This window comes from Hevea brasiliensis, chromosome 16 (genome assembly GCF_030052815.1).
Source record: "Hevea brasiliensis isolate MT/VB/25A 57/8 chromosome 16, ASM3005281v1, whole genome shotgun sequence".
Lineage (NCBI taxonomy): Eukaryota > Viridiplantae > Streptophyta > Magnoliopsida > Malpighiales > Euphorbiaceae > Hevea > Hevea brasiliensis.
Genome location: NC_079508.1, coordinates 22,505,016 through 22,577,104, shown reverse-complemented (window position 1 = coordinate 22,577,104; position 72,089 = coordinate 22,505,016). Strand labels below are relative to the sequence as shown.

Here is a 72,089-nt window from a genome sequence, read left to right as displayed (position 1 = left end):
TTTACTTATGTATCTGGGTGATCCAAATTTAGTGAAAAATCAAATGCTCCTTTAGTCAAAAGGATCAACATGTCCATTCAAGCCCTCCTAACTAATGCAAAATTAAATCTACTTACCCTTATTAAGGGACGAGGTGGGGCGCCTAACACCTTCCCCACCAGTTTACGGACCCCGAACCTAGAATCTCTGCCTTGAAGTGGTTTCATTTCAATTTATTTTCACAAATGGTTTTCTTTAGTTTCCCTTAAAACTAAGGTGGCGACTCCTCACTCTTTCCCACTTCAATGAGGTTTCGTTCAGGCGACCGCAAAATCCCTTGCGACAAAACCCACAGTTATATCATGCCATTCGAAATAAATATAATCTCAATAGCCAGAGGCTAAGGAGAAATCACATCACAAGGCTAGCTAGCTCAAATATATTGATATCCATTCAATTTCCTCTTCTACTGGCACACCTCAACACTTCATCCAGAGAAGAAATCAAAATTCGAAACTGATTACCCCCACTGGTCATGCTAGTGAGGTGTTCAAATATATGGTCATGACACTATGGTTTCAAAACTTATCTTAACAATTTGTTAAACATTGCCATTTCAAATATACATAACTAACCTTCAATAATTTAAATCAAAGCATCATAAATAATGTCATAATTCACTATTTCAAATCATTCAAAGCAATATGCAGAGATAATTTACAAAATTTATACGTTGTGCACAAACCTCAAGCGAGTCACTTCTTGGCCTTGACTCGATTCCTCGGGTTCTTTCCCGGTGTTCTTTTCAATTGAAACACACAATTTTATAGTGTTTCAGTACCATAACTTAACATAAATCCAAAAATAAATTTAACTTCACTTTTACCTAGCCCTAACGTGCTAAACTTGACGTTCTTTAATTTTTGTGTTTCGGGATTACTATTCACTACACTATTCAAGTCAATTTGTTGACTTTCTAAGGCTTAATAGGTATGGGAATTCTAACTTCACCCACATACCACATTTTGGTCACTAAATTTATTGGTTTTGGTTGTTTATTCAAATTCTAAGTCTTTTAGGCAAATTTGATAATTTTCAGTTTTGGTGTCTAAGGTTGCACTGTTCCATTGGTCATTTTACTGTTGGAATTTGACAAAACTTTCTTCATAGAAAATGTTCCCTATTGTCTTAAGTTTATTCTTCTTTTTGAATCACTCCAATTGGAGTTTCGTAGCTCAAGTTATAGCGATTTGAACCATGGCTGCCGGATTGGACTTAACCCAGATTTTCTAAGCAATTTTGGTTCTGGCAGTTTTAGGTCACCAAATTGGGGTGGCCAAATGACTTGGTTAATGGCATAATTTGGGTTTGTTTTCTTCAAGAAAGTTTTAGATCTATATCTCAACTGTCCACTGGTAAAATTTCAGCTCATTTAGACCTCCCTAGCTCAAGTTATGGCCAAATGAACAAACACTATTCATTTGGTCAGTTTGTACAGGGCAGACTGAGATTTTCCGGATTTGGTCAATTTATTCACTAGGTTTTGGTCACTTTTTGGGCATGCTTCCTAAATAAAAATTGTGTCATTTAGTGTCTATTTTCATTCCCAATTGGTCCCATACCAATTGGACTTGTAAATTTTCATTTTTGGTCCCTCAAAGGGAACTTGGTCATGCTGCCAGCAGCATGACCACACTCAATCCGAATTTGATATCAACTCCAACACTTTCAACACACTTCATTTGGTCACCATTGACCATCTCCCACTTCAAACTAGGTCAATTATATTATTTACCCATTTCTCACTTTTTTGTCTCTAAAACCTAAGTGTCCAAACCCTAGTTTACTAATTCTTTGCATTTTATTGATTCAAAGCTTGTGTACATGTTTCTTCATCTCAAACAAGATCACATACACTTTTAAATCTATCAAACTCATGCATACACACATCAAAACCCTAGTTGATCGAAATTTAGGTTTAGTCCTCCAACAATTAATTTCATTTCATTTCTTTAGTTTCTAAGTTCATTTAAATAACTAAACATGCATTTGATTAGATAATTGGAAGTTAGAATACTAACCTTTGCTTTGAATTCCCAAAACTCCAATTTTCTATTTTTCTTCCTCCTTCTTTCTTCTATACTTCTTGTCTAGGGTTCTTAAGAAGCTTTCTAGGGTTTAGGGTTAATTTTAGTGGAAGAACATCAAGTTATTCAAGGTTGAATAACTCTTTAATGGTGGACACTCATGAAGGAGGGAGAGAGAGGGTTTCAGGCGGCTTGGAGGGGAAGAAGACCGAATGAATTTTTTTTTTCTTTTCTTTTATTTTATGTATTTTGTCTTATGGAAGACCAAAAAATCAATTTAGTCAAATTTATTAATTATAGGATTTATGGCATCATGCATGATGTCATGCATGATGTCACCTCTCTTCACTTTTTTATTTTCTCTTTTTTCTTTTCTATTAGTTCTTTAATTTAATTCTCGATTCTGAAATTTTCTTTTCTCCGATTTTATTTGACAGTTAGGTCAGGAGTCAGCTCTCGGGGTCAATTGACCAAATTGCCCCTCGACGGTTCAACCCGGTTTACAAATAATTCAATATTTCTTCCGGCTCCCTGACCTAATTATTTGACTGGCTTAACAGTTCTTTTTCGTGATTTTCTCTTTTTCACTGTGTTTGTAATGGTCTTAAGGACCGCAGCGTCACATTTTACGGTTCGAATTTTGAGTTTAAAATCACTTCACAATCCTTCCCGAGAAGGTCACCCATCGCTGTGACTCTTGGCTCGTTTAACTTCTTATGTTCTGTTTTTCTTATTTATACTTAACTAATTGACAATTACTAATTATTTGTGCTTATGACTTCTTTAGTTGTCTTAAGTGTGGTTCTAATCTCCTTAACTATCCGGACCGACACGGGTCACCGGAACAGTGAAATATGCCAGGCTATACAACTAGGGGTGTTACATTGTAAAAGATACCTATGGACTTTGTTGCAAAGTTTGGGGGAAAACTGAAATTTTTAACTTAGCATACAATTGAGTTTAATTAAGATCATCAAGTGTGATTAATTAAGTTAATTAATCACTAATTAAACAAGTGGAAGTGAGGACAAATGGCAAAGTGACACATGGCGAGAGGGGATAAATATCTTAGAGCACTTAAATTGACACAAAATTGTGTCTTCTTCTTCCTTCATCCAGCCGAATCTTCTCCATTTTCTTTCATCCAAGCTCTCATACAAACCCTATTTCATGAATCTAAGATGATGTTTTATGATGGACTTGAAGGAATTGATGAACAAGCCATGAAATCAAAGTAAAAGTGAAGGAAAAATTCAAGAATTGGTGAGCTGAATTCAAGTGGGAAGGATCTAAAATTTCAAGAGGGAAAATAGCTAGGGTTGAACTCCAAATTCAAGGTAAGGATACTACTCTCTTCTTAAATCTTGTACATATTGAACTTGAGTTGAGGATTGATGGAGATCTTGGTGGAAATGATGAAGGAATGTGAAGTTAGAGTGAGCTAAATGCAAACCAAGGGTGAGGCAGAAATGTTGGTGTAAATAATCAAGACCTATACACTAAATTGGGCTTGGGATCTTTAATGAAAAATAGTTACAATTGGGAGTAAATTGCTGAAACTAAGTTAAGGTAAGTGTTTGTCTAACCTTGTAGGCAAAATTTTATGAATCATAAGTTGTAAACTGCCAGAATTAGTATATCCAATGAGCAGTGTGTACTAATTTAGCTATAAGTTGAGTTATAGAGCTCCAATTGAGACGCAATTTAAATCAAAATTTTCTTAAGACATAGACCTATAATTTTTATGTTTTGAGCTAGACTTAATTTTAAGAGTAAAGTGATTGAAATTTTAGAGTAAGTTAGTATTGCAAACCTAGAACTTCAGGAATTCCAGCAATCCAGTCCTGTGACCTTTGTGTAGTAAACAGGGCATATCTCCCTCCGTACATCTCTAATTGAGGTGCTACAAGATGCATTGGAAACTTAAGACATAGGCCTAAAATCTTACTCAAGAGACCCTGTACAAATTCTGAGTCTAAAGTACTTGAATATTGAGTGCAAATTTGAATTGGAAATCTGGAAACTTGTAACTTTCAAGAAAATGTATTTGGGAACAGTAGTTAGTAATTTAGCTATAACTCATGAAGTAGGTCTCCAAATTAGGTGATTCTTGAACTATTAAAAACTTAAAACATGTAGGAACATATCTTATGTGACTACTTTAATTAAATCTGTTTTAAAATGGTCAAATTAGCCTATAAACAGGAACCATGAATCCTATTTGTAGCCAGAACTAGTTATGTAAAAACTGGATAATATGTAAAAACATGAGCATAACTTGAGATCTACACCTTGGAAAGAGGTGATTCTTGATTTAAATGAAAGGTAAGGCCCTAAGCTACAAATTGTATGAAGACCATAAAAGCTAATTCTGTCTTAAGGGTGCGCAAAGAATTGATAGAAGACAGGGTACCAAATAGGTATTCCTCCTGAAGTGGTAACTTACCTTTTTGAACAATTTGTAAATAAAGGGTTATAAATGAATTCCTACATGTCTAAATGCTGATCAAATTGATATCTAATGAAAGTTTATACATAAACTGACATGTTTTATGAAAGGAATTGGTCTTGAAAATGTCTTTCTCTAGGTCTAATTATAATTGATCCTAATTGCTATTTGATAGAGTGTCACTACTTTGCTTAAATGAAATGACATATTTCATGGTTAGGTCCTTATTCTAAATATATAAATAATTATGTGATGATGACTAATGATGTTAAAATGATGAATGACAATCCTTTGTGGATGTAAGAATGAATGAATTATCTAATACCATGTTATAAGACTATAAAGGCCCAAAATTCCACCCAGCTTAAAAGTTGAAATCGGATAGTTTGGCATGCCAAATAGGGAAGCAAGATAGCATATCTGCAAATCAAATTAAATTTATATCTATGATAATTTATACAGATGTCGTCGCAATGTATGTTCTGGTTCTAAACGGGGCACGTAAGACAATACCTGAAAGAAGGTGTTGCGGTGGTAAAAAAGACACGTAAGATGACATTCGAAAGAAGATGTTGCAGTGGTAAAAGAAAATATAAGACAACATCTAAAAGAAAGTGTCGCATTAATACCCTAATATTCGGGATAAGCAAAAAAAATTTATACTAGGTAAGAATTGGGCTACTAAATAGAAATAATAAAAAGACAAGCATTCATATCAAATAAGTTGATCATTTATTTGTAAATTTAGATCTTACTTTCTGTCAATAGATAACTAGTCACTATATGCATCTTTCATGAGCAAGATTCATGAAATTCAATTAAAAAGTTATAATGGGATGCTTTATTCATTTTTGTAAAATTGTTGCGAATTGTTACATGCTTGGAATTATCTTAATTGCTTGATTAACTGTTTTTGGTGTGTATAGTTATAGACAACTATTAATTAGCCGTCTAAAGCTAGACATGCACCACTAAGCTATATGCTTAGCACGATGGGTTTCTACCTCGGGCAATTTATACTAGATAAGAATTGGGCTACTAAATAGAAATAATAAAAAGACAAGCATTCATGTCAAATAAGTTGATCATTTATTTGTAAATTTAGATCTTACTTTTTGTCAATAGATAACTAGTCACTATATGCATCTTTCATGAGCGAGATTCATGAAATTCAGTTAAAAAGTTATAATGGGATGCTTTATTCATTTTTGTAAAATTGCTGCGAATTGTTACATGCTTGTAATTATCTTAATTGCTTGATTAATTGTTTTTGGTGTGTATAGTTATAGACGACTATTAATTAGCCGTCTAAAGCTAGACATGCACCACCAAGCTATATGCTTAGCACGATGGGTTTCTACCTCGGGCAGGTACTGAAGCCGAAGGTCCGCATAGAGTAGATCATTAAAGTTAGCATCAGAGGCACGATATTTTTTTTTTCTTTGTTAAGGTTGTAAATAACTTTTGAATAATTTGTATAAGTAATTTTTGATGGTAAGGTTGTATCTAAGTTATTGACTTGGTTGTAAATATTGTATTTTGCTTAAATCTCTTGTGAGAAAATTTTTACTTAGCAAAGGTGGATTGTTCATGTGCACTTTATATATAGTCTTTATTACAGGTTGTAACACCCTCCCGGTAGCAACTCCGTACATTCTACTGTTCCGGTGACCAGTGTCGGTCCAAACAGCTAGAACGTCCGGAAAAATATTCAAATCAAAGTGAGGGACCATAATTAACTCAAATATTAATGAGAAAAATTTAGTAAAAATTTTAGAAATAAAATACAGTTAAGTCAAAAGAGCCGGTACCCAAGCGATGGGTAACCAGAGGTAAGTTGCGGTTCTCGCAACGAGGAGCCCTAGACCCCGGAAAAAATTCATAAAATAATTTTTGGGACTCCAGAGAAGGGTCATTGAGGTTCCCATGGCATTAGAATGCCAAGAAAATATTTAGAAAAATTTTTCAATCGGTACAGACAATTTTGACCCGTTAAGCCAAACGGAGGGCATTTTGGTCATTTCGCCTTCAGAGGTGATTTTTGGCCGACTTGTCCAGTTGAGTAAATAATTAATATGACATAAAATATGAACAAATATTACTAAAAATTAATGTGAAAATGAGTAGAGAAAAGAAGAAAAGAAAATGAAAGAAAAACCTAAATATGACATCACATGATGTCATTTGGAGGGCTTCCACCAATCACAACCTAATAAGCCAAATTAAAAAGAGAAAAATGACAAATGAAGACACAAAATTTCTGGTTCTTCTTCTTCTTTTGGACGTGAACCACTTCTTGAGCCTTCCTCCATGGATGCTTTTTGAAGCTCTAATTTCCCATTAAAATCTTCCATATTTTCCCAACCTCCAAACACAAAAACTTGATTTTTGACCTAGCTTGAGAGATTGGAAGCAAAAGGGAGTGACTAGCTGGATTTTCAACCAAGGTTAGTGCTTTAACTTATGTTTATTTCTGTGTTTTATAGAAGAAATTAGTAAATCCTACAACTAGATGCCATAGAAACTTGTAGATGAGTGAAAATCTGGAATCTGTACAGTGTATGCGTGAACAGTAAATTTTAAAAATTCATAACTGGAGTTAGGAATCTCAGATCAGGGTGATTTTTATGTCAAAAGAAACCTTAAGGAATGTTCTAAAACTTTGTAGTTTTATGTCAGACTTGATTCTAATGTTAGGTTATGGTTTGAGGACAAAACATTTTATTGCTCAGATGTGGACTCTGTTCTGCTGATTTCCTGCAACATGACAGCCACCTTCAATAAATCATAACTGGAGCTATAAAACTCGAAATGATGTGATTCTTGAGTCCTTGAAACGCTTATCGAATGCTCTAAAACCTTGTAGTTATGGCCAAGAGCTAATTGTGGTAGCTGCTGGGTGATATTTTTACATTTCCTTACTACTATCCTGCATGTACTGGATTCTGGACAGGTTGCACCTTTTTAATTAGTTCTGCAATTTCCGATCTGATTTTGATGTGATTCCAATTGGAGATTGAGTTAGACATATGAAGGTTGAGTTCTGGAAAATATGGTCTTAAAATCTTGTTTCTATAAATTATAGTGATTATTTTTGCACCCTGTTTCTGCATGCTGATTGTGCACTGAGTGCACTATTCGTTCTAGTAACATGTATATTGCATGAGCTGGAAATTTTAGAGAGAAACTTGGACCTTGCTTAGGTAATGGTGAAAGAACATTTTAAGGGTCAATTAGTGACCATTTGAGGTAAGTTCACCATAATTTGAAGAGATTTAGAGTGATGCAAACTTAATTGGTAGGCTGCCTAGGGTAACCAGTAGGGAGGCTGTGATTCCAGCCCACTTGGACTGCCATATCTTTGGCTGTGTAGGTCCAATTGGTGTTTGGCCAATTGGACATGAAACTAGGCTTATAATGGCACATTTTTCCTAAAGAAACCATGCCCAAAAGACCAAAGCAAGAGGACCAAAACTTGGCCCCAATCCGGATACCCTGCAAACAGCCCCTGCAGAATGACCAAATGAACAGTAACTATTCATTTGGCCATAACTCACTGTAGAAATGGTCAATTGATCTGAAATTCTTACAACAATAAGCTAAGACATAGACAAACAACTTTCATGAAGAAACCTACCCCAAATTATGACCAGAACCTAATCAAATCATTGAGCAAAGTGAAGTTTACTGTACTGAGATTTCTAGAATTTTCATTTGAGCAGTAATGTTTGGATGGCTATAACTCTCTCTAGAAAACTCGGATTTAGGTGATTCTTGAACCGATGGAAACCTAAGGCATGGTAGAACATTTCATATGAAGAAAGGTAGACCAAATTATGAACTTAACTTGGTCAAATTACTGACCAAAGTTGGACCAAAATCTGCCAAAATCCAAAATTTCAGCAGGAACAGTACACGTGAACAGTAAACTTATTTTGGCCATAACTTAAGCTACAAAACTCCAAATGGAGTGATTCAAAAAACTAAATTCAACTAGACAGAATAAGGAACAACTTTCATGTTTACCATTTCCTCAAATTCCCACTGTAAAAATAACAAATGTAACAGTAAAGATGAAGCACCAAATCTGAAAATTTTGTTCAATTAGCATTAAGCTTAGAAATGGTATTGGCAACCAATACCAACAAGTTTTAAATACAAAATGTGGTATGTTTGGGGTGTTAAAACCAATACACCTATTTCCTATCCAAAAGTCAACATTTTTGTTGACCAATGAGGTGAATAGTGACACCAAAACCAAAAATTGGCAATTTTGCCAAAATGACCTAAGCTTTGAGAAAGTGACCAAAACTAATAAGTTTTGAATACAAAATGTGGTATGTTGGGAGTATTAAAACCAATGTACCTATTGTTTATGCAAAAGTCAACATTTTAGTTGACTAATGAAATGAATAGTGACATGAAAACTTGAAATTCAAAAATTGTGAAACTTAAAAATGCAAAATGCCCTAGTAGGCCTAATGTGATTGGTTTGGATAGTTTGGCATGCCAATAGGGTATTGTTTTAGCAGTACTGCGAAAGGCTTTATGCCTGTATTCATGGCTTTATGCCCGTATTCATGGCTTTTATGCCAGTATTCATGGCTTTCATGCCCGATCATGTGATATCATGGCTTTTTAGCCATACTGACTGCATACGTGGTTGACGTTCTGCGTCCCATGGTATGACGGCCCGAGGCACCGCGGTGTTGTCACACCCTACCCCTTTGTAAGGCATAACATGATCCCGTAGTATACCTAATGAATTACCAACTCCGTCTACTGATAATCCATTAAATACACTACAAGGGATTTTAAAAACTTTTCTTACTTCTTTTACAGTGGTGAGCACTATTTACAGGTGTGAAAGACTTTGGTGAACTGAAGTGAAACAACTAACTCATTTGATTTATTTGGAATATCTGTAAAAATTTTGGCAAGGTGCCATTTGTATTTTGGACAAAACAGTTCTTCAGAGAACCTGTAAAAAGCACTTCAATATATTTTCAAATCTCAACTCCAACATTTTTATCAACACAACACATTTCTCAAGTCAAATCCACAGTGATTTTCAAAGACTAAGATACAAAAATATAACACGATTTTTTTACAAGCCAAAACCACTCGTAATTATTTTACAAGTCAAATGTACAATTTGGATTTACAACTGCTCAAAACCAACAACAAAATATACATACAGCGAATATACATTACAGTACAAAATGCAAAATATTGGTATACTCGTTATACCAGGTAATCCCTCGCTGGATGTACTAGCAGCCTAGTCTGCTGCCCTGTCTATCTCTCTACCTGCGACAGCAATAAAAAGCTATCGCTGAGACAATGTCTCAGTGGTGCACAACATTAACCAAATACAATTTAAAATCACAATTCATAAATCATATCATTAGTGGATACTTAAAACCATAGTTAAATTCAAGACAATGAATGTCATAAGGAATTTAAACTCCAATTCACAAATTATCAAAATTCATAATAACACAATTTAGTCAAATAGCTTAAGAATACCGTATTGCCAATTCATACACAATTTGATCAAATTACTGAATAACACAGTTTTTCCAATCAATGACACAATTTGATCAAATAACTGAATAATACCATTTTGCAAATCAATAACACAATTCGATCAAATAACTGAAGAATACAGTGTTGTCAATCAATAACACAATTTAGGTCATGACACAAATTTTTCCATATATGCCGTGTTGTACACCACGACAAGACATACTCACCCCAATAATCGAAATCAATGAGGGAGGAAGCTAGCTATCTAATGAGTACTCATCCATACTCACCTCAGACTGGGAAGTCAAAGAGGGAGGAACATAATCATACTCACCCCAGACTGGTAAGTCAAAGAGGGAGGAATAACCACACTCACCCCATTAATGGAGGAGGAACATAGTATCAGTGTCATGCCAATTGTGAGTCAAAACAATTCCAAACATTTTATTCAAATGATCCGTAAGAATCCAATAAATTTCCAAAGTTATAATTTCATTCACAAAATGGCAACACAATTCGTAATTCACTTCAATTTCCACAAAACCATTTCTGATTGCTTTTCAATCAATAAGTATCCATCAATATCATTCAAACAATTTTTCACAGTTTCAAACCATTCACAATGTTTTTCAATCAATAAGTGTCCATCAAACACATTTCCACAATTTAAAACAATAATATACAAATAGTCAATATTTATTTCAATTGAAAATAATTCAAAAGAAACTTGATTCTTGTGCACAAACCTCGATGACTGTCCCCACAGTCCGGACTCGGTGTTTCCTTCCCTTTTCTGAGTCCTTGTTAATCGAAACACAATTTGAAGTGTTTCAGTGCTAAATTAAACTGTCTCTATTGATGGTGTTTGGTAAATAATGCACTGAACTCAATTATTCACTTAATCACCTAATATACCGACCCTCGTTGCGTTTTAGGTAAATTAGGTTTTAGTGTTGTTAATATGTCACATTCGATAGGGTTTTAGGTTTGGTACGTTTTGCCAAACTCGTTTCCTTGTTTAGTGCATTTTAATGCAACTTGCTGGATTTCGGGATACTGGTTTGACCTAGCCGGACGGCCTAATTCCCTCGGTTTTCGGGTTTCGGTCAAAACTACAAACTTGTAGATCTAGGTCTTATTGCACGCGGGGCAAAATTTCAGATCAATCCGAGTTAAGTAGACCAAGTTATGGTCATTATACTATTGCTGGTCAAATGGTACCAATTTAGGTCAATTTTAGGTCAATTTGGTCAACTCTGGTTCGGCCAGTTTTTGGACCCGAACTTGTGCAAGTTGTTTGACTTGCTTATGGTCATTTCTGGGCTTTGGTGTCTTCATAAGACTTTTAGGTATGGGTCTTAACTATTCATGGTTAAAATTTCAGGTCAATTGGACCTGTTTTGAGTGAGTTATGGCCTAAACACTCACTGCTGCCCAATTGGTCATTTTTCAGGTCCTAATTGCACCTAATCCGAATTGGTCATTTTCTTAGGTCACCTTGCAAGCAGAATTTTGGTATGGTTTCTCAATGAAAGTTGGCACATTTTGTGCCTAGTTTCACCTCAAATTGGTCTCATACCAATTGAGGTTACAAATTTAAGGTTATAGGCTAAAATGTACACTACCCTCTTTATGTCTTTCAAACCCCAATTCAAACACACATTACCTTGCAAAGTTTACTTCCATACCCTACCAATCTGTTTTGGTACATTACCAAAAGCATTTTCTACTCTACATTAACATTATTTTGGGCAGATTACCATTACCCTCAACACACCAAGTATAATTCACATTTACAATTTCTAAGTACCATTACATACACACCTAACCATTACAAATCTTACATACACTTTTCAATATCAATCTACATACATATCATCAATCCTTCTAGGTCAATATTCTGCCCACACTTCCTTCAACACATACAATTACTCAAGTGTTCCCAAGCTGCCGCAAACTTTCTTCAACATCAAAGTGCCATCCAATTTACCAATTCCCATCCAAGTGCATAAATCACCATATAAACATGAAATAATTCACTAGGTTACTAAATCACCATGATTAACATTATTTCTCATCAATTATATGCACAAATATCTCATCAAAAACGTGACTCATGGCTGTCCAAAATGAAAACAACAATAACTCTTCAAACTCAAAATTTTCTTTCACCAAACCAACACCCATAACATGCACACAAAACTTAACAAAGGAATTCTCAAAAAATGTAAACTTACCTTTGATTGTAACTTGCTAAACCTTCACCAAATTTCTCAAAATTGGTATCAATATCTTCCTTGTGATGTGTAGACAAAGTTTAATGAAGAAACCTAAGAGGTTGGAGTTGAAAATGAAGAGTTAAGAAAGCTTGCATGAAAAATGGCTATGGAGTTTCCTCTCACCTTCATTCACGGCAATGTTGAATTCATGTGGAGAAGATGGAGTTTCAGCTGCATATTAAGTGTACACATGTCCCACTATGTGTTTAATTAATTCCCTTAGTGGTCCACTAAAAAATTAAATCATATTATAAGTTAAACTTTCACTTAATCCCACATTAACCCATGATTTTAGCTATTTACTTTAGGTACCATCAAATTAATTTTTCATTTCATTTTCTAAGTGTAATATTATTTATTTTTAATGGACATTTAGGTCAAAAGAAACTTCAGGATGTCAAATGACCATAATGCCCTTGTTCAGGTGGCATTCTGATTTTTCAGTATTCTGGTTTTGTCTGTTTTTCGATTTCTCACTTTTCTTTGTACTAATTATTTAATTTTTCTTTGATCTTTCTAATGATATTTATTCTTTAATAAGGTTCTATTTAAGTCTTAAAAATGTTTTCCGTGGTTCCCGCAGTCCAGTGGCAGTCCAACGGTCCACGCCGTGTGACTTCCGGCGGTCACCCATCGCTAGGTTTCTACCGCTTAACTTGATCACATTTCTTTGCTATTATTTTTCCTTTATTTTTCTTGTATTTTCTTTTCTTGTATTTCATTATTTTATGTCTCCTCACTCACATTGAAGTGTGGTTCTAGGCATCCTAGCTGTCCGGACAAAGACTTGGTCACTGAGCAAGAGAACGCACTACCGAACTTAGGGTGTTACAGTGTCCAGGTTAACGACTGTTATCCATCCAATCGTCCAAAGATAGGTTACTTGGGCATGGAAAAGTATAACTATGATTGAACTGATCATTAAAGAAAATACGAAAATTAAGTATCAGGAATGATTACCAAAAATACAAAGAAGCTCAAGATCATGAAGAAAATAATTAACGAAATGCATGAGAAGTTAATATCATAAAACATGAATAGCCCTCGACTAAACAATAAGTTAGTAATTATTCATTTATTATGAACACAATAGCAAGGAAATTATTATCTTTATTTATATATTATATTTTCTTGTATTATTGGCACCACTAAGCTTTATGCTTAGCGCGTCGCTTTTGCAACGCATAGGTACTGAAGATTTGGACAGAGGGCCCAGTAGACCACAGATTCGGTAAGGCAGTTCACAGTTCTACATAGCGTCCGTGTCACCTCACAGACTACAATGCATTGGTAGGACACTAGATCCCATTTTGTATTTTGAGATTTTTGTAAATTTGGTAATTAAACTCTTATTTTATCATATGTATTTGAACAAATGTAATATAATTTTGTATTAATGTAAGTACTTGTAATTTGTGATTATAAATCACATGTGAGAATTTATTTATGATTTGAGTCTAATGATGATGTGAAATGACAAATAGAGGAATCGTTAAAAAATTGCTGTAACTTGATGTGATACAAAATGTGAATTGTATATGAGTACCATGAGATGAATGATTGAGAAATAAATGAAATTGCTGAAATTATTCTGAGACTTTGTTGATAATTGGAGTTGGGATTGATTAAATATGATCATAGGAAGTGTTTTTCACAGGTTCCGAAGAACTGTTTTCTCCATTTTTAACCGGTATTCTGCCGGATTTTCTTTAAAATTTTCGGAACCTCAAATAAATAATAATTTCGATAAATGGCTTAAATAAATTATATTTTACAAATTGTATTCAAAACCATGATAAAAATAAATTAAGATAAAATAGAGTGCTCCGGCACACTGAGTGGCATAACTTGCTCGGCTACACTGTAGTCGGGTAAGGGGTGTCACACAGGTTGTGAAAATTATAGGTAGCACTCGCGGTTCAGCCATTATGCTATCGGATCGAGGGTTGTTACAAATAAAAGAGAAAATGTAAAAAAAAAAATAAGAGAGAAAAAAAGGTTCTACAAAAGGCAGAGCTTCTCTCCATATGTAATAAATTCATCACATGAGTAAATTATTGAGAGATTAAACATAGATAAATTAATTTTTAGAAAAGTTACATAATTCTTATCAACATTTAATCTTACTTTCAATTTAAACTTAAATTAAAATTTCTTGTAATGTGATAGCTAACTTATAGAAATTATATAATTATTTATTACCATTCTATTAACTTTCATCCATTTTAAAAGATGAAAAGTTTGAAGTGCTTATTTTTAAAAGAAATAAAAAAATATTTTTATTTTTTAAATAATAATTTTATTTTCTATCTTTAAATTAAAATAAAAATTTTAATTTTTGAAAAGGAAAATTGAAAGACTAGGGATAGTACATGTAATTTGCACTTAATGTCAAGAGTATTCATATGCTTGTGAAACAAAGTTCTCATTCAGGCTTTGTTTGTTGGAAAATATTTTTTGCATTGCATTTTTTAGTATTTGAGATATTTAAGACAATGAGTTAATAAAAAATATTTGTCTAATCAAAAGAATAACTACATTATTTTTAAAGAAAATGATTGCCTCTTTTCAAAAGGTAAAGTCATTTTTTATTTTATATATTTTAATAATTTTATTAAAATATGAAAATAATTATATGTACATGATATAAATATATACTATTAATTTAATATTACAATCAAATAATGAAAAATATATTTTTTTAAAAATATTTTTTATACAAAATATTTTTCACATATAAATTATTTTTTATAAAATAAATAAAAATTTATTTTTTTTGAAAAGAAATTTCTTTCAGTTGTTAATAGCATCCATTTAATATTAGACAGAAGTCCTCCAAGTAAAGATAGTGACAAAATAATTAAACAAAAAGGAAATTTTGTTTAAGAGATTCGAGGAACATTTGCTTCCTTTCTTTTGATTTTTTTTTTAAATTTAAATAAATATTTAGCCAAAATAAAACATAATTAGAAAATTACATAATTTTCTTCCGTTTAGTTTTTTTAAATAGTTAAAATTTTTATTTTTAAAAAAATTTTAAATATATTTTAATATTTGAAAAAATAAAATAATTATGTTTAAAATAAAAAAGGACGAGTGATTTTCAACTTTTCATCAATTTAAATGGGTGAAAGTTATGGGAATAGTACTATCATAACACTGTAAGAAAATTTAATTTAGGGTTTAAAATTAAAAATAGAGTAAACTATAATTTAGTCTTCAAGGTTTAACAAATTCTATAATTTAATTTTTATATTTTCAAAATCAGACTATTTAGTCTTTGAAGTTTGACAAAACCAACAATTTATTTCCTGTCTAATTTTTCAACCAATTTATCAAAAATGACCAAAATGTTCTTAATTTTATATATTTTAACTTACACAATTTAGTTTTGAAATTTTGTATTATAAAGTGTTTAAATCGAGGAACTATTTTTTTAATAAAATTTAAATCAAAGAACTATTTTATTTATAATACAAAACATTGGGAATTAAATTATTTCAGTTTTCTAATATAGAGTTAAGTTTATATTGATCATTTTTGCTAAAATTAATAGTCAATTAAATAGAAAATTAGACACAAAGATCAAATTATATATTTTATCAAATCTTAGGGACTAAATTGTTTAGTTTTGAAAATACAAGGACTAAGTTATAAGTTCCACCAAACTTTAGGGATTAAATTTTAATTTATTCTTTAAAATAATATTAAATATTGGAGGGAATTATGTAATTTCTCCTCAATTGGTTTTATTTATAAAGGAAATTTAGCATAATTATAAACTAACATCAATCTTTGAGCTAATTTACAGATACAATCTGTCACAGCCCAAATGTGGATCAAATCATTAGGACTCGTGTAGGATTGGGGTGAAACACATAAAATAAACTGGCATGGCTGGTTTCATCAATCAAACAGTCTCATTGGTCTGTTTTAACAGATAAAAATTAAGCATAATCAACCATTTATTCTCCTGAGCACGCATAAAGCCAATCCATAATTTAGATTCCCACATACATGCTCACTGAAAATCCATAAATAACATTCTTCCCAAATACATACCCAATTTGTAAAAATTACAATCTGGCTTCGCAACAAAATACATGCACTCGCTTCAACTGAAACAAATCCCTTCAGTGAGAGAATAAGAAAGATCAGTAACACAAAATCTACGTTGGATCGAGTGGGGAGATCAATAACATAATGTTGAAGGTAAAGGTAAACAATCTTGCTAATGAAATAAAAAGAAAAATATGCACAACTGTTTTGCAGAGATTGAGTGATACTGAAGATGATAACAAATGCAAGTGAAAAATTAGTGTAAGAAGGCCTTAAAACACTAGCATTTCCCATGTGAAATTCTTTAACTCGAAGTTGGCCATTTTGATGAAAACAATTCCAAACTCAACTATCATCCACACTCTTCAAGTCAGAGAATTTCACATCCCATACATGATTAACAAACTGCAGCCAACTAAAAAATATCGGATTTCTGCTGAATTTAAACCACAGCCAATCCACACCTTCAAACCTCACAAATCATGTTTAAGTGTAGGTTTTAATTGCACGCACAGTTTTGCAAATACATTGAACAACCCTACTGAGACGGTTTATGGGTAAATGCTATAAATAGAAGGTTCTGTAGTTTAGCAGGTTGACTTCTCTCAATACAATAAAAGAAAAGGACATGCCTACTCCGCCTAAATTTATTTTCAAGTAATCTATCATCATTTTTTGCACTGCACTATTGGCTTCCGGTGATGATATATAGGACACCAACGTAGATTTCACAGCATCTCAAAATCAACATATAAGAGACTTTTGCTGATCAGTTAATGCCCGAGTCGAAAATTTAGGGTTCTCATAACATAAGATCAAAGAAAATAGGATAAGATACAAAGAAAAAAATAAGAAAATGGCAGGACAACAAGAAACACATTCATGAGCTGAACATCATTTCTTTTCTCTGAATTTTCCATTTACAAACTGCCTCATATAGAGTACTAACATAAACTTTTTGAATACCAATCCTTTTTACCTAACAACTTTAACTAGATCATTTATACAGCAAAGGAATCAGCCTAAACAATAGTTTCCATGAAAAATCTCATAGCTTCCTTCAACACGTTTTAACAGGAAAAGTAACTTACAAACACTTGGGTCAGACAGTTTAGCTAAGAGGAGGCAAATGCCCATGAGAAGACACAGCATTGAAGATCAGGTATCGATGATCATACTGTCAACTTGCTTTGCACTTCCAGTTTTGGTATGTGTGCCATTTCTTATATCTCTGATTCCCTGGCAAAACAGGCCTAAGCCGAGGAGCAGTTTTGCATTTCAGACAGCAACATCCTCTTAAATCCTTCACACAGTTCATACAGCACCTACAAAGAATGATTCATAGGTTCTGATCAATGTGACAGCTTTTAACTAGCACAAGGAGCAAGGCTAAAGCCTCGGGCTAAGCAAAAGGGGACATATAATTAAAACATACAAACATTGACAACTCATTTTAAATAATTAATTCAATTCAAATGATTTTATAATGGAATTCATGTGTTTGGAATAAATATTAAATAATAGAATTCTTAAATCATATTATTTGAAATAACCGAAAAGTAAAATGGATGTATTCACTTTCCTATTTTAGCCTTATTTATAAAGACACTAAAATTAAATGAAGTTGCTCTGGATTTTCAATAGTAAGTCTCAATAAATGAATTGAATTTGTAGCACTTTTTACTTGATTTCATCTATTTTGACGTGACTTAATATTTTAAGTTGAGATAATTGAATTCTACCATTTATGAACAGAAATGAATTTTTTGACTTTCAAATGCAGTGTATTAATGCTCACTAGCATCTAATTAAAATTACCAACATTTACCTAGGATGAGATAAGATGAGGGATAGATCTAAGATGACAAGGTTCAAATAGTGAAATCTAGCTTTTGAACTTTCTGGCATATGGTGGCAAACAGAGTGGAATGGAGAAAAGAACTAATGTCCCAAGAAATGTAAATTGTGATTAAGGCTTATTTGAGTTAAAATTGAGAATGGGTTAGTTTCTATTAAGGAAAACCCATGCATTGTGACAAGAAGCCCAAGACATTCATTGTCCCTGTCCAAGCTTGTCAGAGCATTTAATAATAATAATAATAATAATAATAATATATCTAATCAACAAATGCAGATTCTCTTAAATACATGTGGTAGGCAAAAAAATAGTAAAGGTTGTTATAATTTTTCAGGTTTTCTACATAAAGCTTTTATTTCAGGCAACTGACTATTGAGCTGATAATAATAGTAAATTAGTAAGTACTTTCAACCTAATGAGTTTCATAGCTATTCTAGGATTTACATTAAAAAAGAAAAAGGAAATAAGCAAGACGATCTTAAAGAGAAGTTTGGGAAGGTAAACAAATCTTCGAAATTATAAATTCAAAGTGGGTATTTAAAAGAATTTGCAATTTGAAGAAATGTAAAACTAGTTGCATGGTTAACAACTGGTGACAAATCTAGAACCTTGTTGCATTGAAGTCGAGAAAAATATTCATCTTGGAAATAATCAACAATGAGCTAGGTAAGACTTTGAACTTTGAAGACAGCATATAACCAGTAGAAGTGGCTGCTTACCAAGCCTCTATCAGCTATAAATATGCCATAAAAAATATACAAAAAAAAAAGGCTCCCGAGTGCAAGGAAGTAGCCCTTAAGATCTTCTATTCAAGTAAGTTTCTTGCGAGAACAATATTAGTTGCTCATCTCCTAACCAAATCAAGTTCTGCACCTATATTTATTTGATTTTGCGTTAATAAAAATAAAAAAAAAGTAACTTCGACCAAATTTACAATTATGGCCACTTTTTTCGGAAATGCATTATTATGGCCTGTATCTGTTGCAACTACACCCAAAGTATGGTGTGATCATTACAATAATAGCATTTATAGATTTTTTTTTTTTTTAAAAAAAAAAAAGAAATCTATGGCCAAATGACTCAAAAAATCCAAGTGTTTGTGCCATTTTTAACTGTACCTTTCAATTTTGCCAATGTTAGCCTAAACTTGATAGTGAATGAGCAATTGTGTCAACTTTTTATCCTTCTCCAATTAGACCCCTCTCCTTCGCACCTCTTCCCCTCCACCGACGCACACACCAAAAAATAAGGGCATATGTTGCAATGACCCAATTTACAATATTTTACATAGATTAATACAAATTACCAAAACAAAACCCAAAAGTGACTTGTATTGTATCTCCTCAAATTTTAATTTCTTGTTTGAAAATTAAAATGAAATGGGTTTCCTTAGCTTCTTTATAAACTAAATGAAAAAAAAAAAAAAAATCTAAATGGAAAAAAAAAGTAAAAGAGAGAGAGAGAGATTGGCTACAATTGACACCATCACTCTAATGTTCAGGCTATAATTGGCAAAATTGAAAGGTGAGTCTAAAATTGACCCAAGCACTAAAATTTTTAATTTCTATGGGTTCTTATTAGCACAATAATATAGTTGATATTGATCCTAATGTAATAATATTATTATCAAGCCAAATCATCAACTAAAAGGAGATTTTACACCTTGGACCATAATCATAAATGAAAAAGGAAATACAAGACATGATAAAAAAAAAAATACAATTGTATATTTGTTAAAGGCTTTTTTAGAACGGCCTGATTAGAATTACTCAATGGAGCAACTTTCAAAGCCAATTTACCAAATTTCTCAGATTTGCATCTCAAATTAAAAGTTTAAAGAATATATTTGAGAATAAACAGTACATTGAAGGGCTAAATTCAAATATATCCAACATTTAAGTAATAGGAAAAGAAAAGAAGAGAAAAGAACTTACAGAAAAAGCAAGTTGCAATCAAGATTAGCACAGTTTCGATGCCTCAACTCATGGACATGTGATCCACAGATAAAACAGTTAGCAAATGAATAGTTCTTTGGTCCTTGCTGAGGTTTGCCCACTATTGCTGTAGCCTTAGAATCAGTATCAGGCTTATAAGCAGAAGGTGGAAGAGAGAGACGGTCATCAAACACAAACAAATTTCCAATCCATTCTCTAGGGCCTTCTTCGTTGAGATAATGAGAAACCCCTCCCATCAAGGTGTACAAATTCTTAAAACCTTGTTCCCTGCCATACAAAATTAAACACCTTCAAATTAGAAGAGAAGGCGAGGAAAAATAAACCTTATACAGCTCCAGTGTTTTTGTGGACCATGCAGATTCTTCAAATTCCATTGATCATAACTTGTTACTATTAATTTCGTAAAAAAATTAATAACAACAACAACAACAACAATAATAATAATAATATCTGTTACCATTAATTGTATTATTATTATCAATTATTTTTCAATAATAAACATTAAATGCATTAATTTATTTATAATAGGACATGGACATTAACTTAATCATTCTCTGACATTATGTTAACTTCTATCATTATCATGGTCATCAATATTGCACGCTAATCCACTTTATTTGATGCCAAATAATGGATAAAACACTTAAAGAGCTCCCATCCAATAGGTTATAACTATCACTTAGAAACCAAAATGTATGGAGTAAAGATAGAAAGCTTGGCATGTAACATGATAATAGATATAATTCTATTTAAAGAGAAAATGAATTAAAAAAAAAAAAAAAAGCAGACTACAGAAACGATGAAAAATTCACTAATTGCTACTAAGCAACATGAGGAGAAAACGAAGCACAGACTACTAAAAACCATTAAAAATACAAGTTCTTTACTTTCCTCAAATATGTGCTACTGCAACAACTTAAAAATGTATACCCTAAATAAAAGACGGATGATGTTAAAAGAAGAAGAAATAATATACCATGCAGGCAGTATAAATAAATAAATCATTATTCTATATAGTCGGAATGTTTAGATAGTTTTGATTTGTTAAGTAAGAGACACATTAGAGAAAGCTCGTCTCTCTTTAACTTTTTTTATGAGATTAAATGACAATGATGTGTCCTTTAGGACATTTGCCATCTTCTCATTTATTTTTATCCTTGATACATAGAAATCTGAATTGGATTGCAAATTTGGCTTAACTTTCTTGTCGTCACTTTGATTAATCACTGAATTTCAACATTCACATAACTTCTTTGTAAATAGAAAGATCAGATTAATCACTGAATTGGATTACAATTTGGTTTAACTTCCTAGTCGTCGCTTGATTAATCACTAAATTTTAGCAATCACACAACTTTGATGTCAACAGAAAGATCAGTCAACTTTAGTTTGCATTTCAATAAGTTCTATACGGTCAAAATTTACGTAAAAATTTGGCCATGTTATAGAATAAGAAAGTCAACTATTGGATATTCCTATTTAGTCTATTATGCATCCTATTTAGATAGCATAATCATAGGAATTTATATTCCTATTTAGTTAGCATGATCATACAATCAAGTGCATATAAATATGTATTCAATTGTTTTGAGAATACATGCAAAAAAAAAAAAAAAGAAAAACTCTTCTACATGGTTTCAATACCATCCAAGAAACCCTAAAAAGTAAAAAAAAAAAAAAATTCTCATTTTTTTCTTCTCTATTTTGAAGTTCCAGCTACTGGAATTTTTAAGTCACCCACCTAGGGTGATATTCTTCTCTCACCGCCCCCCTTCAAGAGATTCTCCAGCCGCTGGTGGGCCTGTCCTCAAGATCTGGTCATCAGATCTCCAACAAGTGGCCCTCATGTTCCAGTTCCATGTTTCAGCACCAATCCACACGTTGGCACGTGAGGGCACATCCGCCATCATCTTGAGCTCTGGCTTCCTTTCTCAGCGTAGCCTCAAAGTTTGTGGTGCAGCCCTGTGAGCTGCTGTCTGGTTTGGTGCTCTCTCGTGGGTGCTTTGAGGCTTGGTGAGTTGGATCTGTTTTTGGGCTTCCTAGTGACACAATTTTATTTTCAGAGCTTTTTTTAGTTTCATAGAATAGCAGAGTAAGACCATTTTTGCTAATGTGATTTTAGTAATGACCAAAATCACAGAACACAAGTTCGATGGCTCCAATTATCTAGATTAGAGCATGATGGCCCATGTATATCTACCAAGTACTGATAAAGATTATCAATTCACCAATGCTCGTTTGCTAAGGATGCCCTTTAGTCCTCATGTGAAAGTTAGTCTCAATGAGCGCAAATGGCTATTATGAGTTTTCTTACTGGTTTGCCTCCAGAATTTGAGACTACTAAAACTCAGTTTCTCTCCAGTTCTGATATTTCCTCTCTAAATGACACTTTCACTATAATACTTGGTATAAAAATTTCTCAATTTTCCCAGCCAGCTAATAGCATTCTTATGAGTCAGTAGTAGGGTTGTGAGGTTCCGGTTCGATTGTTTTACCAGAACCAGAACCGAACTTCGATTCTTTCATTTTTTGAAACCAAAAAAGAAACCAAATTTCAGTTCTGATTCCGATACGGTTCTAAGTGCTTTCGATTCCGATTCGATTTTAGTTTCAATTCTGCTTTTAGTTCCACTTCGATTCAATTCTCGGTTCCTATACTTAAAATTATAGTATTCCTTTTAAATGAACAAAAAAAATTATATATTTTTAACATCAAAATATCAATAAAAATAACAGTACTAATATTAAAATAGCAATACCAATATCAAAATAAAATATCAATAAAGTAACAAAAACATAATAACTTACTCAAGAAAAATATTAAAATCAAACTAACTATTCTCACATAAAAATACAAGATAATACCAAATATTCATAATGTTGACACTAAGTGGAGATAGCTCAATGAACCAGCATACTCCTCAAATCCCTTTAGCCCATGGCGCTTGGGTTGTTATCTATAAAGGGTTAGAGTTGTGCCTGCTAAAAGCCTAAACTTTTGGCACGGTGACAAGCGTTTACTCCTACAATTGGTATCAGAGACGAGATCATAGGTTTGAATCCCTACCAGGTATTAGCACTGAGTGGGGATAGCTCAGTGGGCCAACATTCTGCCTAGATCCCTTCGACTCATGGCACTTGGGCTGCTATGCTATAAGAGTTGCGCCTCTACTAAAGGCTTTAATTTTTGGTACGGTGATAAGTGTTCGATCCTACACATAATAAGTTATATAATATTTTCATTCAAATTATAAAATAACAGCAAATAAATGAATATAATACGATTTAGAATTAATGTAACCTAAGCCAAAAGCACAAAACTACGCAATTTTTGGCTTTAGCTTTAGAGAAATTATTTATTACATTTTTATTCAACTCTTTAAAGTTAAAATTTTGTTGGACAATGTATAATTTTTACTAATTTAAATTTTGATTCACAATATTAACTCAACTCGACTAAGCCTTTATCCTAAAAATTTGGGGTCGACTATATGGATTCGCTTTCTCCACTCCAAACGATTTTGGGTTAAATCCTCAGAAATGTGTAATGCTTCTAGGTCATGTTGTACTACTCTCCTCCAAGTCAATTTAGGTCTACCCTTTTTTTTCTTTCTATCCTCTAACCTAATGCGCTCTACTTGTCTAACTGGAGCCTCCGTATGTCTACGCTTCACATGACCAAACCACCTCAATCTCCCTTCTCTCAACTTATCTTCAATTGGCACCACTTCAACCTTTTCTCTAATACTCTCATTACGGACTTTATCTAGTCTAGTATGGCCACTCATCCACCTTAACATTCTCATCTCTGCAATTCTTATCTTAGACGCATACAACTCCTTCAGTGCCCAACACTCACTACCATATAACATAGCCGGTCGTATGGCTGTACGGTAAAATTTTCCTTACAATTTATTGGGAATCTTGCGATCACATAAAACTCCCGTGGCATGTCTCCACTTAAATCATCCGGCTTTAATCCTATGACTAACATCCACCTCACATCCCCCATCTACTTGAAGGAGTGAACCGAGATATTTAAAGTGATTACTTTGAGACAGTACCACTCCATCCAAACTAACTCCTACCCTATCACCAGTTTGGCCTTCACTGAACTTGCAATGCATGTATTCTGTCTTCGTTCTACTTAACTTAAAGCCCTTTGACTCTAGAGTACTTCTCCAAAGCTCTAACTTTCTATTAACTCCTTCTCGCGTCTCATCTATCAGAACAATACCATCCGCAAACATCATGCACCAAGGAATACTCTCTTGTATATGTTTCGTCAATTCATATAAAACTAATGTAAAAAGGTAAGAGCTTATGGCTGATCCTTAGTGTAATCCAATTGAGATCGAAAAATCTCTTGTGTCCCCTCCCACTGTGCGCACAATAGTAGTTGCTCCTTCATACATATCTTTCAACACTTGTATGTACCTAATAGATACCCTCTTTTATTCTAACACATTCCATAAGATATCTCTTCGAACACTATCATAAGCTTTCTTCAATTCACAATATTAAGTATTAAAAATAAATTTAATTTTAATATAATAGATGTTTATAAAAATTTTGTAGATTATAATTAACACATTTTCAAATTAAGAATAAGATAGCTAATATAATCTTAAATTTAGTGAATTCAATTATTAACATTGATTTTTAAATATTATTTTGGCCTATGCACTCCATTATCACTACTGACCTCACAAAATATTTTATTCGGATCGCATTACTAACATTTTGAATGGGTCATAATTCAATCCTATGAAACAACACATATATAAATTAAGCCATTTCATAACATATATCTTAACAAATATATTCTACTATCTTATTCATATTTTTAATTATATTGTTATGGAAAGTCAATCATTATATTATTTCTGTGTATATTTTGTATTCTGTATTCCTATTTAGGATTTCTTATTTAGGATTTCTTCCTAATTAGTATAACACAATTATAGGAATCAATTGTATATAAATACCCATGTACAGATTAATTGAAATCAATGAGAATCATCTCTTTCTACATGGTATCAGAGCAGGCCATCTAGGGTGACTATTTGTTCTCACCACCCAGCTCAGGAGAGACCTTGGCCGCCCGGCGCTTCGACTCCGATCAACATTGCGGCGTCGCCTCATTCCCCTTATTCCACGACTGGGTGCTGTTGCCTGATCCAGGACTCCTTTAAAGGACTTCTGAGGTTTGGCTCTCAGATCCTATTTCGGTATTTTCTTGATTTGTGATTTTGGATTATTTTGTTGTCACAAGACTTTGGATTAGCGTTTGGTTAGTTTTCTTTGTCTCAACAAATGGCGGACAATAAGAATGTTATTTCGATGTGATTCCGATGATGACTAAGATCACGAACACAAACTTAATGGTTCGAATTACAGGTGGAGTAAGATCATAGGGTCTATTTGCGTAGCATTGATAAGGATGATCACCTTACTAAAGATCCACCTCGATGATACACAACAAACTTGGCTAAGGGAGGATGCTCGGTTGTTTTTGCGGCTTGAACTCGATTCACAATGAGCTAATTAGTTTAATTAATCACCGTGAATTTGTTAAGGAATTGATGGATTACTTAGATTTTACGTATTCGGTAAAGGGAATATCTCCGTATTTATGATGTTTGTAAGGCATTCTACCGTCTTGAGAAAGAGAATAAGTCTCTCACGGCTTATTTTATGGATTTTAAGCGGGTATATGAGGAACTTAATGTATTGTTGCCTTTTAGTTACGATGTGAAAGTTCAGCCCAACGGAGCAATCGTTGTTATGAGTTTTCTTGCAGCCTTCCTTGAGTATGAGATCGCTAAATCTCGATTCTTTCGATTCGAGATTTCCTCTTTGCATGAAACATTCACACGGGTCCTTCGCATGAGAGTACCCAATCTTCACACACGCCAAGAGTGCTCTTATTAGCCGTAATCCAAATGGACAACAGGGTAATAGAAGAGGAAGTAGAGGAGGAATTACAGCAAATGTAATCAGCGTAATGGAGAGGCTAGTTCTAATCAGTACTCAATAGGAGTCATTTGTTATTATATCCATTAGCATATCCAAACAAAATAAAAATGTCCGCAACATCAGAGGAAAAATCAGCGAACACATATGGCAAATATGGCGTGAGAGGATTCTCTGATATCTTCCTCAGAAAAGCGTTTTGGTATCTGCAGAGGATTTTGCACGATTTTCCCGAAGATCGTGCATCTCTAAAGCCTACGGTTCCCCTATCATCTGCGATCACGAGTCGAGTAAATCCAATACATGCCTTGTGTCTTCCTCATCCAAATGGGTTATTGATTATGGTGCAACATATCACATGACAGGTAATTCTAGTATTCTATCTGCTTTTCAGTCTAATCCCACTTTCTCTAATGTTACTTTAGCTGATGGTTCTAATTCTTGTGTCATGGGTTAGGCTGAATCGCGAATCCGTCAATTTCTTTGTCATCTGTTTTGTTTATACCAAATTTATATTTTAATCTACTTTCTGTTAGTAAACTTACTCGTACCTTAAATTGTTCTATTTCCTTTTTTTTCTGATCAGTGTTTGTTTCAGGATCTTACGACGAAGCAGATTATTGGTAGAGGACGTGAGTCAGGTGGTCTCTACATTCTGGAAAATCATGTACCGCGGTCGCTTGTTTGCTCCAGTACCGTAACACCTCTTGAAGCTCATTGTAGATTGGGTCATCCTTCTTTGTCTACCATGAAGAAGTTGTGTCCTCAGTTTCAGTCTTTATCAGTACTAGAATGTGAGTCGTGTCAGTTTGCAAAACATCATCGTTTGCCTTCTGTGTCTAGAGTCAATAAACGGGCTTCATCCCCTTTTGAGTTAGTTCATTCTGATGTTTGGGGTCCTTGTTCTGTTACTTCTAAAACTGGATTTCGTTATTTTGTTACTTTTGTTGATGATTACTCTCGTGTTACCTGGTTATATTTAATGAAGAATCGTTCTGAGTTGTTTTCTATCTTTTGTGCCTTTTGTAATGAAATCAAAACTCAATTTAATATTTCTGTGCGCATATTAAGAAGTGACAATGCTAAAGAATATTTTTCAGCACAATTTCAGTCTTACATGACACAAAATGGCATTCTTCATCAGTCTTCCTGTGTGGATACCCCATCCCAAAATGGCGTGGCCGAAAGAAAAAATCGGCATCTTCTTGAGGTAACTCGTGCTCTTCTTTTTGAGATGAAAGTTCCTAAACACTTTTGGGCGGATGCAGTTTCTACGGCATATTTTTTGATCAATCGTATGCCGTCTTACATCCTTAATGGGGATATTCCTTATCGCTTTGTTCCTACAAAATATTTGTTTCTGTTGAACCCGTATTTTTGTTGTACTTGTTTTGTACGTGATGTTCGTCCATGAGTTACTAAATTGGATCCAAAGTCTCTCAAATGTGTCTTCCTTGGGTACTCCAGATTCAAAAAGGGTACATTTGTTTTCTCCTACTCTTAATCGTTATCTTGTTTCTGCAGATGTCACATTTTTTGAGTCCACTCCATTTTTTTCTCAATCATCTGTGTATGAGAGTCAGGAGGAGGAGGATGATATCTTAATATATACTGTCCAACCAATGTCTAGTCCTCTCTCACAGCCTATTTCTTCTGTCTCTAGACCTACTCGGCCTCCCGTTGTTCATGTTTATTCCAGGAGATTGGAGATTACTGACTCAGATCCTCCACCAGCTACTTCGTTGGGAGATCCTGTACCTCATACTGATCATGATTCTGATCTAGATTTACCGATTGCTCTTCGTAAAGGTAAACGTTCATGTACTTACCCTATCTCTTCTTTTGTTTCTTATAATCAATTGTCTTCTTGTTCTCGGTGTTTTGTTACTTCTTTAGACTCTGTTCCTATCCCTAATATCATTGGTGAGGCAATTGTCTCATCCCGCCGGTGTGCTGCTATGAAAGAGGAAATGGAGGCTTTAGATGCTAATGGTACATGGGAACTGTTGCCTTTGCCCACTGGTAAGAAAGCTATTGGTTGCAAATGGGTATTTACAGTAAAGGTAAATCCTGATTGTTCTGTGGCTAGGTTAAAAGCACGCCTTGTAGCAAAAGGATATGCTCAGACATATGGGGTTGATTACTCTGACACTTTTTCTCCTGTAGCTAAACTTACTTCTGTTCGCTTGTTTATCTCTTTAGCAGCTACATATGATTGGCCCCTGCACCAATTAGATATCAAGAATGCTTTCCTTCATGGTGATCTTCAGGAGGAGGTGTATATGGAGCAACCACATGGGTTTATTGCTCAGGGGGAGTTGGGTAAAGTTTGTAGGCTTCGGAAGTCTCTTTATGGCTTGAAATAAAGTCCTAGGGCCTGGTTTGGGAGATTCAGTGAAGCAGTACAGGAATTTGGTATGCAAAAGAGTAAGTGTGATCACTCAGTATTTTATAAGCAATCTGAGGCTGGTCTAATTCTCCTGGTAGTCTATGTGGATGACATTATCATCTCTGGGAGTGACTCTGCAGGTATTTTATCTCTTAAAACCTTCCTCCAAACCCAGTTTCAGACCAAAGACTTGGGATTATTAAAGTATTTTTTGGGTATTGAAGTTATGAGAAGTAAGAAGGGTATTTTCTTGTCTCAAAGAAAATATGTCATCGATCTATTGACAGAGACAGGAAAATTAGGTGCTAAGCCTTGTAGTGCACCAATGACTCCAAATTTACAAATGTTAGCAGGGGATAGTGAGTTGTTTGAAGATCCAGAGAGATACAGGAGATTGATAGGAAAATTGAACTACCTTACTGTCACTCGTCCTGACATTGCTTATGCCGTTAGTGTGGTAAGTCAGTTTATGTCTTCCCCAACTGTTGCTCATTGGGAAGCCTTGGGACAAATCTTGTGCTATCTGAAGGGAGCTCCAGGAAGAGGTTTGTTATATGGTAATCATGGGCATTTGAATGTTGAATGTTTTTCAGATGCCGACTGGGCTGGATCTAAGGTTGATAGGAGGTCAACTACTAGATATTGCGTTTTTGTTGGAGGAAATTCGGTGTCTTGGAAAAGCAAGAAGCAGAGTGTAGTTTCTCGATCTAGTGCTGAATCCGAATACAGAGCCATGGCACAATCAGTATGTGAGGTAATGTGGATATTTCAATTACTAGATGAGACAGGTTTTAAGACCCCCCAGCCTGCAAAATTATGGTGTGATAATCAAGCTGCTCTCCATATTGTTTCTAATCCGGTATTTCATGAGCGGACCAAACATATTGAGATTGATTGTCACTTTGTTCGTGAAAAGATTCAACAACAGATCATCTCAACAGGACATATCAAAACTGGAGAGCAGTTAGGAGATATTTTCACAAAAGCTCTGAATGGAGCTAGGATTGACTACATTTGTAACAAGTTGGGCATGATTAACATCTATGCTCCAACTTGAGGGGGAGTGTTATGGAAAGTCAATCATTATATTATTTCTGTGTATATTTTGTATTCTGTATTCCTATTTAGGATTTCTTATTTAGGATTTCTTCCTAATTAGTATAACACAATTATAGGAATCAATTGTATATAAATACCCATGTACAGATTAATTGAAATCAATGAGAATCATCTCTTTCTACAATATAATTTTTAACAAGAAGGGATATTACATGATTAAAAGATAATTTAATAAGATAATTAATGACTATAAAGTAATTTAATGTATTTATAATTAAAAAAATAAAAGTTAATATTAGGTTATATATAACTTAATATTCAATTACATATATATATTTATAATTAATAACAAATTAAATTATATATATAACAATCTTAATTGCATATAATATATATATAATTTTATTGAAACTATGTAATATATCTAAAATATATATAAAAAAAAAATACATATATATAAAATCGATTCTTCAGTTTGGTTGTAGTTCAGTTCTTGATGAAGAACCAAAACCGAACCAAAATGGTTCGGTTCGGTTCCTACAGTAATAGCTCTTTTTCGGTTCTAGTTCGATTCAGTTTGGTTACCCCAGGAACCGTGCACAACCCTAGTCAGCAATAATGGGAATGAAACTGGATAGCAAGGCGATACAAGTTGTTTTCATAATTCAGGAAATAGAAATGGAGCTAATAACAATCGTGACTGGAGTAATTAGTGTAAAGGTGGGTCTACCAATAGAGTGCAAGTTGTGCCAATTTGCCAAAGATCATCGTTTGCTTTCGGTTTCTCAAGTCAATAAACAGACTTTGTCCCCCTTTTGAGTTGGTCCATTTTGATATTTGGAGTCATTGTCCTATTGTTAAAGTCTAGATTCAAATATCTAGTTATATTTATTAATGATTATTCTCATGTTAGTTATATTTAATGAAGAATCATTTTGATTTACTTTCTATTTTTTGTGCTTTTTGTTTTGAAACTAAAACACAATTTAATGTTTCTGAGCGCATATTGCGAAGTGATAATGCCAATGAGTATTTTTTTCAGAAACCTTTTACACTCATATAACACAAAATGGTATCCTTATTTGTCTTATGTGTTGATACATCTCAAGACTCACAATTTCAATCATCCACCACTCTCTTCAGATTCATGTACAAATAACATCAACCCCAATCGCCCACTATGTACCTTAATAACAGCCCGCCAAATGCCACAACAAAAGAGTTTAAGAAAATTAAAGCTCAACAATTAAGGCTAAAATAGGGTTGATTATGGTTGAAACAAATGAAGATAATTAGGGTTTATAGAAAATCTATGGATAAAATTCTAAGTACAAAAAAATATTGTTGATATGTCCACCAAAAACCGTATCTTATCTATACTATGTATGATAAATCTATTATGTATAGTAGAGCTAGATATAGCAAATCTATTGATAAAATTCTAACTATAAAAAGAAAAAAATATTATTGATATATCTACCAAAAACCTTATTTATACTATGTACAATAAATCTATTATATATAGCAGAGCTAGATATAGGAAAGGAAAGAATAAGAATGGAGCCGCATGAGGAAGAGAGTAGAGTAGCTGAAGTGTAACTAAGGTAGTTAGAGTTGTCTGAGTAGTTAAAGGAGAGTCAACTGAAAGTAGTCAAGTGATTAGAAAGGGCGAGAACAGTTATTGTAGAGAGAGTCCATGTTGTATATATAAGATAAATGTACTAAAGAAGATTCATTCCAAGAATTAATATAAAAAATTATATTTCTCTCTTCTCTAATTCTCTTTAAATCTTCTCCCCTTTCTATTTCTTTTCTCAACCCAATCTCTCTCTCTCTCTCTCATTGTTTGAAGGGCATTACAGGTCTGATACATAACAAAATCCTATTCAAAAAACTAATCCTAATTAGTAAAAACTTAATGGACAAGAATCTTGGATAAAGAAAGAACATTAAACTAAAAAAAAAAAATCCAAAACTAAATAAAAAAAAATCTAAAACTGAATAGAAAACTTAATAAAATCCAAAACTAAATAAGACTTCACATGCTCTACATAGTCAAATCCCACCAATAATCAATTCACCAAGTGCACCTACTAACGATGACACTACTACTCTCTTACATGCCATTATTGTTCCCCCAACATATCAATAAGTAACCTTTGACCCATTGAAATGAACTCGTCATATGACCACTATATAACAATATAGCACACTTAAACCAACACATTCATCTCTATATTAACTAAAGCAACTTCATATTCATCTTACCTCACTAAACCACCTAATTTGTTGCTGCAAATCGACATCAATCATGGAAGGGCACAAAGGTTTCTAAATAAAATGCTCTTTCTTTAACCAACAATGCATGGAAATTGGTCCCTCCTCCACTGAACTCCATAAACATTGGTTGCAAGTGGGCATATAAGATGAACCAAAAGGCAAATGGAAGCATTAAGCAACATAAAGCTCAATTAGTGGCCAATGCTATAATGAAAAGACAGAAGTTGATTTTGAGGAAACATTCAATCCAATTGTGAAGCCTGATACAGTTCAAATGGTCCTCTTCTTGGCTTTCTCTCGTGCTTGGTTGGTTCCACACTTGAATTCAATAAAACCTTCTTACACAAAAAACTCGACCATGAAGTATATATGTCCTAGCTTTAAGGGTTTGTTGATCCTAAGAACTTCTAGTATGTCTACAAAATAAATAAAGCCTAGTACGATCTTCATTAAGCACTACGAGCATTATTCCACAACTTTCATCCTTACCTCAACAAATTGGTTTTTGGTGTAGTACAATAGTTGCTTGATGTTTATCTATCAAACTATTGATGGAATGGTTGTATTCTTCTATGTGGATGGCATTATTTTGATTGCATCTACTCTAGTGTGTTTGAACCAACTAATAAACTCCTTGAAGAATGAGAATCTATTACAAATTTAGAAGACTAGCATTATTGTCTAGGGATTCAAGAAGAAATAAGGATGGTCTCTTTCTATCTAAAAACAAATATGCAAAGGACTTACCACAACAAGCTCTAATAATAGACAACAAATCAATTCTAACACCATTTTATAGTTCGCCTACAATCGATCCACAAAGCCATTTGAGGATCCAACTCTATATAGAAGTATAGTCGGTTGTTTGTAGTATTTGACTTTTAATCCTCCAAATATTACTTGCATAGTTAAATTAGTTTTCTAGCATATGCAACATCCATTAGATGTCTGTTGGGAGTAAATTAAGCACCATCTCTATGTGTAATGCAAAGACAAAATATAAAGCCTTAGTAGCAATCATCACAGACATATGCTAGTTCAATTGAGGTTGTCGACACCATATTTTGGCCGATCCCCAAAATCAATAAAACTTTGAAACCAATCCCCAGTACTAAGTCTCCTTCGGACAGCTAATCACATTTCCGATCCCTCTTTGATAGGCTGTCACAATTCCGATCTCTCCCCGCAAAGAATTAAATCAAATTGTTAAGTTCTCGCATCAGTCAAAGCTTTACCAGTCTATCGCTCACTGATCTCTCAAACCCATTGTCGAAACTCAGGACCCGTCAAGTATATTCCTACTAAACGAAATGAACTGGCACTAGATCTTTTCTTACCAGTTTTATTGCCGATCTCCTTTTCGAAAGATTAAGAGCTAAGGTTTTGGTTCGGTCTAATGAGGATTCCGATCTTAAGTGTTCAAGTTAAATTTTCAATTTTAATCAAGTCCCATTCAGCATTTCTTCCCCACCGATCTCATGCTTATTGTGCTTTCCGATCTCTTATACTTAGATTAATAATTGCATTTAGTTCTTGTTTCGCTATGCTCATACAATCAAATACTTAGGCAATTCAGAGATTTTCCAATCACATCCATTCATTGAACAAAAGAGACATTCCATTTCATTTCATTTTTGTACAAGCTATTCACCGGAGGGTCACCCCACTGATTTACATTTTGCTCACTCTCTCTCTCACCCTCGGCTTCCTCCTCACTGTCCTCATCATCACCCCCAGGAGCCAGGTCGGCCATCCAAGAGAAGTCCTCCTCTGGGTAACGCTTCTGGAGTTCGGCCAAGAGGTCCTTGTGAGCATTCACATAGGCCCCGCTATTCCGTCACCATCTCTTCATCTTTCTCCTTAAGCTCCCCGTCTTTCTCTTTAAGCTCCTCGATGAGTTGGGCGACCTGAGCAGCTTCGTTGGCCTGTAGCGCCTGGACTTCTCCGAGAACCCGATTCCTTTCAGCCAGAACAAGATTCGGCCGCCACTGCCTTCATAAAACTTCGCCCGCCCCTCAACTTGAGATATATAATCCCGAGCGGATGAGAGTTGGGATCGGAGGGAGGCCACTTCCTGATTTTTCTTCCCGATCTCCTTACCCAGACGTTGAACCTTTTCCCAAACCATGGTCTGATTCACCAGGCACTCCACGTTCAGGCTCATGGATTGAGTCAAGATATCATCAAGGCTGTTCGAGGATAGCCTATCCCGATCCTCCCGAAGGAAGATGGAAGACCCCAAGACTTGGGCAAAACCGGGGTTCTCCCGAACAGTCCGGTTATTCTTCAGGGACTCGATTAGCTTTTGAGCGCCACGAGAAGAGGTCCTCCCAGAAGATTGAGAAGGACCACTTTCCGTGCTTGGAACAACTGGAAGAGCCGGAGGTTGCTCTTCCAATCTAGGAGGAGATCGGACAGCTTCAGCGGTCGGCAGATCCGAAGGTTGAGGCGGGTCCCCTTGTACTTCCCTGTGTTCATGGCTGTGTGTTCAAGCATTTCTGAACGCTTCATCTCCTTTATTTTCCGGGAGATCTCTTTGTCCTTCTTCCGCTTCCTAGAACCCTCGCCACCCGCCATGCCTGCACAAAGAAAAGGTCAGTGAGATCGCTAAGGTCCTGAGAGCTGAGATATAGAAAATACCAATGCCGAGGTCAGAGAGCGGAAGTTCGCGGTCTTGGCCGGTGAGCAGTTGAATAGTCCAATGGTGCAACTCGGCAGTCACCGCATCCAAACAAGAATACTTTTGAGTGGCGGCCAGACTCTTCAGATCCATCACTATTAAGCTTTCCTCCTGGTTCAGGGTAATATGCTTCGGAAGCAAAGGCCCCTGGTACCACCAACACGGGAAGTCCTCAAAGCGGCTCGGATCTTTGCTCCTCGTAATGAAGAAAGCAGTTCTTCCAATTCTTAAGGGATGAGGGAAGATCGGAAAAGAGCCCGCAATGAGGCTTCGCTTGGTTCGTCATCCTTTCGGCGAGTTAGTCTGTGCAGCTCGGCGAACACCTTAGCCGTAGGTTTGATTCCCTTAGCTCGGCATAGACCTCGGAAGGCTACCAAGATCCGCCACGAGTTAGGGTGAATTTGAGCGATGCACGCTTGGTGAAGTTTCAGGACCTCCTTATAGAAGTCATCTAGAGGGAACCGAAGACCGGCCTTTAACTGTTCCTCGTACACCATAACCATGTCATTCTCTTCAAAGGAGTGATCGACACGAAGATCGCCGTGGCACTTGATTAGCTCGTACGAATCAGGCCAAATATTGTATTCTTGGCTAAACGATTGCAGATCGGATTCTCGAAGAACCGACGGTAGCTCGTCTATAGGGAGAGTCTCCTCCTCAAACAGTGCACGCTTGATGGTATGATCCGCCCCGAGCCGAACGGAGACCCTAGGGGGTTCAGGTTGCGTGCTTGGCCCGACTACCTCTTCTTCATCGGACGACCATGAGAACTGAATGGAAAGAGGGCTCGCCGCTCTCTGACCTTCGACACCGCTCATTTTCAAAGGAAATAAAGAACTTAAACTAAAAAGAAGATCAAAGCCCTTACCGGAGTCTGATCGGCGTCGGAAGAACTTGGGAAAAATGAGAGAACTTCGAAGTTGTGAGCAAGAGACTGAAAATGGAATGAGAGAGCAAATGGCTAACCCCCCCCATCCCTATTTATACTAGTCCGAGCATTTAATGCTCACGAGGTTCCATGCAGTGCATCGGTTAACGGGATTCGCCAGCTGTTCTGACACGTCTCTCGAACATTCCGAGATCGGTTAATTGGAGATCGGCATAATAAGTTGAATATTTTGAACAAAGGATTAGTTAAGAGTCGTTTTGTTAGGACCCAGATCGGACAAATATATCAGAGGTCGGAAAATAATCAATAAGATAATAATTGGAGAAACAAGACTTTTATTTCCAAAAAGATCAGATTACATCATTAGGGCGATCTCTAGGGATCGGATTACAATAAAGGACTAACTACATCATTTGGGTGATCTCTAGAGATCTGATTACATTAACGAATTACATCATCTGGGCGATCTCTAAGGATCGGAATACATTGGAGATCTGATCATATCAAAAGGCTGATCTAAGGATCAGTTTGTAACTGATCCCAAGGATATTACCGACCGGATGCTTCATCCGCTGTCGGAACACTCAATGTGATGAGAAGCCGAATGAACTCAATTGAGTGACTCGAGATCGGTACAACCGAGGTCCGCAATACAGATCGGTCAAATCCAGTTCTCTCACCATCGTCAGTCAGGGTTATGCGATCACCGGGATCGTAAATTTTCAGCCGGTGGTTAAAGAAGCCCATCGGAAAAAGATCAAAAACCACAATCATGGCCGGAGCGATCACGGCGCTAGAACTAGAGAAGTAAGAAGGAAGAGAGGGAAATCAGATGAAGAAAATGTCTCTGCCAACAGGGGTATATATAGGGGAAAATGAGCATTTATTGCTGAGCAGAAAACGAAGCGAACGCCTCGAGAATCAAGGGGAAATTAATGCTTTGACCAGACCGGACCAGAGAAAAGGAGAGATCGGAATAATAGATCGGAAGACAAAAGGAATAAGACAAATCCCAAATAACCGTTGTCAGAATCAGAGCCGAGGTAGTTAAAGCGTTGCAGGCGAGATCTCCACTGCACGCCTAAGAATCGCCCGCAATGCTGACAGGTGCCAGGGTATGTCATGACAGTCCTGTACATCCCAATCCCCACCGTTGATCTCACTTGTAAGGACAAATCCGGAACCCTTGGATCAAGAGAGAAGACGACAATACCAGCGCCTTTCGCTCTTAGCCCTCAGATCGTTCCGGACAAGAAGATTTGGGACCGTTAGATCGAAAGAAGAAAATGACAAATATTCTGAAGAGAGATCTCAGCCATTCATTTTGATTCTCTTTAGTTCCTGAACATCCGATCATGTCCTTCGAAATCTTGACCCTCCATCTCCCTCCAAATAAATCCTGACCCTTCATGGGGAGCACCCGATTCCTATAAATACCAGCATGAAAAACTGTTCAAGGGACGGACGGACAAAAAAAGAGAGGCTGTTATTATAGTGGAAGAACTCTGAAAACTTCATTCAGTTTGTTATTCCGCTACTTTGAAGTGTTGATTGGAAAAACTTTTGAAACTAGTTTTCTGAAGTGTTTCTTGAAAAGGATTCTGGATACTGGAACTCTACATTTCCAGTTTGTTCATTATCTGGTCACACCCTCACTTTCAGCCCTTTATCATCTCTGTTTTCATTCCCACTGTCTAAGCTAAACTTCATTCCACTCGGCTTTTATCTTAATCTGATTATATTTTAGCTGAGCTCCCTTCACTTCCCGACGAACATCAGCTCTCAGGCTAATCAGTCCACTGTCTTATCTCTATTTGCCACCCCGTAGCTATTTCAGTAGATTTGGCTCCTCACAGGTAAGAGCTCATATTACTGTTTTACTAAGTGTTTACATTTATTTTTCGCACTTTCTTTGTTTCTTCTTACGTATGTGATTTTCTCCAAGTTCATTTTGTGCAAAAGGACCCAAAAGAATGTTACTCTCGAGTTATCTCTTTAGTGATTAGTCCGTCATTTTATTAATCTTCGTCATTTCTGAATGCAAGTTTTTCTGGTTCCTAGTAGCGTGTAAATGGTCAGGCAAGACGTAGGTAACTGCAACTTAGGGGTCTCTTTTAAAAGAGAGAACCTGAATAACGCGTCAGGAAGATAGCCAAACTATTAGGCTGACGTGAACAGCGATTCGACAAAGAGGTCATAAAGTGGAATAAAACCAAAATAAACAAAACAGAATAGATCGGTCATTAATAGATACTGGTAAAATGAATACATGGAAGGTCGGTAAATCAAGCCTAGTTATCCCCATCTAGCCAAAAGGTATCGAGAAGCCTTATCCCCAGCCTCTTTGAATGCCAGAATCCTTAGCTTTAGGCTCTTATGTCATGTAGCAGAAATTAAAATCCGGGAAATCGGAAAAGTCTCTTTCAGGCTCCTGTTAATCTAAAAGAGATCGGAGGAGAGTTCTTATCCGGTCTCAACTCAAAATTTTAATAACTATTAAATAGAAATCGGAGGAGGGTTCTTATCCGGTCTCCACTCAAAGTTTTAATAAATAACCATTAAATAGAGATCGGAGGAGAGTTCTTATCCGGTCCCAACTCAAAAATTTTAATAAACGTCTAGAGGAGATCGGAGGAGGGTTCTTATCCGATCTCCCCCCCAAAATTTTAATTTAAAAGAGATCGGAGGAGAGTTCTTATCCGATTCTCACACCAAATCTTAACCCGTACGCAAAATAATCTCAGAACTAAAAAATTCGTAACGTCAATTCACTAAGGTGGTCTCATTTACTTGTGTATCTGGGTGATCCAAATTCAGTGAGAAATCAAATGTTCCTTTAGCCAAAAGGATTAACATTCCCATTCAAGCCCTCCTAACTAATTTATAAAGAACGCAAAATTAAATCTACTTACCCTTATTAAGGGACGAGGTGGGGTGCCTAACACCTTCCCCACCCGTTTACGGACCCCGAACCTAGAATCTCTGTTTTGAAGTGGTTTCATTTTTAATTTATCTTCCCAAATGGTTTTCTTTAGTTTCCCTCAAAACTAAGGTGGCGACTCCTCACTTTTCCCACTTCGGTGAGTGATCGTCCAGGCGACCGCAAAATCCCTTTGCGACAGAGGTCACTAGGTCACTATTGAAGGATCTCTAGGTTCCCACATCCTTAATGGTAAAAGTCTATTACGATAACAATGTTCACTACTTTTCATGCCAACATTTGGTTAACCACGCTCGCACAAACCACATGGAGGTTGATTTGCATTTTATTCAAGAAAGGATTATGTGATGACAATACTATTTATTATGTTACTAGTGAGGATCAACTTGCAATCGTCTTCATTACGAGTCTACCCACATATCATTTCATTATTAATGGTATGCCCTATAGCAATACGTTAGTGTTGTTTATTATAAACTAAATTCCTAACAAATGGCTTTAATGTTTCTTTTAACTCAAAGATATTTAAGGTTAATAGAATAATCCTCTAGTTTCTTATTGGAAGCTCTATTCTCAAGGAGTTGAGAATATAAGTGACGAAACTGTCCTATACAAGTGCTATAAAGAATTATTCACAGTCGATGATATTTTGTTGGACATGATTTATCCAGCTAGACTGCCACCTCCATTTATTTTTCACAGATTAGTATGAGATACTAATAAAAGTGGAATGGTGAGTCTCATGCCATCTGACATTATGAAGTCAAGATAAATATAGTGGACACTTATAAGATAAGTAGGCCAAATCAGTGACGTATGGATGACACATATATAGAGTTTAATCAACAAATTGTCATCTAGATCATACTAGTGCATATAGTCCCTTAACCTGAGATGACATAGTTATCTCATGTATAAGTGGTTTGAGTTTGATACCGCTTACATACTTATACAATGTATAGGTATATCGGTTTGTGTTAGCTCCAATTAGTTATATATAGAGATAGGTGCAATCAAGATGGGATTTGTTATCCTAAGTAAATAAGGACAAAGTCATATGCTATCTAAATTGTTCTTGATCAATAAAGTTCCTAGCCACGACAGTTTCACTTAATCATAAAAGAGTTTTTGGTGGTAAATCTCATTAATCAAGAACTAAAATTTAGATGAGGATATATGATCAAGCAATTAGGATTTGGCATACACAATTGCCCTATTTAGGATTGAGACTTTGTAACGAAGATACTTTAGTGCATGCTATGTATGATCAAGGTTATAAGAAATAAGATAAATTTTATTCATCACTAATTGGATAGTCATGGCACGCTATGCTAGATGTTAACCATGATTTATGAGAACCAAGAGTAGCAAGAGAACTTCACTCTAGGCATGAAAAGAGTTCTAGTGACATTAAAGAGTTAATATCAAATTTTCATAGCCAATTAGTCATGAACCTAGAAAGTCGTGCATAGTAGAGCTTAAGTGATCAAGAAAATATTAATTTGATTAATTAATTAAATGGTTTGATTGATTAATTAAATTAATGAATTTAGAATTTGAATATGAGTTGGTATGTTTTATCATGCATTTGTTTTCAGGGGTCAAGTGTTTTAATGTGAGGAGCATGTGGACTAAGATTCTAGAAGAAACTGAGTTCCTTTTCTTTTGGCTTCAATGTTCTGAGAAATTAAACTTATGGAGGGAGTGTGATAATATTAATGATTTTCTACTTTTGAAATACCAAAGATTCCGAAATCTCTAGCATGACCTAAAACAAAATTCAAAGGAATGGCTAATAAGAAGAAAATTATCCTATATTTAATTGTTAAAAATGAGCTTATAATTAAAGGAGTTTAATTATGGTATAGTTTATACTCAACTCAACTCAACTCAACTAAGCCTTTATCCCAAAAATTTGGGGTTGGCTATATGGATTCGCTTTCTCCACTCTGAACGATTTTGGGTTAAATCCTCAGAAATGTGTGGTATAGTTTATATTAGATATAAATTATATTGTGAGAAGAATTATATGCTTAAATGACTTATAAAGCCATGAGAGAAAATATGGCTTAGTGGGCTTAGTAGTTAGTTGGCATGATATGCCATGTTGCACCATAAGATGGTGATATTATCAAGTTAACCTCATGAGTGGAAAACAAATGGCAAATGCCATCCTTGTCTCCTTAGTGGAGAAGGCCTCCACCTACCAATTATGGGTTTAGGGATATAGAAATCCACTTTACTAGTTTATGGATTTTCATATCCCTAAACTATAAAAAGCTAATCCACATGCAAAAGAAAAGAGGATGGAGATTTCTTTTCTTTCTTAGGTTCTTTTTCTCTCAAGCCTAGTTACTCTTCTTCTCCTTTTCTTCTTATAAACTCAATGGAAATTAAAAGTTGTCACCCTTAAGTTTATGTATAATGAAATTGTTCCTCTACACTTGGAGTTTACCTAACCAATTTGAAATACCTAAAGGTTGAACTTCTCTTCCTTCTTGTTTTGGTGGCCGACCAAGAAAGATATACAAGGGAGAGCTTGTAGTTCAAAGGTTGGGATTCGAGATCACTGAAGCTCGTCTGCACAGACTAAAGGACTTACACATGGAGGTTTGCTTCCCGAATTGATGGTGGAATTTGATTCTGGGCCCCACAAATCTCTAAACCTAAGTTTAGGTAATAGGATTGTTCTTCGTCTTAAGTTTCCTAATGATAAAATAGGTTAAAGACCAATTGTTGTTACAAGAGTTGTAACCATATGTTGGGTAAGTTAATTGTTAACGTATAGATTAAATTGGATTGCAAGAGATGCATGTCACTTAGGTTAATTAAAATTTAAAATTGCCTATTTCCCCACCCCATGCTTCCGCTGCGCCTTCATTCATCACATGTCATGCCAATCTAGGCATTGCTACACCATGCTTAAATTGCAAGGAGAAATAGAAGTAGATAGTTACTTCTCTTAATTTTATAACTTTCACTATTGTATTATGTAACTACAAGCCTATGAGTTGGTTACAAATGTAAACAGGTGAACCCTTATCAAAATTACCAAGGGAAGAACACCTTTTTCATAGAGGCAGTTCTAATTAATCAAGCATTAAAAGAGTTATGCATCACAAAAATCAGCCTATTTCGACATGAATTCTTATTCGTATGCCAAAATTCTAGTATAAATGCATTTTCTTTTTAATGAAGGTAAATGGAAGGAACCAGTAAGATACCTTAGGATGGTAGAATATACATCACAACGAATGCCTCCTGTGCAATACATAAATATATTTGTGGTATTTTTATCAGCATTTGCTAAAGGATCTGAAGCAACGACCTGAATAAGACATGTAAATAATTGGAGAATGTTCATAACTATCACCAAAGGAAGGAACTTCATCAATCTTAAAAGTACCTATGACTAAATTACAGTATCGTATATATACATGTATGTAAATTACTTGAAATTCAATTTCTTGCTCATGTATAAATGAATATCATCAGGGTAAATTACATCTAAGTTCTTAATAATAATCACTCCGGATGACATTTTTCTAAAATTATATTCCCTCCCATTGTTTACTTTAATTAGAAAAATGACATCCACATTGACAATAGATTATTACAATTTAGTTCAAAAATGGCTTGTAGGAACAAGTCCCACATCAATAGTGTACAAGAAATCAAAAGGCAAATAAATGTTGGCAAAACAAACCAAAAAGGGCTTAGATTATTTTGGTGATGGGGAGCCTAGTTCAATAGAAGAATTCCTTTTATAGATCCACACTCTTGGGCCTGTGATTTCAACATGGTATCAGGGTGATAAGGCCTAACGGTTGCAGATACAAGACACATAAGAATATTGGGTTCAGCCATAACGAGCCAAACCCGTGAACCGAGTTAATCAAGCCAGATTTAAATGGATCCATGGACTAGCCCAGCATGTTAGACCTTAAAGGCAGAGCTCAGAGGAGCCAGACCCTAGTTAAATGGGTCACCCCATGCAATGTCAAGTGACAACTAGGCCTATGAAGCCTAAGCCGAACCCTGTTGCATTTGAGGGGGAGTGGCTGGAATATGGCTTGTGGGAACAAGTCTCATATCGATAGTTTACAAAAATATTGAAGGGCATATAAGTGTTGGCGAATAGGTAGCCTAATTTCAAGCCAAGTTCAGCATAAAAGCTTGCTTGTTTATTGATTCACACTCTTAAGCTTGCAACAAACATGAATGCCAAAGTATTTATAGTATTCCTAAAAGTGCAACTAAATTATGTGACAATATTGCACAATGAACGGTTTAACGTGATCTTCTTACCCTTTGTTTTGGAAGTTTTTTAAAGTAATGAGAGCTTTTTCAAGGTTTAAAAATATTGAATTTGTGTTTAGGAGAACCTATTGTTTTTAAAAGTAAGGTTTTTGAAATTTTTTGAAAACCTCTAAAAACCTCCATTTTTCAACCTATTAAATTGGTGAGTTAAGAAGATTTTTTCTTTAAAACCTCCAAATACCTTTAAAAAATTTCCCGTCCTCCCAAACAATAAAAAAATTATGAAATTTTAAAAACCATGAAAAAACTTTACTTTTAAAAATATCACCCAACTACCGACTGCTTGCATTTCTCAATATCTTAACTGAATTGAGTTCTATTTTTTGTAACGTAAGAGCTTACCAAGTACTGATTGAAGGTGGTTCTATTGATTTTTGTTGTAAATTTTATCTTAACATTTAGTTTATTGCTTTTAATATTTTAAACATGATTCACTAGAAAATATGTAGCGATTTTAATACATATCACTGTTTGGGTATTGGATAGACAATAATAAACAATCAGGTATAAAAAAAAAAGTACCTAAACCCATAACATGATTCTTTGAAAACATTCATTCATAACAGATCCACAGAATTATATAACCATTAGCAACCCACAATTAAAATCACAAAACTCACTAATCATTGCATCAAAAAGACCTCAATCACACTCCCATGACATCCAAAGAAAAGAAGAGCGATCAAAGCATGAAAGCCAACAAAAAGGAAACATGCTAATCAAAAGCCTTTTTTCTTTAACAACAATAGTGAACTTTAAAGAGAGAAACTTCAATTGATATTTGCCTCGTTGCTCTTTGCTTTTTTTTTTTTGGGCCAAGTCCAAAAGTGTGGAGACTCTTGTTGGTTGAAGAGGAGAGGGTATGGTGGCAAAATGGATGTTGATGTGTGGAAATTTTCTCTTGTACTTGACAATAATTTGATACAATATATATACACCTTTCTTCCTATCAAAACAGGTAATTATGCTATCCTAACTAACTAGGAATTTCTAACTCTATGTAATTGTATACAAGGGTCAACATTATCCATCACACTCCTCCTCAAGTTGAAGCAAAGATGTTAATCATGCACAACTTGTTAAAAATGTAGTCAATCCTAGCTCCATTTAGAGCTTTTGTGAAAATGTCTCCTAATTGCTCCCCAGTTTTAGCATATCCTGTCGAAATAATCTTCTGATGAATCTTTTCACGAACAAAGGGACAATCAATTTCAATATGTTTAATTCGCTTATGAAACACAGCATTAGAAGCAATGTGAAAGCAGCTTGATTATCACACCACAACTTAGCAGGTAGTGATATCTTAAGACCAACTTCATTCAATAGCTGATATATCCATACAATCTCACAAACAGACTATGCTATAGCTTTGTATTCTGATTCTACACTAGACAGTGATACTACATTCAGCTTATTACTCCTCCAAGATACCAAATTCCATCTAACAAAGACGCAATATCTCCTGGTGGATCTCCTATTAATCTTAGATCCAGTCCAATCTGTATCTTAAAAAACATTCAATATTAGTGTTCCTATGATTTCCATAAAATAGACCGTGTCTTGGAGCTCCCTTCAGATAACATAGAATTTGTTCTAAGGCTTTCCAATGATTAACTGTTGGACAAAACATGAACCAGTGTTATTAAAGGCGCTCGAGGCGCCCTGGCGAGGCGCCAGGCGAGGCGAGGCGCCACTCTCACGCCTCGCCTAGCACCGCCTGGGTTCCCTTCAAAGAGGCGAGCGCCCCGAAGCAAAGAGGCGAGAGGCGAGAGGCCCTTCAGGCGACGCCTCTGTAATGCAATGACAAATTTTTTTTTTTTTAATTATTTAAAGCCAAATAAAAGAAAAATCCCTAAGCCACCTGCCTCAGCTCTCACGAGAAAGAAAGATCGGCACTCTCAAGTCTCAACTGTGGCATTCAGCAGCACTTTCAGGTTTCTCTCTCTCTCTCTCTCTCTCTCTCTCTCTCTCTCTCCCTCTTTCTTCTTCTTCTTCTTCTTCTTCTTCTTCTTCCCCTATTCCTGGAAACCCTTTTTTTTTTTCCTTATCCTCACCTCCTCTGGTGCTGTTTCTTCTTCTTCTTCTTCTTCTTCTTCCCTATTCCTACTGAGAAACCCTTTTTTTTTTTTCCTTTTCCTCTCCTCCTCTGCTGTTTCTTCTTCTTCTTCTTCTTCTTCTTCTTCTTCTTCTTCTTCTTCCCCTATTCCTGGAAACCCTTTTTTTTTTTCCTTTTCCTCTCCTCCTCTGGGGCTGCTGTATGGGCATTATTCACCAGGGAAACCATTTTTTTTTTCCTTTTCCTCCCCTTCTTATATAATTTTGCTGTATGGGTATTAGGTATGCAGTAGTCTTGTTAATTTTCTATTTTGTTCAGTTTTTTTTTTATTTTAATTGTTAATTTGTTTACTTTTTTATTCTTTTTATTCTTAATATTTTGTTGTTAATTTGTTAATTAGTTGGTAATTAGTTGTTTAAATTATACGGGTAATGTTAATTTGTTAATTTTTTTTACTTTAACTTTGTTAATTTATTAATTTGTTATTATTCTTGTTACTTTAACTTGATATTCTTATTGATTAGTTGTTTAATTTATATGGGTGTTGTTAATTTGTTTACTTTCACTTTGTTAATTTGTTCTTATTTTTGTTAATTTAATTTGATATTCTTGTTAATTAGTTGTTTAACTTTTATAAATATTGTTAATTTGTTGTTATTCTTATTACTTTAACTTGAAATTCTTGTTAATTAGTTATTTAATTTATTGTTTAATTTGTTAATATGTTAGAAGTACACACACATATATATAATTTAGGTAATTTAGACTATGGCGCCTTGCTTTAAAAAGGCCTCGCCTCGCCTCTCGCCTCTCGCCTAAGGCCATAAGGCCCCCTGTCGCCTTAGTGTCGCCTTTCGCCTTGATAACACTGACATGAACTGACTTACAACACTGATTGAATATGCAATATCAGGACGAGTTACCATAAGATAGTTCAATTTACCAACCAATCTCCTATACATTTCAGGATCTTCAAACAATTCACCATTTTCTTTTGTACGTTACAAATTGGAAGTCATAGCTCACAGCATAACTTAGCACCCAATTTTTCTATTTCTACAAACAAGTCAAGAACATATTTTCTTTGTAACAGAAAAATACCTTTCTTACACCTTGCCACCTCAATACTTAAGAAATACTTCAACAATCCCAAGCATGGTTTCAAAGTTTCTTTGGTCGTCTTTAGGTTGAGTACCTCAGTCATCTCATTACAGAGGTTGCAGTTTCTATGGATCCCAATAAGGTGTCCAGTGTGCTTAGATGGCCAACATCTAATTCTCTCAAAGCAAAAAGTGGTTTCCTAGGTCTCACAGGTTATTATAGGCCCTTCATCAAAGATTATGGGAAAATGGCTCATCCACTCACGCAGTTGCTTAGAAAAACTCAAGCAGGGTTATTTTCATGGACCTCTAAAGCTCACCTTGCTTTTAAGGCTCTCCAAACAGTAATTACTACTATGCCAATGCTTGCTATGCCGAATTTTCAAAAGCAATTTATTTTAGAATATGACACCTCTGGTAGAGGGCTAAGTGTTGTGTTTATGCAAGAAAGGAGACCAATAGCCTATTATAGTAAGGTCTTACATGATCATTCTCGTGCTAAATCCACCTATAAGAAAGAAATGATGGCTTTAGTTTTGGCCATCCATCATTGGAGACCTTATTTAATAGCTCGACGATTTTTGGTGCATACGGATCAGAAGAGTCTAAGGCATCTCTTGGAACAGCCCATTATTACATCTGTTCAACAGAATTGAATAGCCAAATTGTTAGGATATGACTTCACAATTGTTTATAGACAGGCTATGCTAACAAGGCAGCAGAGGCATTGTCAAGATGCAAAGATGAAGGAGAATGCATTGTTCTTTCCATGCCATATTGGATTGACTTAAATCAATTGGAATCTAAGGTGAAGCAAGATGAGGAGCTTGCCAAGTTGGTTGATGAGCTCCAAAGAGATTCATTGTCGCACCTTCACTATCAATTAATTCATGGCAGATTATTTTATCAAGGTCGCCTAGTGCTTCCTACAAATTCTTCCTTCATTCCAATGTTATTAATAGAATTTCACTCTACCCCTACTGTTATAGAAGTCTTTGTCAATGAGGAAGTCTTTTTCAATTAGGAGATTGACTCCTATAGGATAGGATTCCTAATCCATGTAAAAGTAGAGTTTTAATCCATAGAGAATGGGATATGATTATATACTATTAAAAACAGAGAATTTGGAAAATTTTCTTTTATATTTCTTTATACTAAAATGATTTACAAGCATTCTAATTTATATACAAAGGCTAGGACTAACTAGGAAACTAATAATAGCCAATAAATACAATGATTCCTAATTATATTCTAATTTACAGCTAAGTTACACTGATTAAGGGATTTATATTAATTGAGGGACTCTAACATATACACATATATATCTGTGTATTAACACCTTTAAACATATGAAAAATACCTGATTTACATGGCATCAGAGCTGTCACCTTTGAATAGCTTGGTCCCGTTTTTTTTCCCTGAGAATTCCCCCCCTTGTTCTTTCCCTCAGCAAGCTATAAACTAGGAGAATTCCCTAAGGCTATCACGGCACGTCACAGCCACCCTCAGAAGGTGACCCAAGTCCCGATCAACCTCCCCTAAAAGTCCGGTGACCGAACCTAGAGAGAGTGGCCTCCACGCGCCACTTCTTTATTCTGATCCCTGTTCCACGCGCCGGCGCGTGTAGGCACATGTGGTGTCTTTCGGTGACGTTCGACTACCGGACCTACTTCCTCAGCGTCGCCCCAACGTGGTGATTCCATCCCTGTAGGCTGTGTTTGGTTCTGAGGCTTCTTTCTTGGTAGTGTTTGAAAATTTTTCCTTTCGGATCACTGGATCTGACGACAAAGTCACTGGATCTGCCGTGATTTTTCACTAGATATGGCTGAGGGTGAGACCAAGTCTATAATTACTGATGTAGTCCCAATGATGACTAAAATCACTGAGAACAAAATTAATGGCTTGAATTATTTGGAATGGAGCAAAACCGCTCGAATTTATTTCATCTTACAAAAGATTCACCGGATGATGATACTAGGCAAACTTGGTTAAGGGAAAACGCTCATTTATTCTTACAGCTTCGGAATTCAATTCACAGCGAGGTAATGAGTCTTATTAATCACTGTGAGTATGTTAAAGAATTGACGAATTATTTAGAATTTTTATACTCTGGCAAAGGCAATATTTCTCGTATATATGTTTGCAAAGCATTTTATCGACCTGAAAAACAAGACGAGACTCTTACAGCATATTTTATAGAATTTAAACGTATTTAAGAAGAGCTTAATGTTCTATTACCATTTAGTCATGATGTAAAGGTGCAACAAGCTCAACGTGAGTGTTATGGAAAGTCAATCATTATATTATTTCTGTGTATATTCTGTATTCTGTATTCCTATTTAGGATTTCTTATTTAGGATTTCTTCCTAATTAGTATAACACAATTATAGGAATCAATTGTATATAAATACCCATGTACAGATTAATTGAAATATATGAGAATCATCTCTTTCTACATGGTATCAGAGCAGATCATCTATCTAGGGTGATTATTTGTTCTCACCACCCAGCTCAGGAGAGACCTTGGCCGCCGACCGGCCGTTTCGACTCCGATCAACATTGCCAGCGTCGCCTCAATCCCCTCATTCCACCACTGTGTGTTGTTGCCTGATCCAGTACACCATTAAAGGACTTCTGAGGTTTGGCTCTTAGATCCTATTTCGGTATTTGCTTGATTTGTGATTTTGGATTATTTTGTTGCTGTCAGCACTTTGGATTAGCGTTTCGGTTAGTTTTCTTTGTCTCAACAAATGGCAGACAATAAGAATGTTATTTCTGATGTGATTCCGATGATGACTAAGATCACGGAACACAAACTTAATGGTTCGAATTATCTGGAGTGGAGTAAGATCATAAGGTCTATTTGCGTAGCATTGATAAGGATGATCACCTTACTAAAGATCCACCTCGATGATACACAACAAACTTGGCTAAGGGAGGATGCTCGGTTGTTTTTGCGGCTTGAACTCGATTCACGGTGAGGTAATTAGTTTAATTAATCAGTGAATTTGTTAAGGAATTGATGGATTACTTAGATTTTACGTGATTCAGTAAAGGGAATATCTCCGTATTTATGATGTTTGTAAGGCATTCTACCGTCTCGAGAAAGAGAATAAGTCTCTCACGGCTTATTTTATGGATTTTAAGCGGGTATATGAGGAACTTAATGTATTGTTGCCTTTTAGTTACGATGTGAAAGTTCAAGAGCCCAACGGAGCAACTGGTTGTCATGAGTTTTCTTGCAGCCTTCCTTGAGTATGAGATCGCTAAATCTCGATTCTTTCGATTACGAGATTTCCTCTTTGCATGAAACATTCACATGGGTCCTTCGTGCAGAGTATCCAATCTTCACACTGCCCGGTAGTGCTCTTATTAGCCGTAATCCAAATGGACAACAGGGTAATAGAAGAGGAAGTAGAGGAGGAATTACAGGCAACAAAAGTAATCAGCGTAATGGAGAGGCTAGTTCTAATCAGGACTCAAGAGGAGTCATTTGTTATTATTGTCATGAGCCTGGCCATACAAAATATAATTGTCCGCAACTTCAGAGGAAAAATCAGCGATCACATATGGCAAATATGGCAGCAGAGGATTCTACAGTATCTTCCTCTGAGAAAACTGTTTTGGTATCCGCAGAGGATTTTGCACAGTTTTCCCAGTATCAGGCATCTCTAAAGCCTACCAGTTCCCCTATCACTGCGATCGCTGAGTCAGGTAAATCCACTACATGCCTTGTGTCTTCCTCATCCAAATGGGTTATTGATTCTGGTGCAACAGATCACATGACAGGTAATTCTAGTCTTCTATCTGCTTTTCAGTCTAATCCCACTTCCTCTACTGTTACTTTAGCTGATGGTTCTACTTCTTGTGTCATGGGTTCTGGAACTGCGAATCCGACTTCGTCAATTTCTTTGTCATCTGTTTTGTGTCTACCAAATTTCTCTTTTAATCTACTTTCTGTTAGTAAACTTACTCGTACCTTAAATTGTTCTATTTCCTTTTTTTCTGATCAGTGTTTGTTTCAGGATCTTACGACGAAGCAGATTATTGGTAGAGGACGTGAGTCAGGTGGTCTCTACATTCTGGAAAATCATGTACCGCGGTCGCTTGTTTGCTCCAGTACCTTAACACCTCTTGAAGCTCATTGTAGATTGGGTCATCCTTCTTTGTCTACCATGAAGAAGTTGTGTCCTCAGTTTCAGTCTTTATCAGTACTAGAATGTGAGTCGTGTCAGTTTGCAAAACATCATCGTTTGCCTTCTGTGTCTAGAGTCAATAAACGGGCTTCATCCCCTTTTGAGTTAGTTCATTCTGATGTTTGGGGTCCTTGTTCTGTTACTTCTAAAACTGGATTTCGTTATTTTGTTACTTTTGTTGATGATTACTCTCGTGTTACCTGGTTATATTTAATGAAGAATCGTTCTGAGTTGTTTTCTATCTTTTGTGCCTTTTGTAATGAAATCAAAACTCAATTTAATATTTCTGTGCGCATATTAAGAAGTGACAATGCTAAAGAATATTTTTCAGCATTCTTCATCAGTCTTCCTGTGTGGATACCCCATCCCAAAATGGCGTGGCCGAAAGAAAAAATCGGCATCTTCTTGAGGTAACTCGTGCTCTTCTTTTTCAGATGAAAGTTCCTAAACACTTTTGGGCGGATGCAGTTTCTACGGCATGTTTTTTGATCAATCGTATGCCTTCTTACATCCTTAATGGGGATATTCCTTATCGCTTAGTTCCTACAAAATCTTTATTTCCTGTTGAACCCCGTATTTTTTGTTGTACTTGTTTTGTACGTGATGTTCGTCCGCAGGTTACTAAATTGGATCCAAAGTCTCTCAAATGTGTCTTCCTTGGGTACTCCCGGATCCAAAAAGGGTACCGTTGTTTCTCTCCTACTCTTAATCGTTATCTTGTTTCTGCAGATGTCACATTTTTTGAGTCCACTCCATTTTTTTCTCAATCATCTGTGTATGAGAGTCAGGGGGAGGAAGATGATATCTTAATATATACTGTCCAACCAATGTCTAGTCCTCTCTCACAGTCTATTTCTTCCGTCTCTAGACCTACTCGGCCTCCCGTTGTTCATATTTATTCCAGGAGATTGGAGATTCCTGACTCAGATCCTCCACCAGCTACTTCGTTGGGAGATCCTGTACCTCATACTGATCATGATTCTGATCTAGACTTACCCATTGCTCTTCGTAAAGGTAAACGTTCATGTACTTACTCTATCTCTTCTTTTGTTTCTTATAATCAATTGTCTTCTTGTTCTCGGTGTTTTGTTACTTCTTTAGACTCTGTTCCCATCCCTAATACTGTTGGTGAGGCACTGTCTCATCTTGGCTGGTGTGCTGCTATGAAAGAGGAAATGGAGGCTTTAGATGCTAATGGTACATGGGAACTGTTGCCTTTGCCCACTGGTAAGAAAGCTATTGGTTGCAAATGGGTATTTACAGTTAAGGTAAATCATGATGTTTATGTGGCTATATTAAAAGCTCGCCTTGTAGGAAAAGGATATGCTCGGACATATGGGGTTGATTACTCGACACTTTTTCTCCGTAGCTAAACTTACTGCTCGCTTGTTTATCTCTTTAGCACTACATATGATTAGCCCTGCACCAATTGGATATCAAGAATGCCTTCCTTCATGGTGATCTTCAGAGGAGGTGTATATGGAGCAACCACCGGGTTTGTTGCTCGGGGAGTTGGGTAAAGTTTGTAGGCTTCTAAGTCTCTTTATGGCTTGAAACAAAGTCCTAGGGCCTGGTTTGGGAGATTCATGAAGCAAGACAGAATTTGGTATGCAAAAGAGTAAGTGTGATCACTCGATTTTATAAGCAACTGAGGTGGTCTAATTCTCCCGGTAGTCTATGTGGATGACATTATCATCACCGGGAGTGACTCTGCAGTATTTCATCTCTTAAAACCTTCCTCCAAACCAGCTGGACCAAAGACTTGGGATTATTAAAGTATTTTTGGGTATTGAAGTTATGAAAAGTAAGAAGGGTATTTTCTTGTATCAAAGAAAATATGTACTTTATATATTGACATAGACAGGAAAATTAGTTGCTAACCAATGAAGTGCATCAATGACTCCAAATTTACAACTGATATCAGTGCATAGTGAGTTGTTTGAAGATCCAGAGATACAGAGATTGGTAGGAAAATTGAACTACCTTCATCACTCGTCCCGACATTGCTTATGCCGTTAGTGTGGTAAGTCGCTTTATGTCTTCCCAACCGTTGCTCATTGGGAAGCCTTGGGACATATATTGTTCTATCTTAATGGAGATCCATGAAGATGTTTGTTATATGTTAATCATGTGCATTTAAATGTTGAATTTTTTTCAGATGCCGATCGAAATGGATCTAAGTTTGATAGGAGGTCAACCATCGGATATTGCGCTTTTTGTTGGAGGAAATTTGGTGTCTTGGAAAAGCAAGAAGCGAGTGTAGTTTCTCGATCTAGTGCTGAATCCGAATACAGAGCCATGGCACAATCAAGATGTGAGGTAATGTGGATATTTCAATTACTAGATGAGACAGTTTTAAGACCCCGCTCGCGAAATTGTGGTGTGATAATCAAGCTGCTCTCCATATTGCTTCTAATCCGGTATTTCATGAGCGGACCAAACATATTGAGATTGATTGTCACTTTGTTCGTGAAAAGATTCAACAACAGATCATCTCAACAGGACATATCAAAACTGGAGAGCAGTTAAGAGATATTTTCACAAAAGCTCTGAATGGAGCTAGGATTGACTACATTTGTAACAAGTTGGGCATGATTAACATCTATGCTCCAACTTGAGGGGGAGTGTTATGGAAAGTCAATCATTATATTATTTCTGTGTATATTCTGTATTCTGTATTCCTATTTAGGATTTCTTATTTAGGATTTCTTCCTAATTAGTATAACACAATTATAGGAATCAATTGTATATAAATACCCATGTACAGATTAATTGAAATATATGAGAATCATCTCTTTCTACAGTGAGCAAATGGCTGTTATAAGTTTTCTTGCTGGTTTACCCTTAGAATATGAAACTGTTAAATCGCAAATTCTCTCTGGCTCTGAGATTTCCTCTCTTCGTGATACTTTTACACGTGTCCTTCGTACAGAAAGCATTCACAACCTACTACTAGTGCCCTTATTAGTCGAAATATAAGTGGACAGAGGATATAGAGGAGGGGTTACTACCAACAGAAACAATCAACGTAATGTGGAGGCTAGTTCTAATCAGGACATAGGAGGAGTTATTTGTTATTATTGCCATGAGCCTGGACACACAAAACGTAACTATTTGAAGCTTCAAAGGAGAAATCAGCGATCCCAGGTGGCAAATATGGTAACAGAAAATCCTACAGTGTCTTCTACCTCTGAGAAAACTATCTCAACGTCTGCAGAAGAATTTGCACAGTTCTCCCAGTATCAGGCATCTACCAATTCCTCAATCACTGCTATCGTTGAGTCAGGTAAATCCACTACATGCTTTGTGTCCTCCTCGTCCAAATGGGTCATTGATTCTGGTGCTACAGATCATATCATATGTAATTCTGGTCTTTTATCTGATTTTCAGTCTTTTACTACTCCTTCCACAGTTACTTTAGCTATGGATCTACTTCGCATGTCATTGGTTCTAGAACTATGAATCCAACCACATCCATATCTTTGTCCTTATGTCTACCTAACTTTTCTTTTAATTTACTCTCTGTTAGTAAACTCACTCGAAACTTAAATTGTTCTATTTTCTTTTTTCCTGACCATTGTTTGTTTTAGGATCTTATGATGAAGAATTTTATTGGTAAAGGCATGAGTCAGGTGGCCTTTACATCCTTGATAAATGTGAACCATGATCTATTGCTGGCTCCAGTACCTCAACTCCCCTTTTGCCCACTGCTAAGAAGGCTATTGGATGCAAATGGGTTTTTTCAGTAAAGACGAATCCTGATGGTTCTATAGCTAGATTGAAAGCACACCTTGTAGTCAAAGGATATGCTCAAACATATAGGGTGGATTACTCTGATACTTTTTCTCCTGTAGCTAAACTAGCTTTAGTTCGATTGTTCATCTCCCTAGCAGCTACATATGATTGGCCTTTGCACCAATTAGATATAAAGAATGCCTTTCTTCATGGTGATCTTCAGGAGAAGGTATATATGGAGCAACCACCATGGTTTGTTGCTCAAAGGGGAGTTGGGTAAAGTTTGCAAACTTCGAAAGTCTCTTTATGGCTTGAAACAAAGTCCTCGGGCTTGGTTTGGGAGATTCAGTGAAGTAGTACAAGATTTTGGTATGCAAAAGAGTAAGTGCGATCATTCGGTGTTTTATAGGCAGTCTAAGCCTAGCCTCATTTTACTAGTAGTGTATGTTGATGATATGGTTATCACTGGGAGTGATTCTGCAGGTATTTCATCTCTTAAACACTTCCTTCAGACCCAATTTCAAACAAAAGATTTAGGCCCACTCAAATATTTCTTGGATATTGAAGTTATGAGAAGTAAGAAAGGTATCTTCTTGTCTCAACAGAAGTATGTTCTTCTTGATCTACTGACAGAAATTGAAAAATTAGGTGTTCAGCCTTGCAATGCACCAATGACCCCGAATCTCCAACTTAGAGCAGAGGATGGTAAACTATTTGAAGATCCAGAAAAATACAGGAGGTTGGTAGGTAAATTGAACTACCTTACAATAACTCGTCCTGATATTGCATATTCAGTCAATGTGGTAAGTCAGCTTATGTCCTCTCCAACTATTGCTCATTGGGAAGCTTTGGGACAAATTTTGTGTTATTTGAAGGGAGCTCCAGGGCGAGACTTATTATATAGTAATCATAGGCATTTAAACGTTGAATACTTTTCAGATGCAGACTGGACAAATTCTAAGGCTGATAGAAAATCAACTACCAGATATTGTGTTTTTGTTGGAGGTAATTTGGTGACAGAGAAGTAAGAAACAGAGTGTAGTCTCGCAATCTAGTGCTGAATCGGAATACAGAGCTATGGCACAATCAGTGTGTAAAATAGTGTGGATACTTCAATTATTAGATAAGGTTGGCCTTAAGACCTCTTTGTCTGCGCAGTTATAGTGTGATAATCAAGCTGCTCTCCATATTGCTTCTAATCCTATGTTCCATGAACAGACCAAGCAATTTGAAATTGATTATCATTTTGTCCGGAAAAAGCTTCAACAAGAGATTATCTCAACACAACACATCAAAACTAGAGAGCAATTAGGAAATTTATTTACAAAAGCTCTAAGTGGAGCTTGGGTTGACTACATCTATAACAAGTTGAGCATGATTAACATCTATGCTCCAACTTGAGGGGGAGTGTTATAGAAGTCTTTGTCAATGAGGGTATAAGTAGAGTTTTAATCCATATAGAATAAGATATGATTGTATACATATACATATATCTACGTATTAACACCTTTGAATATATGAAAAATACCTGATTTACACCTGCTAAGGGGCATTTGGGGACTTATAGAACCTATAGAAGGCTGGTGGCAAATCTTTTCCTTTGAATGACGAGATGAGTGCAGCCGTTTTAGCCAAGTAACTCATATGCCAACAAAATAAATACATGACTACTTGTCCTGCGGGGTTGCTCCAACCACTTCCTATTCCATCTGTTGTATGGTCAAAAATCTTTATGGATTTTATTACTGGATTGCCCAGATCTTATGGAATTGATTGCATTCTTGTTGTCGTTGATAGACTCTCTAAATATGGTCATTTTATTAGATTGAAGCATCCTTTTATAGCAAAGATAATGGCGGAGATTTTTACCAAGGAAATTGTTCGGTTACATGGCATGCCAGAGTCAATTGTGAGTGATAGAGATCCTCTTTTTCTTAGCAATTTCTGGCAAGAATTGTTCAGATTGCAAGGCACCACTCTCCGCATGAGCACCGCCTACCATTCAAAAACAAATGGACAAACTGAAGTTTTAAATCGCTGCCTTGAAACTTATCTGCGTTGTTTTACATCGGAGTAACAGAAGCATTGGAGTAAATGGTTGTATTGAGCTGAATATTGTTTTAATACTAGTTTCCATACCGCTACAAGAATGACCCCATTCCAAGTTATGTGTGGAATATGTCCTTCTACTCCAAAGTTCATGCCAGGAGAAACAAAAGTGGAGGCAGTAGCTCAAGAGCTTATGGATCGTGATCCTATGTTGAGGCAATTGCAATACAATATCCAACGAGCATGACAAAGAATGGTGAAGGCAGCTAATGTTTATCATCGAGAGGTAACTTTTGAGATTAGTAAATCTGTTTTTTTGAAATTTTGACCCCATAGACAACTAACATCTCATTCTTAGGTAGCTCCAAAATTAGCTGCTCGATACTATGGACCATTTAAGATTGTGGGAAAAATTGGATTTGTTGTGCGTAAACTGCAATTACCAACCGAAGCTCACATCGATCTTATTTTCCATGTATCTCAGTTAAAAAAGGCAGTGGGGAATCATGATTTTGTAATTGAATTACCCGTGATATGATTGTTGATGAACCATTTATTGAACCAAAACAAATCTTGAAGCAGAGAGTCATTCGAGGTCAGCATTCTTCTATTACTCAGGTTTTGGTTCAATGGAAAGGTAAATCTGTAGATGAGGCTACTTGGATGAATTTAATTGATTTTAGAAACCAGTTCCCAACATACAGCCTCGAGGACAAGGCTGTGCTTTATGAGGGCAGCAATGATATGGATAGTGCAGGCCAGGCGTGTGTGGGAACTAATGGGCCTGCAAAGCTGAGAGTATATACAAGAAGAAGATCCAAGAAAGTTGTAAAGAATTCTGAAAAGGGAAACGTTGCTGAGCTGGATAAAAGAATGGGTGCTATTTCATGTGCTGGAGAACCTATAAATAACTGACCCAGAGAGCAAGGCGAGCTTGAGTAGTCTGTTATGTGTTTTGGCTTTTGCTGGGACCAAGGGACTTAAAGTGTATTCCCTGGTTTGATATATTGGCTATTGTAACAAGATTGCTGTTTATTCCTGTTCCATTAATGCAAAATGCCTTCCTCTCTTCTTAATTCTTGTTTTTTTCTTTTAATTTAAGCTCTTTCCTCTATCAGCATCACAATCCCAAGAGATATATCATCCAACTTGCAACACATCTTGATTTTCAAGAATCCCTTATAAATTCAGCCACATGGACACAAGCACATGAAGCAATCAACTCAGTTTTTTAATTAGAAACATCTAATGAAAAATTCTAAGACCAAATTTTAGGAATAAAAGAAATTAAAATGCTAGAACAAAGTGAGCCCAGCAATGAAGGAAGCAAGACATGCTCTTTCCTATGCTATTTTCAGGTTTTGGTGGTTGTTATCCAATAACTCAAACAAAAATTATTGAGTTTTTTTTCCTTTTTTAAGAGAAAGCAGGTTGCCACAAGTGAAAACCACAAAACTAGCTTTTACCTTTTCATCAAGCTGAAGCCGTTTTTCACACATATAATTTTTTAGCTACTGGACATGGGCAACCACCAAAAAAAGACAAAATACCAACCAGACCCTGAATAAAGGGACAGCCTAAGATCAACAGTATCATCTTTCATTATAACCATAGGTGAAGTGAATACAATAGTTTTCACCCCAAGATTTTCAGATTCCAAAATAAATAAATAAATAATAAAAAGCATCAATGGATCATCAATGAGCTCAATCTTCTGCACTGATGATTTGATCACACATTAATAAACTGATCATACCTCCCTATTGGATAGTCCACAAGAAGTGCTCCTGAAGCAATCTGTATCAGGTCGCTGGGCCCCAACGAAATGACCAATGTCCCACTCATAGCCTGATACAAAGAATAATAACAGCAGGACTTGCGATAACTAAATTATGGCTGAATGCTGCATATATATAAATGAGTAAAATCCACATCCTAAAATATTTGATTTAAATGGAATGATAACATGCAATGACAACTGAATATTATAGCTAGTATTTTAGCTAAGAATGAAAAGGGAAGAGATATAAAATCAAGATCTTCATGAGATACAAGTGCAAGCATGTTTAAGAGATTTAAAATATTAGATTTCAAGCCACCAATTCAACTCTAGGCTTGAGTAACTGAGCTGCAAAGCCAAATTCATATCAAAAGAAACCAACATATACACCATTCATGAATCTCATTGGCTGAAGATTTTAAATAACAGAAACAGAAAAATTTTGGAATCAAAACTAATGTCACAGATTCGGGCTAAATCATACCAAATCAGATCAAATTGGCTGCCACTATCATAAATTATTTTACAAATTTAGCAAAAATGTCCGAAATCAACACTAAAGAAGAATTTAACAAATATCAATATAATCTTATACATATAATAATTGACAAGAAAGTCAAATTGGTAACTTATTACAAGAGTTAGCTTTCAGTATATATATATATATATATTGTGAAATTATTAAAAATAAGCAAACAATAAAAGAAATTGCCCATGTCAAATTTATGTTCACCAGTTGATTGAAATTTTTTAAATTTCACCTATCCAATTAAAGTTTAGTGACTTAATTGTAATAAATTGATCTTTTCGTGACCTCAATAAAATTTAATGACCATTAGTGCAATTTTCCTTGTTTCATTTAAAGTTTTACATGTTGAAGTGTATTGTAATCAAGACATTGTAATTGTTGCAACCAAATCAAAATAAAAATGCTTATCAAAATGAACATGGTTGAGAGAAAATCCATACATCTTTCAGCCTTCAATAATTCAAGCAAAACATTGATAACATTAAGCAATTGAATCTCCAAACCTTCAATGCCTACTCTACAAATTTACATTTATTTTATTTATTAGCTAAACTATCATTTAGGAGAGTCCATATGATGCATCCTACATCGGTTAGCAAGGGAGATCTTAGGTGTTATACATATGGGTTCGCAACCCTCTCCTTACGAGCTAGCATTTGAGGTAGAGATATAATTGTTGGGTCCGCATCATTTGGTATCAGAGCTTCTTCTTGTATGGTCGGTGGCCCATATATAAAAGTTCCCTAACATATGAATAGGTCAGGGTTCAATATAATCACGGTTTCTTCACGAGGATGTTCAATGTAAAGGGGTTGAGAATAATGCATACCACATTAGTTAGCAAGGGAGATCTTGGGTGTCATATTTATGGGTTCGCAACCCTCCCCTTCCGAGCTAGCTTTTGAGGTGGAGATATGGTTGTTGGGTCCATATCATTTATTCTTGGTTTTCTATCACTTGTTGATATTAGATCAAGTTTAGTCATTAGAAGAAATCATGATTTTGCTTGGTTTTCCATCACAAGTTGGTGTTGGATTAAGTAAGTATTTGGTGTTTGAATCTATTTTAGAGCAATCATGAGAATACACTAAATTGATTGTAGATTTCAAGACGAAGTCCTCTAAAGTTTGCATCATCATAAGAAAACATTACACGTGCAAAAATAAAAATGAGCGAGAGAGAACAATGAACAATAGCACATTCATATCGAGACTCCAAGCTAGAACAAAGTTTAAGAAAGAAAAATTACCATTTCTTACATCCAATAGAACATAATTTGAACCAATGGCTGAATTTGACATCCCAACAATTTCATGTACTGCTTCTAATCTTTTTCTCCACTCAAATGGTGTTAGAGGCGTTGCTCTCATAGAAGGATTCAACAAAGGAAGATGTGAAATGCTTCCTTCCAACTGATGAAGAAAGAATAGCAGCAAAATGAATGTGTACGCTCACGCAAACATATAAATTGAAAAACTTCCACAAGGCAAAAAGATATGAAAAATATGCATTTTTTTTGGGGTCCATGATTTCCCAATAGAAAACATTGTCGATAAATTTCATGAAAAAATTTTGGCCAAAAGCTTATTTTTGGCCCTTGAAGTTATGGCCAAAAGTCAATCAAGCCTTAAAACAATTTTTCTAGCCAATCAAGCCTTTTAGTTTTAATTTTTTATTAATTAAGTCTAAATTTAAACAGCATTATTTAACACCATTAATATATTGGTGACGTAATTTTATGAGACCCATAAAAAAATAAAATGTTAATATAAAAATTTTTCAAGCATTTAAAAAATTTCTTAAATTCTATCTAATGCAAAAATAATGAAAAAAATTAACCCAACACTGTGAATCAAAAACCATTGGAATCAATAATGAAAGTCTTTGGAAATATTTGGATCTAAACTCACTTGAATTGACAGAAATTATTAAATCTAAACCCACTTGATAAATAATAAAGAGGCTTTGGATCTACAACCACTTCAATCTTTACTATTTATCAATAATGTTTTTATGCGTTTCTCAATAGAGTTCATTCCTAATTTTGCTCTTCCCTTCCCGTTTATGAATAATCCTAATATGTTTTTGCCTTCATTTTCTCTCTTATTGCTTGGCAACACATTGCCCTCAACACTCATTCTCTTAGAGTTCTGAAGAGATCCTTATTCTCATTATAGCCTTCTTAAGCTGAAAGAAAGTCGAGCGAGAACTAAGGTAGTACAAAAAGCAGCAGCAGCAAAATCGTATCTAGCAGTGATTCTTCAAATTGATCACAAATTTTTAGCCCTGTAATTTGGCTTCCGCCATGGTTTTAAATAAGGGCTGTTGAATACAAGTTTTTGAGGGAAGCATTACCATTACCCATGTTAAATAATGACAAAAATAAAATGTTGATAACGTATGTTTCAAAATGCTAACAGCTGTTACTAGTCATTAAGTGAAGATTAATAAGCATTGCTCACATGGGCACAAAGTGCTTTTTATTTTGGAGCCAAGAGGCAAAGAGCTTGTTTTGATTTTGGTTTCTACACTTCCCTTTATGTTTCTATCCAATTTTCACGTCAAATTTTCCATCTTTTACAAATCTTCATTTCTTGAGCTAAGATCATCAATTAGTGAAGGTTTATTTGAAGTGAAGGAGCAATTAATTACACTTTCACATCCATATTTTGCAAAGGGCGAGTTATTTCTTTGTTGTTGGTGCTTCTGCTCATTTGTTAAAGAAAATTATAGTTATTTTAGTTTTAAATTGATTAATGCTAATGATGTCCAGGAATGATGAATTTAATGCATTTATTTAATGTATTTATGTTTATCATTTAATTGTGTATCTTAGTTTTAATTATATTTTTAAATATCTATTCAATTCGTGAACTTTCTATTTTGCAAAAAAAAAAAAAAAATTGCGTAGCAATACATATTATTGCCGTTACAAGCCTGTTTCCATTGCCCGTGAGTACGAACATGGCCACAACCACGATCGTGATTTTCTATGGCTTCCACTCCAGTTGAATTCTCTTGTTTCCATCCCCCCTGAAAAGTAGAGAGCAAAACCCACCAAGCTACAATGTAATATTTTTAGATCTTGAATGCTTTGTGAATTTTATTCTTGGTGCTTAGTGTCCAATCAATTCATTGTCTTCTTTGGAAGCTACAGGATGAGAATTTTGAGAATTTAAAAAATTTATGGGTTGACTTTCAAACGTTTTTGTTTGGTTCCATAAAAAATGACAATTTTGTTCAATGATTTAGATTTTCTGTTATGTTTGATTGTAAGTGATTTAACATAAATTCTTGTAAGCAAATTAATAAATATGTTGGGTTTAGTGGCTATTTCAATTTTGGAAGGAAGTCGAAGAAAGCAGTATAAGATTTTTTCCATTAATTTTCATTCATGTGTACTCAACTCAACTCAACTCAACTAAGCCTTTATCCCAAAAATTTGAGGTCGGCTATATGGATTCGCTTTCTCCACTCTAAACGATTTTGGGTTAAGTCCTCAGAAATGTGTAATGCTTCTAGGTCATGTTGTACTACTCTCCTCCAAGTCAATTTAGGTCTACCCCTTTTTTTCTTTCTATCCTCTAACCTAATGTGCTCTACTTGTCTAACTGGAGCCTCCGTATTTCTACGCTTTACATGACCAAACCACCTCAATTTTCATTCATGTGTGCTATGCACTTTTTATTGATTTTAAAGATTATCATTCTCCATGAGTTTTATGATGTGAGGGTTATTATTATTATTATTATTATTATTATTATTATTATTATTATTATTATTATTATTATTAAATTTTTTGATTCTTTATATAAAGTATTTTTTATTATGTTATGGGTCCCATGTATCTGATTTAGCAGCCATTTTAACATCTATTTGTGTCACATGACTTACATTTTCGACTCAATTAATCAAATTGAAAAGGTAAGAGGTTTGATTGACAACAAAATTTTTTTAAAGGCTTGACAGACATTTGAGTAAAAGTTTAAGGGTGAATTTGAGCCTTTGGCCAAAAATTTTAACAAAGAAGTACTTTCACAAGAGTTTGTTCAAAGGCAACTAATTAATTCTTGTTTCTTCCAAACAGTTACAAAAATGTACTGAAGTGAAGGTAAATTTCCTTTTTTTTTTCTACGGGGCGGGGGGTGGTCAAAGGGGTTAGGTTTGTTGTTATCGTATAAAAAGAGACATAAACTCATACTTAGACAATGCACAAATTCCAAATTTTTTTTTATTTGCATTTTTAGGACAATCATTGCAATGTGATTAATATTTATCTCAAATCATGCAAAAGAACAACCAAAAACTGTGCTTGGTGGGACATCTCTAATATATATATATATGGATATATTTCAATCACCGGGAAAATAGCAACTTTCAAGTAAAGAAGCAATAATCATCACTCTCTAATTTCATTAAAAAGGTGGTCTCCCCCCACAAGATGCAAAAGTTTTTTCTTGCCTGAACCAATGAGGGTTTGTAGCGCAGCTTTAATTTTGGGAAGGCATGCTCATTGTTTGCTGGAGACACTTGAACCAGTACATCAGAAAATCTGAAATCTTCTCTTAACCATTCAACATATGCAAGAGCATCTTTTGATGGTCCACTGAACTGCACATACAGAACATCAGAAGAAAATATTAAGATACAAAGAATTTGCACCTCATGTGACCAGTAGATTTTGTCTTACTCATAAGAACATCCATGCAAAGTTAAAACTGATTTTCCTTTACTTCTCCCTTTTACAAAAGACAAGTTTTATTAATATAAGAAGACATAAATAGTTTCTTGGCTACTAGTGGCAGAAGTTCACTTAACATGATGCTAGATTCATTACTGAGCAAATTCCATTACATCTTAACCTATTGCTTGCAAAACATTTGGCCTCATCTCAGCCACATCAAAATACTCACTTAAACAGATTTAACAATAATTCATCAAAAATCACAAATGTTATGGAAAGTCAATCACTATATTATTTTTCTGTATATTTTGTATTCTGTATTCCTATTTAGGATTTCTTATTTAGGATTTCTTCCTAATTAGTAGAACACAATTATAGGAATCAATTGTATATATATACCCATGTACAGATTAATTGAAATTAATGAGAATCATCTCTTTCTACATGGTATCAGAGCAGGTCATCAATCTAGGGTGACTATTTGTTCTCACTACCCAGCTCAGGAAAGACCTTGGCCGCCGACCGGCAGTTTCAACCCCGATCAACATCGCCTGCGTCGTCTCAACCCCCTCATTCCACCACTGTGTGCTGTTGCCTGATCCAGTATAACCATTAAAGGACTTCTGAGGTTTGGCTCTTAGATCCTATTTTGGTATTTACTTGATTTGTGATTTTGGGTTATTTTCCTGCTATAAGCACTTTGGATTAGCATTTCGGTTAGTTTTCTTTGTCTCAACAAATGGCAGACAATAAGAATGTTATTTCTGATGTGATTCCGGTGATGACTAAGATCACGGAACACAAACTTAATGGTTCGAATTATCTGGAGTGGAGTAAGACTGTTAGGGTCTATTTGCGTAGCATTGATAAGGATGATCACCTTACTAAAGATCCACCCACTGATGATACACGACAAACTTGGCTAAGGGAGGATGCTCGGTTGTTTTTGCAGCTTCGGAACTCGATTCATAGTGAGGTAATTAGTTTAATTAATCACTGTGAATTTGTTAAGGAATTGATGGATTACTTAGATTTTCTCAGATTCGTAAAGGGAATATCTCCGTATTTATGATGTTTGTAAGGCATTCTACCGTCTTTGAGAAAGAGGATAAGCCTCTCACGGCTTATTTTATGGATTTTAAGCGGTATATGAGGAACTTAATGTATTGTTGTCTTTTAGTCACGATGTGAAAGTTCAAAGAGCCCAACGGAGCAATCGATCGTTATGAGTTTTCTTGTGCCTTCCTTCAAAGTATGAGATCGCTAAATCTCGATCCTCTCGATTCGAGATTTCTTCTTTGCATGAAACGTTCACACGGGTCCTTCGTACAGAGAGTGCTCAATCTTCACAGCCTGCCAGTAGTGCTCTTATTAGCCGTAATCCAAATGGACAACAAGGTAATAGAGGAGGAATTACAGGCAAATGTAGTAATCGTAATGGAGAGGCTAGTTCTAATCAGACTCAAGAGGAGTCATTTGTTATTATTGCCATGAGCTTGGCCATACAAAATATAATTGTCCGTAACCAGAGAAAAATCAGCGATCACAAATGGCAAATATGGCGTGAGAGAATTCTACAAGATCTTCCTCCGAGAAAACTATTTTGGTATCTGCAGAGGATTTTGCACAATTTTCCCAAAGATCGTGCATTTCTAAAGCCTACCAGTTCCTATCACATCGCAATCACGAGTCGTAAATCCACTACATGCCTTGTGTCTTCTTCATCCAAATGGGTTATTGATTCAGTGCTGCGAGATCACATGACAGTAATTCTAGTCTTCTATCCGCTACGTCTAATCTCACTTCCTCTCATTACTTTAGCCGATGATTCTACTTCTTGTGTCATAGGTTCGAATGCGAACCCGACTTCCGTCAATTTCTTTGTCTTACATTTTGTGTCTACCAAAATTCTCTTTTAATATACTTTCTGTTAGTAAACTTAATCGTACCTTAAATTGTTCTGTTTACTTTTTCTGACCGGTGTTTGTTTCGAGATCTTACGACGGCGTATTATTGGTAGAGGACGCGAGTCAGGTGGTCTCTACATTCTGGAAAATCATGTACCGCGGTCGCTTGTTTGCTCCAGTACCTTAACACCTCTTGAAGCTCATTGTAGATTGGGTCATCCTTCTTTGTCTACCATGAAGAAGCTGTGTCCTCAATTTCAGTCTTTATCAATACTAGAATGTGAGTCGTGTCAGTTTGCAAAACATCATCGTTTGCCTTCTGTGTCTAGAGTAAATAGACGGGCTTCATCTCCTTTTGAGTTAGTTCATTCTGATGTTTGGGGTCCTTGTTCTGTTATATCTAAAACTGAATTTCGTTATTTTATTACTTTTGTTAATGATTACTCTCGTGTTACCTGGTTATATTTAATGAAGAATCGTTCTGAGTTGTTTTCTATCTTTTGTGCCTTTTGTAATGAAATCAAAACTCAATTTAATATTTTTTGTGCGCATATTAAGAAGTGACAATGCCAAAGAATACTTTTCAGCACAATTTCAGCCTTATATGACACAAAATGGCATTATTCATCAGTCTTCCTGTGTGGATACCCCATCCCAAAATCGCGTGGCCGAAAAAAAAAATCGTCATCTTCTTGAGGTAACTCGTACTCTTCTTTTTCAGATGAAAGTACCTAAACACTTTTAGGCGGATGCAGTTTCTACGGCATGTTTTTTTATCAATCGTATGCCGTCTTCTGTCCTTAATGGGGATATTCCTTATATTACTTTGTTTTCTACAAAATCTTTGTTCCCTATTGAACCCCGTATTTTTTGTTGTACCTGTTTTGTGCGTGATGTTCGTCCACAGGTTACTAAATTGGATCCAAAATCTCTCAAATGTGTCTTCCTTGAGTACTCCCGGCTCCAAAAAGGGTACCGTTGTTTCTCTCCTACTCTTAATCGTTATCTTGTTTCTGCAGATGTCACATTTTTTGAGTCCACTCTATTTTTTCCTCCATCATCTGTGTATGAGAGTCAGGGGGAGGAGGATGATCTCTTAATATATACTGTCCAACCAATGTCTAGTCCTCTCCCACAGCCTGTTCCTTCTGTCTCTAGACTTACTCGACCTCCCGTTGTTCATGTTTATTCCAGGAAATTAGAGATTCCTGACTCAGATCCTCCACCAGCTACTTCGTTGGGAGATCCTGTACCTCATACTGATCATGATTCTGATCTAGACTTACCCATTGCTCTTCGTAAAGGTAAACGTTCATGTACTTACCCTATCTCTTCTTTTGTTTCTTATAATCAATTGTCTTCTTGTTCTCGGTGTTTTGTTACTTCTTTAGACTCCGTTCCTATCCCTAATACTGTTGATGAGTCACTGTCTCATCCTGGCAGGTGTGATGCTATGAAAGAGGAAATGGAGGCTTTAGATGCTAATGGTACATGGGAACTATTGCCTTTGCCCACTGGTAAGAAAGCTATTGGTTGCAAATGGGTATATACAGTAAAGGTAAATCCCGATAGTTCTGTGGCTAGGTTAGAAGCACGCCTTGTAGCAAAAGGATATGCTCAGACATATGGGGTTGATTACTCTAATACTTTTTCTCCTGTAGCTAAACTTACTTCTATTCGCTTGTTTATCTCTTTAGCAGCTACATATGATTGGCCCCTGCATCAATTAGATATCAAGAATGCTTTCCTTCATGGTGATCTTCAGGAGGAGGTGTATATGGAGCAACCACCTGGATTTGTTGCTCAGGGGGAGTTGGCAAAAGTTTGTAGGCTTCGGAAGTCTCTTTATGGCTTGAAACAAAGTCCTAGGGCATGGTTTTGGAGATTCAGTGAAGCAGTACAGGAATTTGGTATGCAAAAGAGTAAGTGTGATCACTCAGTATTTTATAGGCAATCTGAGGCTGGTCTAATTCTCTTGGTAGTCTATGTGGATGACATTGTCATCACTGGGAGTGACTCTGCAGGTATTTCATCTCTTAAAACCTTCTTCCAAACTCAGTTTCAGACCAAAGGCTTGGGATTGTTAAATTATTTCTTGGGTATCGAAGTTATGAGAAGTAAGAAGGGTATTTTCTTGTCTCAAATAAAATATGTCCTCGATCTATTGACAGAGACAGGAAAATTAGGTGCTAAGCCTTGTAGCGCACCAATGACTCCAACTTTACAACTATTAGCAGGGAATAGTGAGTTGTTTAAAGATCCAGAGAGATACAGGAGATTGGTAGGAAAATTGAACTACCTTACAGTCACTCGTCCTGACATTGCTTATGCCGTTAGTGTGGTAAGTCAGTTTATGTCTTCCCCAACTGTTGCTCATTGAGAAGCCTTGGAACAAATCTTGTGTTATCTGAAGGGCGCTCCAGGAAGAGGTTTTCTATATAGTAATCATGGGCATTTGAATGTTGAATGCTTTTCAGATGCCGACTGGGCTGGATCTAAAATTGAAAGGAGGTCAACTACTGGATATTGCGTTTTTATTGGAGGAAATTTGGTGTCTTGGAGAAGCAAGAAGCAGAGTGTAGTTTCTCGATCTAGTGCTGAATCCGAATACAGAGCCATGGCACAATCAGTATGTGAGGTAATGTGGATACTTCAATTACTAGATGAGACAGGTTTTAAGACCTCCCTGCCAACGAAATTGTGGTGTGATAATCAAGCTGCTCTTCATATTGCTTCTAATCCGGTGTTTCATGAGCGGACCAAACATATTGAGATTGATTGTCACTTTATTCGTGAAAAGATTCAACAACAGATCATCTCAACATGACACATCAAAACTGGAGAGCAATTAGGAGATATTTTCACAAAAGCTCTGAATGGAGCTAGGATTAACTACATTTGTAACAAGTTGGGCATGATTAACATCTATGCTCCAACTTGAGGGGGAGTGTTATGGAAAGTCAATCACTATGTTATGGAAAGTCAATCACTATATTATTTCTCTGTATATTTTGTATTTTGTATTCCTATTTAGGATTTCTTCCTAATTAGTAGAACACAATTATAGGAATCAATTATATATATATACCCATGTACAGATTAATTGAAATAAAAATAAGAATTATCTCTTTCTACACTTGAATTTGCCCACAATCCTCATAGTTTGATGATTATCTCCCATTTGTGATCCATTAAATGCATACACAAAAACATGAGCTCCTTTCTCATCAAATACTCTACCAGAATCCACGTCTTTCACTTCCCCTTTTTCTTCATCTCCTTCTAATTCCTGGTTGTGATTATTTGCAATCTCTTGTTTTTACATTAAATCTGTGGTTAACAATTTATTTCCCCTCACATCCAAAACACAATTTGGCACAAGTTCAGATAGTGCTTTATATGGTCTATTATTGTTGCTAAGAGTATTTGGTAAGACCAAAGTTTTGATTGGGTTAGTTAAAAGTCCTACATTTTTTACAGGTCTAAGTATGTAAAGTAGGTAGAATGGTTTGTTTTGGAGTTATGGAGAATGGTCTGGTGTAGGGTTTAAAGGATTGATTCTTAACAGGGAGGGTTGCATCTTGTAATTTGGCAAACGATATGCATGCTGTGTGGAAACAGGATTGAACATCCTGATAGGAAGTTGAATTTCATCCTTCAGTCCTCTACAGAAAAAGTTAAAAGCATACTCTTCTGGCAAAGAGATTTTACTAAGCAAAATATTAAATTAATCTAAGTCTGTAAGTCTCTAGTCTAGTCAGCCCAATGTTTGATAGGTCCACCATAAGATCTTCACAGGCTTTAGATCCAAATCTCACATTCAAGGCTTTCACATAACCTTGCCATTTGGGAATAATTGAGTTACGAACAGATTTGACTTGTCAAATACTGAATTGCAAAGAAATGTGTGGATATTTGAATGGAAATAGAATGGCAAAATGGCTTTAACTATTAATACTTCAACCATTACAGCAATTATTTACTTCCTCTTCTTACTATCTCTATTAAATACTACATAAACAGAAACAAAATGACCAGGAAACCTTCTCCTAAACTAGCAGAGAGCTTGCCCCAGCTATAGCTGCCAAATTAAGAGAATTCTTCACACCCTACTCCTGCTGAAGCAGCTGGTATTTATGGTGGTCTTGGATCACCAATTCTTTTATTACCTCCAGGTGGCAAGACTCCTGCATTTCTCTCTAACAGATTAAATTCTTTGCTAATCTACACCAGATGCATATTTCTAGAGACTTCCTTCCCATTCTCCTCTGCTTTTCTTTCTAATTGTTCTCTCTTCCTTATGTTTCTTCTGTAATACACCCTCAATGGTTTTGGTCCTTGATTCACAACTCCTGGGCTCCTAGCTGAGCTGCTATGTACTTTCCATGTGCATTTGGTGCCATTGTAAGGCACATCCCTCACTCCATGTGAATTGAGTAATAGCCACCTTCAAATCTAACAGGATGTTATCTATTTTGCAAAACTGCTCTGCCCTATAAATTCAGCCATTTAATCATCACCATCAAACTTATGAAACTCAATTCTGGAAAATCTTGAGATCATAACTAGTTCCAGAAAATTGACATGCAGCGCAAAATTTGGCAGTAGAACTAGAATTACTCAAAGTGCTATTGAAGTTACCCCCAACTTAGCCTTCAAGATTGGAAGAAATTATTAACAAGAGCATCTAGATTCTGTAGCTACAAGGATTTCATCACATTTAACAGTCCTTGATTCATGTTCAACAATTCCTAGAAGGTTTGATCTTGTCACTACAGAATCATGACTTGTTTCTTATTGTTTTCAGAGATTAGCAAACTAACTGATTGATCTTGTTTCGTGGCAATATCAGATAGGAGATTTCCTAAGTTCTCCACCATTTTCTTGAGTTTTTGAACTCTTCTGTTCTAAACAATAGAAATTTAAGGTTTGTAAAGATGGAGGGATTAACTGAGTAATTGATTGTTCCTCCACAATGAATTGATAAGTTACAATTAAGCTACATATATGGAGGAATTGGTTACAAAAAATACAGCTAGCTTAACAGAATGCCCAACTAACTGATTCTTTAACAAAATTTCCCACGACTTGTCCAGCTTAGCTAACTAAAAGAATTAAGCATTCCTTGTAAGCATCACGCTGACCTGGACTCTTCTCTACTAATCTTTCAGTATTTAATCACAGCAATAATGCATATTACATATAAACATAGGATAAAGATTATATCATGATAACATTATTATTTAGTAACCATAAAGGGTCAAAGAAAAACACAGCTTATGGAACAAAACACATGATGACCCATTGAATCAGAAGTTATAAATAGATTAGATGATCAAGGCAGCAAAATATAGTGACCAGAGAAAATAAAAACTCAGAAATATTACCTGGGCATTAATCCCTTGTTCATTCAGATATATTCGACCATGGATGTCAAGACCCTGATCACAGAAATATGCAGAAAGGTTCTCTCAAGTAAAAAATAACCATTAAAATCTGAGCAAACAGAAATTGATAGGCTTTTGCTTTCTAAATAGTTGCATTCCATCTTAAAAGAATTTCACATTTGCGGAGATTATTAGAAATTTTAAATTTATGAAATATAATATGTCCAAAGTGAAGACCAAATTCACATTGTATGACCAATGAGAGAAAAAAGCAATTAATTTAAAAAAAATTGAAAATTAGTGAAAAACCTTCAAGAAAGAGAGATGCTTGGCAACTTCTGCATGAGGATTTTCGATAAACACAAACCGGTAAAAATTCACAACCACGAAATCATCTGAAGGCACTGCCACACTGAAATTCGAAAAAATTGCGAAATTTCGATTCCTCTTCTTCTTCTTCAGCTCTGCTTGATTATATTTTGAGCGGCTAGGAGAAGTTAGAGTAAAATAGACTTTGGAATCGAAAGAAGAGTTGTTAGCAAGAGAAATCCTATATCTGCTAGTAATGGTAGCGGAGAAAGGAGCCGAGAGATGGGCACAGCAAACCATCATCCTCTCCCGGTACCACCCAGTCCCAGTAACTGCATCCTCTATGCAGAATATAAAATAGCCTGTTGGAAAATAAATAATCAGTCTGTCCAAATCTTTTAATTAATCATAATTTTTAAATTTGAAAAAATTTTATTCGAAATCCTAATTTCAGTTTGGAAGTTTTGACTTTTACTGTTAGCCACCACGTAGAAAGCAAATGGAGCGACAAGTCAATTTTTTTTTATGTAATTCATCTCTGGCTCGTCTCTCTCTCTCCTTCCCCTCTGGCGCTGTCCCTCTCGTGAAAAATTATAAACATCAAATATACTGACAATGAAAAATACAAACCATAAAAAAGTTTGAGAGGAGTATATGAAAAAAAACAAAAAGAATGGTTTGAGAAAGAAGAAAATATGTTACTGGCAGGGGCGAAGTCAAGAAATTTTTATTGAAAGAGCCAAAAATAATACATTGATGATATATATATATATATATAAACTCAACTCAACTAAGCCTTTATCCTAAAAATTTGGAGTCGGCTATATGGTTTCACTTTTTTCACTCTGAACGATTTTGGGTTAAATGCTCAGAAATGTGTAATGCTTCTAGGCATGTTGTACTGCTCTCTTCCAAGTCAATTTAAGTCTACCCTTTTTTTTCTTTCTATCCTCTAATCTAATGTGCTCTACTTGTTTAACTGGAGCCTCCGTATGTCTACGCTTCACATGACCAAACCACCTCAATCTCCCTTCTCTCAACTTATCTTCAATTGGCACCACTCCTACCTTTTCTCTAATACTTTCATTACGGAATTTATCTAGTCTAGTATGGCCACTCATCCACCTTAACATTCTCATATCTGCAACTCTTATCTTAAATGCATATGACTCTTTCAGTGCCTAACACTCACTACCATATAACATAGCCGGTCGTATGGCTGTACGGTAAAATTTTCCTTTCAATTTATTGGGAATCTTACGATCACATAAAACTCTCGTGGCACGTCTCCACTTCAACCATCCGGCTTTAATTCTATGACTAACATCCTCCTCACATCCCCCATCTACTTGAAAGACTGAGCCTAGATATTTAAAGTGATTACTTTGGGGTAGTATCACTGCATTCAAACTAACTCCTACCCTATCACTAGTTTGCCCTTCACTGAACTTGCAATGCATGTATTCTGTCTTCGTTTTACTTAACTTAAAACCCTTTGACTCTAGAGTACTTTTCCAAAGTTCTAGCTTTCTATTGACTCCTTCTCGTGTCTCATCTATCAAAACAATATCATCCACAAATATCATGCACCAAGGAATACTCTCTTGTATGTGTTTCGTCAGTTCATC

General features: G+C 35.5%; 1 protein-coding gene across 1 annotated transcript; it reads right to left on the bottom strand.

The window, feature by feature from the left end:
• Positions 1-17,265: 17,265 nt before the first annotated feature.
• LOC110667227 (rhodanese-like domain-containing protein 8, chloroplastic) lies at positions 17,266-70,854 on the bottom strand. Its single transcript, XM_058138299.1, is given in 9 exon segments — positions 17,266-17,589; positions 17,592-17,707; positions 20,175-20,462; positions 41,634-41,737; positions 57,622-57,713; positions 59,424-59,586; positions 62,636-62,785; positions 70,153-70,206; positions 70,462-70,854. Coding segments are annotated over 9 exon segments (1,305 nt in total). The 5' UTR covers positions 70,765-70,854; the 3' UTR covers positions 17,266-17,554.
• Positions 70,855-72,089: the final 1,235 nt, after the last annotated feature.